At 39.3% G+C, this 66,233-nt stretch overlaps 1 protein-coding gene and 1 pseudogene across 1 annotated transcript; both read left to right on the top strand.

The window, feature by feature from the left end:
* LOC122739480 overlaps nt 1-5,101 on the top strand; it is a 10,866-nt pseudogene extending 5,765 nt beyond the window's left edge.
* Nucleotides 5,102-31,232: 26,131 nt separating this feature from the next.
* LOC122740573 (carbohydrate sulfotransferase 4-like) lies at nt 31,233-64,534 on the top strand. Its single transcript, XM_043982946.1, has 2 exons — nt 31,233-31,365; nt 63,366-64,534. Exon 2 carries the CDS (start codon nt 63,389-63,391, stop codon nt 64,532-64,534), a length of 1,146 nt encoding a protein of 381 aa, XP_043838881.1. The 5' UTR covers nt 31,233-31,365; nt 63,366-63,388.
* The last annotated feature ends 1,699 nt before the right edge of the window (nt 64,535-66,233 follow it).

Here is a 66,233-nt window from a genome sequence, read left to right as displayed (position 1 = left end):
TTTTAACTCAATTTTAGCTTCCTGTTTCATTTTTTTTGGTAAAGAACATGTTGATGGATTCTAATCTATTCTGCTATGTTCAGTTTTATGAGTGAGTTTATCATTCACATTCACTGTTATGATTACTAACTATGTATTTCCCATCATCCTATTCTCAGCTCTTCCTCATTTAAATCTAATTCAATTGCAAGTCAGACATCCTCTGAGGGCATGATCCTCTTTGAGAAAGAAGAACAAGCAACAACTATTCTCTTATCCTCTTTTTTTACCCTCTGCCCTCCTTAAGAGTTTGTTTTTCTTCTGACCACTGCCTCCCTTGATCTACCCTCCCTCTTATCTCCCTTTTGACTTTCTCTTAATCCCTTTCCCTCCCACTTTCCTCTTGGGTAAGATAAATTTCTGTACCCAGAATTGTGAATGTATATTTTTCCTCATTGAATCAGTCCAGTTATGAATGAAGCTCAAGTGTTACCTGCTACACCTCCCATCTTCCTTGGGTTTCTCTTTTATGTGAGATAATTTTCTCTATTCTTCCCTCCTCTCATAATGCATTCTTTTTTCTCACCCTTCTATTCTTCTTTGAGATCCATATCAATATATGGAGGTCATCTGTCTTAGTAGATTCCCTCTAAGACTGCTGGTGATGATAAAGTTCTGAGGGGTTACATGTATCATCTTCCCACATAAGAATGTACAAAGATTAACCTTATTTAGTCCCTTATGATTTATCATTCATGTTTAACTTTTTATGCTTCTCTTAAGTTGTGTTTGAAAGCCAAACTTTCTGTTCAGCTCCGGTCTTTTCATCATGAATGCTTGAATGTCCTCTATTTCATTATTTCAATTTTTCTTTACAATTACATGTAAAACAAATTTTTAACTGTTTTTTTTTAAGATTTTGAGTTCCAAGTTCTCTCTCTCCCTTCTATCCCTTCCCCTCGTTGAGAAGGCAAGCAATTTGTTATATGTTATATAAGTGTAGTCATGCAAAACATATATCCATATTAGTCATGTTGTGAAAGAAAACACATCTCCCCCCAGAAAAACCCATGAAAAAATAAAATAAAAAAAGAAAACATTTTAAATGTATTTTGATACCATAAATTCTTTCCCTGGAGGTGGATAGCATTTTTCATGAAAAGTCCTTTGGAATTGTCTTAGGTATTACTGAGAAGAGCTAAGTCATTTACAATTGATCACTGTATAATATTGCTGTTACTGTGTGCTTCTTTTATCAGTTCGTGGAAGCCTTTCTAGGTTTTTCTGAAAGCATCCTGTCATCATTTCTCATAACACCAATAGTATTCCATCACTATGCCCAAAGGGCTATAGAACTGTGCACACCCTTTGATCCAGAATACCATTGCTAGGTTTATATCCCAAAGACATCCCAAAAAAGAGAAAAAGATCTATTTGTACAAAAATATTTATAGCAGCTCTTTTTGTGGTGGCTAAGAATTGGAAATCAAAGGAATGCCCATCAATTGGGGAATGGTTGCACAAGCTGTCGTATGTGATGGTGATTGAATATTAATGTGCTATAAGAAATGACAAGCAGGATGATTCAGAAAGACCTGGAAAGACTTGTATGAACTGATGTATAGTGAAGTGAGCAGAATCAAGAGAATGTTGTGCACAGAGACAGTAATATTGTTTGATGAACAACTGTGAATGACTTAACTATTCTCAGCAATATAGTGATCTAAGACAATCCCAAAAGAGTATTGATGAAACATACTATAAAACTCCAAAGAAAGAATTGATATCGATGGAACACAGACTGAAACATGCTATTTTCACTTTCTTTGTTTCGTTTATTTTTAAGTGAGGCAATTGGGGTTAAGTGACTTGCCCAGGGTCACACAGCTAGTAAGTGTCAAATGTCTGAGGCAGGTTTTGAACTCAGGTCCTCCTGAATCCAGGGCTGGTGCTCTATCCACTGTGCCACCTAGCTGCCCCCTGTTCCATTTTTTTAAAAATTAAAGTTTTCTTATACAAAATGGCTAATATGGTAATGTTTTACATAATTGCACATATATAGCCTGTATCTGATTGCTACTATCTCAGGGAGCGAGGGATGGAGAGATTAAAATTTGGAACTCTAAACTATAAATAAAATGTTTTTATTAGGGAAAAATAGTATTCTATCATCAATCATATACCATAACTTGTTCAGCCATTTTCCAACTGATAGTCATCTCAATTTCCTATTCTTTGGCACCTCAGAAAGAACTGATATAAGTATTTGTGTACATTTAGGTCCTTTTCCATTAAAAAAATATCTTTGGGGTATAGACCTAGTAGTGGTATTACTAGATCAAAGGGTATGCACAGTTTTATAGCCCTTTGGGCATAGTTCCAAATTATTCTTTGGAATGGTTTGATCAGTTCACAACTCCACCAACAGTGCATTTGTGTCCCAATTTTCCTACATTCTTTCCAACATTTGTAATTTTCCTTTTCTGTCCTGTTAGCCAATCTGATAGGTAAGAGGTGGTGTCTCAGAATTGTTTTAATTTGCATTTCCCTAATCAATAATGATTTAGAGCATTTTTTCATGTAATTATATATAGATTTAATGTTTTATTCTGAAAACTGCTTGTTTGTATCTTTTGATCATTTATTAATTGGGCAATGGCTCTTATTTTTATAAATTTGATTCAGTTCTATACTCAGTATATATTTGAGAAATGAAACATTTGTCAGAGAAACTTGTAAAATTATTACTTCATTGTCTATGGTACTTTTTAGCAAAATGTAGTTTTCCTAATTGTGGCATCTAGGTGGTGCAGTGGTTAGAGCACTGGCCCCGAAGTTGGGAGGATCCGAGTTCAAATCTCACCTCAGACATTTATTAGCTATATTACTCTGGGCAAGTCATTTAACTCCAATTGCTTTAACTATCTGGGGCCATCTCTAGTTGTCCTGATATAGATTTTGCCACTGGACCCCGATGGCTCTGAAGGAGAAAATGAAGTTGGTGATTTTGCACAGTCCTCCCTCACTTAAATTCAATTTACTGCAAGCCATGACATCATCTGTTGTCTTCTTTGAGAATGAAGGAAAAACAACAATAGTTTCCCTGATTATCTCTTTTAATTAGGTCTATTTTGCTTTTGTTTTGTCTGAGATCATGATTGCTACCCTTGCCTTTTTTTTTACTGTAACTGAAGCATATTAGATTCTACTCTGTCTTTCTGTTTCAAGTGTGTCTCTTGTAAACAACATAGGGAATCTGATTTCTATTTTTTTTTTTTTTTGGTGAGGCAATTAGGGTTAAGTGACTTGCTCAGGGTCACACAGCTAGTAAGTGTTAAGTGTCTGAGCCGGATTTGAACTCAAGTCCTCTTGAATCCAGGGCCAGTGCTCTATCCACTGCACCACCTAGCTGCCCTGGGAGTCTGATTTCTAATCCATTCTGCTATCTTCTTTTTTATGAGTGAACTTATCCCATTTACATTCAGTTATTATTACTAACTGTCTATTTCCTCCTATCCCATTTTTTTCTTCTTCTTTTCTTGTCTCTCTTCAAAAGTCTATTTTTCTTCTTACCACTGCCTTCCTTAATGTTCTCTCCCTTTTATTACCCCACCCTTTCTCTTTCCCTTCCCCTCCTATTTCTCTATTGGGTAAGTTTCATTTCTATACTCAACTGAGTGTGTATGTGTGTATATTAAATGTGTGTGTATATATATCTATCTCTATCTCTATTTCTTTCCTTCTTTGACTAAGTTTGAATATTCTGTTGAAAAGCAAGAGCTGACAAAGATGTCAGAAGTGCAGTCTACATCTTCACTATGGGAATTAGATCCTTCAGATATTCTCTCTCCTGAGAACAAGAACAAGACTTGAAAAAGAATCACTGCAGTGTGTGAGATATTTGACCCAATGTGTGATATCCTGTATTGGGATAATGGAGTTTCCTGGCTCACTCACAGGCCTACTTTGCAACCTAGAGCAAATTGTTTAACAACAGTTGACTACATTGTCAGATAGACCACTCTCTTCCTGCCTATCTTCTTCCCAAAGGTATTGTGAAAATTCAGAGAAAATAGCACCCCACCACCAGCATCAGATTTCAAACAATATAGCAAAACAATAGTCATCAAAACTATTGAGTGGTTTTTTTCTAACAGGTTTGCTGCCAGAGAACTTATGTGTGAAAACCATCACTAAACTACAACAATTGGCAAGAAAAAGACTTAACGTTGTCATCACTGGATGTATAGACTCTAACAAGTCCACTACAGCTGGCCACCTCATCTACAGATGTAGAGGAATTGTTAAGAGAACCATTGAGAAGTTGGAGAATGATGTTGCTAAGAGGGGAAAGGGATCCTTCAAATATGCCTGAGTCTTGGATAAGGTGAAGGCTGAATGTAAGTGTGGACTCACTGTTAATAGGTTCCTGTGGAAATTTGAGATAGCAAGTATTATGGGACCATTATTGATGCTCCAGAACACAGAGACTTTATTAAAACATGATGATAGGCATATTTCAGGCTGCCTTTGCCATCCTGATTGTTGTTGCTGGTGTTGGTGGATTTGAAGCTGGTGTCTTAATGAATGAACAGACCTGTAAGCACACCCTTCTGCCCTGCACACTAGATGTGAAAGAGCTTTTGTCAATAAAAATGGATTCCACTGAGCCCCTCTTCAGCCAGAAGCAGTATGAGGAAATTCTCAAGCAAGTCAGTTTCTTATATTAAGGAAATCAGCTACAATCCTGACATAGTAGCTCTTGTGCCGAATTCAGATTGGAATGGTGACAACATGCCGGAACCAAGCTTTAATATGCCTTGGTTCAAGGGATGGAAAGCCACTTATAGGATGGTGATGCTAATGGAACTATATTGCTTCAAGCTTTGAATTGTAACCTGCCACTAACTTGTCCAACTGACAAGCCCCTGTATCTTCCCCTCCAAGAGATCTACAAGATTGGTGGTGGTGGTACTGGCCATGGGGAGACTGACGTTCTAAAACCAGGCACGGTGGTCACCTTTGCCTTAGTCAGTGTTGCGACTAAAGTAAAGCCTGTTGAAATGCATCATGAAATTTGAATGAGGTTCTGCCTGTGGGTAATGTTGGTTTCAACATCTAGAATGTGTGTGTCAAAAATGTCCACTGTGGTAATGTGATTGGTGAGAACAAGAATGACTCACTTATGGAAGCAGCTGGCATCATCACACAGGTCATTATCCCGAACCCTTTCATGTCAAATCAGTGCTGGCTATCCACTTGTTCTGGGTTGTCCCACAACTCACAACTGAAGATTGCTTGTCCTTCTGTTAAGAAGTTGGAAGGTGGCCTTAAATTCCCGAAGTCTAGTGATACTACCATCATTGACCTGGTTTGAGGCAAGCCTATATGTATAGAGAGCTTCTCTGATTATCTTCTTCTGGGTCATTTTGCTGTTCATGATATGAGGCAGACTGTCGCAGTTGGTGTCATCAAGGCAATTGAAAAGAAAACTGCTGAAGCTGGAAAGGTCACAAAACCTGCCTCGAAGGCTGAATTTATATCCTGTGCAACACCTGCTACTCAAATCTTAATCAGTGGTAAAAGTATGGTCTCAGAACTATTTTCTCAATTGGCCATCTGGGTTTAATAATAAAAGACTGGTTAATGGTCACAATGGATCATAAAAGCTTCAGGAAAAAGGAATGTTTTTTGTGGATCATTTGATTTGTGGCAATTTTAAGTTATTAGTTTTAAAAATCAGTCATTTTAAAATAGAAAAAACCTCACAGAATTCCAAAGGATTCATGATGAAAAATGTTATCCATCTCCAAAGAAAGAACTAATGGTGTCTGAATGCATATTGAAGCATACTATTTTTTACTTTATCTTTTTCATGAGGTTTGGGTTTTTTTGGTCTGTTTTCTTTCATATAACTAATGTGGGAAGTATGTTTTGCATGATTGCTCATGTATAATATATATCAAGTGGCTCTCAGGGAGTGGGGAGGGGAAGGAATGAGGAAGAGAATTTGCAACTCAACATTTAAAAAGTGAATGTTAAAAATTGTTTTTACATGTAATTGGGAAAATAATAAACTTATTTTAAACATTTTTTTAAATTGTCACAGAATTTTGAGAGAGTTTAATGTGGAAAAACATCCCAAAACAACTATTCAGTTCTGCATAAAAAATAAGGTTAGGGTTGATCAGTGGAACAGATTAAGTACACAACACAAAGAAGTAAATAAATACAGTATATAATATTTGATAAACCCAAGGACTCCAGTAACTGGGGTCAGGACTCATTATTTGACAAAAACTAATGGGAACACTGGAAAACAGACTGGCAGAAATTTGGTATAGACCACATATATGCCAAAAAAGCTCCAAATATATGTAAGACTTAAACTTAATGAGTTGCATCATAAACAAAGTAGAGGAGTGAGGAAGAAAATGCCATTCACAAATATTAATGGTGGAAAAGTTCATGAACAAACAATGGATAACAAAGATTCCAGAACAGAAAATGGATAATTTCAGTTATGCCAAATCAAAAAGGTTTTATACAAACAAAACCAATGCAGTTAAAATTAGAAGGAAAAGTGATAACTGGGAAAAATCATTGCTAAAGGTCTCATATCCAAGATATATAAACAGTTGATTCAAATTTATAAGAACAAGAGCCATTCTTCAATGGATGAATGATCAAAGGATATGAATACATAGTTTTCAAAGGAGGAAATACAGATTGTCAATAAATATGAAAAAGAATTCAAATCAGTAGCTGAGAAATGCAAATGAAATGAACTCTGAGGTTCTGCCTCACACCCATTAAATTGATAAGGAATATAAAAAATGAAAAATGATAAATTGTTGGAGGAGCTTTGGGAAAACAGGCACACTAGTACACTATTGGTGGAGCTCTGTTAATGTTCTAGCCATTCCAGAAAGAAATTTGTAACTGTCAAAAGTCACTAAATTATTCATACCTTGAAAGACTCTTCTTCTTGAGTTTAAATCCAGCCTAGCTACTTACTAGCTATGTGATTCCAGGCAAGTCACTTTACTCTGTTTGCCTTAGTTCCTCATCTGCAAGATGAGCTGGAGAAGGAAATGGCAAATCACTCTAGTATCTTTGTCAGGAAAATCCCCAATGGAGTCTAGAAGAGTAAGACATGACTGAATGACTAAACAACAACACATTTGACTCAGTATTACCACTATTTATCACACAACCCATCCTTACAATATTGCTGTTACTGGGTAACATTGTTCTCTTGGTTTTGCTTATTTCACATCACATCAGTTCATATAAGTCTTACCAGGTTTTTTCTAAACCTTGTCATTTCTTATAGGACAATGGTATTCCATTACAATCTTATAAACAACTTATTTAGCCATTACACGGTTGATGAGCACGCCCTCCATTTCCAATTCTTTGCCACCACAAAAAGAGAAGCTATGAATATTTTTGTACATATAGGTCTTTTTCTTTGATTTGGTGCTAATCTTTTAATGTGGTTTAGATTCAAAAGTAAAGGTTCTTTCATGAGATAAGTAGGAAAGTAAAAATCAGAAAATGAATTTGGGGTGAATAGCCTCAAGATACACGTGGTAACCTTGATTGGTTTTTGTCCTTCGTTTCCAAAGAGGAACAAGATGACATCACTATGTTAGAGTCAAGTTACAAGTTCAAGTTATCAGACTGACTGATCAGATCAATATGAGCTTGGAATGATCTGCCACAGGTCAGGCACAAGTTGTTCATGTGAAAATTTGGGTTGGATTCTTTAAATTTGACCATCTAATTTTTTTGAGCTACTTTAATTCTGCTTTGCTCGTAGAACACAGCACCTTCTCTGATGAGGGCTTGTCATGCTGGTCTGTCCTATGCCAGTGTCTTGCTTGTTCCACCCCAGAATTTTTTAAAAAATGAGTTAACCTAAGTGTGGGAAGGAAGCAGTATGTTGTAAGCAGTGTATACAGAACCGTCAGTCAGTCTGATCATAGTAGGGTCATTCATTTCGAGCTGTAAAAGCCTTTAAAAATGATCTAATCTAACCCCCTCATTTTATAGATTAGGAGACTTAGATAACATGGGTAAATAGCAGACCCAGGATGAGAAATGGGGTTCTCTGGGCACTTGAGGTTGGAGAATAAATTGTATTCTCCAAAATGAAAGTGAGACAGTCATAAGAGGGCACAGAGAAAGGATCAGATTATACTAATTCTAGGTAATTAAAAGTCAGTGAAGTAATTTGTGTCCTAGAAATAGGATGAGCAAGTAAAATAGTTTGCTTCCCTGACCTGGTGGTGAAATTGGGTTTAGGAGGAGGTCCTCTTTCAAGAAGCTCTGACCAACTTTTTCCCAAAGAGATCATAAAAAAAGGAAAAGGACCCACGTGTACAAGAATATTTATAGCTACTCTTTTTGTGGTGGCAAGGAATTGGAAATGGAGGGGATGCCCATCATTTGGGGAATGGCTGAACAAGTTGTGGTATATAGAAACAGTGAGCAGGTAGATTTCAGAGAAACCTGGAAGGACTTGCATGAACTGATATTGAGTGAGATGAGCAGAATCAGGAGAACATTGTACACGGTATCAACAACATTGTGTGTTAATCAACTGTGATAGACTTGACTCTTCTTAGCAATATAATGGTCCAAGACAGTTCCAAAGGACTCAGGATGGAAAATGCTTTCCAAATCCAGAAAAAAAGAACTATGGAATCTAGATGCAGATTGAAGCATACTATTTCTTTTTTTGTTTGTTTTTTCTTTTTTGAGCTTTTTCCTTTTTGCTCTGATTCTTCTTTCACAGCATGACTAATGCAGAAATATGTTTAATGTGATTGTACATGTATAACCTATATCAGATTGTTTGCTGTCTGGGGGAGGGGTGTGGGAGGGAGAAAAATTTGAAACTAAAAATTTTATAAAAAGAAATGTTGAAAACTATTTCTGCATGTAACTGAAAATTAATAAAATATTTATCTGGAAAAAAAGAAGCTCTGACCAAAGTGTTGGCAAGATGATGGAGTAAGAGTTCTCAAAGAGCCTTGTTCCTCAATTTTCTCTCCCCTCCCCCATCATGAATAGATTTTTCTTTAAAAAAAAAGGCCTTCAAATAAATGAGAGAAAAGAATGGGAACCAACTAATCTTATAAGAGAATTGTCAATTTAGGTGGTATAGTGAACAGAGTGCTAGACCTGGAATTAGGAAGATCCCAGTTCAAATTCTAGCCTTGAACTTGCTTAGCAGTATGATCCGGGGAAAATCACTTAACCTCTGGCTGCCTCAATTTTCCTCATCTGTAACACACAAATATCCTGAATTAAAAGATCTTGAGAGAACACTGAAAGAAAAAAAAGTTCACGTTAGCAGTAGTCCAAGAAATGAAATTAGGTCCTAAGTACAAAACACATTAAATTGGATGATAATCATTGGGCTTTTTCTTTTGTTTTGTTTTTGTTTTGTTTTTGGGGGGCAGTGAGGGTAAAGTGACTTGCCCAGGGCCACACAGCTAATATGTGTCAAGTGTCTGAGGACAGATTTGAATTCAGGTCCTCCTGAATTCAGGGCTGGTGCTTTTATCCACTGTACCACCTAGCTGCTCTGGATGATAACCATTGTAAAAGAAATGAAGGATGATCTAATATCACTTAAGATGTAGGTTTAAAAAAATCTGGCTTCTGTAATGAGAAACAAATCACTAGTTAAAATGTAATAAGACATATTAATAACATACATGGAAAAATGTGGGTGTATGATTGATTATGTTTATTGGTTTTTAAAAATTGATCCATCCTTGAATACCTCCGTATTTCAATAGATACAAGATCTCATCATCAATGCGAATACTCTCTCCATTGGTACAAATAGCAGCACGTTCATGCTTTTGAATCCTATATGACTTTCATCTCCATTTCCCCATATACTTCCTCCCTCCTTCCCTCCTTCCCTTCTTCCCTCCCTCCTTCCTTCCATATGCCAGAAGTGTAAAATATGTGAACAAGGCCAAAAGCAGATGAAAATATAATTTGGAAATATTTTTTAAAATAACAATACAGTAAAACAAAGATAATATTAATGTGTGGTTTTCTAAGTCAATATGCAGCTCATAGGGATCCTTAAGTATGGGTTTAGCAGCCAGTTCCTATTTGAGTTTGACACAACTGCTATATACATGACGTACGTTCAACAAAAACAAATTTAAAACTATATTCAATACTAACTACCAACTACTGTTACAAACCAGCTGGCATTTTCATGTGTAGCTGGATGCTCATTGGGTATGGGACTCTCTCCCCATGGGTGGAGATCAAATAACTCAAGCCTTCATGGATAGAGGGGTGGAATTGGCTGAGTGGGAGAGAGAAGAGCACCAGGCTCTCTTTGAATTTCTTCATTCTCATTGGTTTCTGCAACCACCTTGTGTGCTTCTAACTTCTGTCGTCTAAGAGAGAAGAATGAAGAGGCTGATACCGCTTCAGGCTGCTGAAGAAAGACTCTGGGAAGAAGCGAATATGGGCAGGAATGGGCGAGTCGCCATCAAGTCCTATTCCCATCTTGCTACCAGCTTTGTAAGGGGCCTAAAATTCTAGCTGTGATGTCTAAAATCTAATGAGTGGTCACCTTAATTAGAACTTTAGCAAGAATTTAGACTTTTAAGTATTTATTAAAGCGGATTAGAAGTTAGTGAAGAGAGATCGAGAGAGATCGAGAATAGATTCCTTATAGCATGGAAAATCCTAGTTTAGATCTATTCGGTATAGCCAGAGAAAAAAACTTGCCTTTCCCTAACAGCCCATGTGAAGTTCTCCCTATTCTGCCTGTCCCTGCTGCCAAGCTGCTGTCTGGCCACAAAAAGGCCCTTGCTCCTCTGTGGCTTCTCCTAGAAGCCTCCTGTGAAACAGGAAACAGGGCCGTCCACACACAATAGCTCCAAGCTAATTGGTTGGTAACGACTGATTAACAGGACTCACAGCCGGAAGACCACTTCCTGACTGCCAAAGGTCACATGCTTTCTTTTCATGTGGAGCTTCCCGTGTAATATCTTTCTCACAGGTTGGTAGTGCTCTAATTCTCACAACTTTGGGAGTTTCCCCTTGGGTGAGATCTGGATTCTCTTGTTTAAGCTGAGTTTTATCTTGCTCCCATGGAGAGTGCCGTCATTCCTGTCTTGTCTTCCATATATTCTCCTAGCTATACTTTTTGTTTTTTTTTTTTTTTTAAAGTGGGGTAGTGAGGGTTAAGTGACTTGCCCAGGGTCACACAGCTAGTAAGTATCAATGTCTGGGGCTGGATTTGAACTCAGGTCCTCCTGAATCCAGGGCTGGTGCTTTATCCACCCGCACCACATAGCTTCCCCCTCCTAGCTATACTTTCTCTGGTTTCTGTTTTGCTACTGACTTGGATAAATGGGTTTCTCTGCTACTTACTATATATTTCCTTATGGAACTGGTATTTGGTGGGAAGGGAGTAAAGTCTTGGATATAAAACTTGAGTGTTCTTTTCCCTCTTAGGTGAACAATCATCAGAATTTAGTTTGAACCTAAAACCATGTTCCCTGGACTAATAGTATTTAAGGGAGCAGATAGTTATAATTCTAGTCCATATCCCTCTTTCTGAGAGATCAGAATGTCCAAGGTTTTGGCCCCACCTCCTGCTTTTCTGTGGTATGAATTAGTCTCCCTCGGAGAAGAAGCTAGGGAAGTCGATTCTGTCTCCCTTTGAGTCACATAAAAAACACCCTCATGCTACATGTGGGAGCAGCTTTTTTATAAATGACTGCTGACATTGGGGCAGTTAGGTGGCGCAGTGGATAAAGCACTGGCCTTGGAATTCAGGAGGAACCTGAGTTCAAATCCAGCCTCTTGACACTTGACACTTATTAGCTGTGTGACCCTGGGCCAGTCACATAACCCTCATTGCCCTGCAAAAAACAAACAAAACCAAAACCAAACCAAACCAAATGACTGCTGACTAAGCATTTGAATAGCTAGCATTCTCATAGAGCTCAAGATTTGCAAAATGCTTTATGTACATTATCTACTTTGATCCTCACATTTATCTTATGAGAAGAGGTGCTATTACTATGCCCATTTTACAGATGACAAAATTAAGTGACTTACCCAGGGTCACATAGCTAGTAAGTGTCCAAAACTGGATTTGAACTTAGGGCTTCCTAAATTCCCAGTACTCCACCTCACTACTCTAGAACAGCACTGGTGCAGACCGTCATGGCCCAATCGCCTGGTAAGGTGGTTGTCTTCTAGGGGCTGCATTGTGCACGGAGGGCTGGGCATGGAGTCAGGAAGACTTATTTTTCTGGGGTGAAATCTGGCCTCAGACATTAACTAGCTGGGTGACCCTGGGCAAGTCTCTTCACCCTGTTTGCCTCAGTTTCCTCCTCTACAATGAACTAGAGAAAAAAATGGCAAACACCTCCATTATCCTTGCCCAAAAAACCCCAAACGTGGTCACTAAGAGTCAGATAGGATTGAAAAATGACTGAACAAAAACTCCTTCAAGAGTGCTCCCTGGCTCCCAGGTAGCTCTAATTCATTGGGACCAGGACTTAACACACTTCTCAAACTCAGAAAGACCTCTACAAGCCTGGACACATTCATCTTGGGATACACTTGTTTACTTAAGACCAGGAAGGAACAAACACAAGAGCAGATAAGGCATCTATTGGTCCAGGCATGGGTTTACCTAGTTGAGATCCTCTGGGTTAACTGCAAAGTGGGTGAATTTGCCAATGAACCCTTCCCTTCACCTTATTGGAAATCTCAGAGTTATAGGACACCACCTGGAGGGTTAAAGGTGAAAGAGGAGACAGAAACTATCTTTTCTTACACAGTATCTTGCCTCCCTGATGCTATAATGGGTCAAAGGAGGACCAAGGGACAATTCAGGTTTCCTCATGTCATACAATAAGTCAAGTCCTTTAGTCACTGACCAGATCACCAAGTAGTGGGAAAGAGGCCTCAAAACTCCCAGTAGGGAGCAGCTAGGTGGCGCAGTGGATAGAGCACTGGCCCTGGAGTCAGGAGTACTTGAGTTCAAATCCGGCCTCAGACACTTAACACTTACTAGGTGTGTGACCGAATCAGAGCAAAAAGGAAAAACCTCAACAAAAAAAAAACCCCAGCAGCACCAAAAGCAAAAGAAATAGTATGGTTCAGTCTGCATCCATATTCCACAGTTCTTTTTTTTTTTTCTGGATTTGGAGAGCCTTTTACATCATGAGTCCTTTGGAACTTTCTTGTACTGTTGGATTGGTGAGAAGAATCAGGTCTATCACAGTTGATCATCCAATAATGTTGATGATACTGTGTATAATGTTCTCCTGGTTCTGCTCATCTCACTCATCATCAGTTCGTGCAAGTCCCTCCAGGTTTCTCTGAACTCCTGCTCATCATTTCTTACAGCACAATAGAATTCCGTTACATTCATGTACCACAAACTTGTTCATCCATTCTCCAGTTGATGGGCAGCCCCTCAATTTCCAATTCCTTGCCACCACAAAAAGAGCAGCTATACTAAAAAAAAAAAAATTAAAAGGGGGTAGCTCGGTGGCGCAGTGGATAGAGCATTGGTCCTGGAGGCAGGAGTACCTGAGTTCAAATCTGGCCTCAGACACTTAACACTTACCAGCTGTGTGACCCTGGGCAAGTCACTTAACCCCAATTGCCTCACTAAAAAATTTTTTTTTTAAAGAGCAGTTATAAATATTTTGTACATGTGGGTCCTTTTCCCTTTTTTATGATCTCTTTGGGAAAAAGACCTAAAAGTGGTATTGCTGGGTCAAAGGGTATGCACAGCTTTTTAGCCCTTTGGGCATAAGAGAATAAGTATTTCTATTGCACCTACTGGGGACAGCTGGGTGGTGCAGTGGATAGAGTACTGGGACTGGAGCCAGGAATACTCATCTTCTTGACTTCAAGTCTGCACTTACTGGCTGTGTGACCCTGGGCAAGTCACTTAATCTTGTTTGCCTCAGTCTTCTCATCTGTAAAATGAGCTGGAGAAGGAAATGGCAAAACACTACAGTGTCTTTGCCAAGAAAACCCCAAATGGGGTCATGAAGAATTGAACTTGACTGAACTCACTGAACAACAGTAGCACTGTCTACATGCTACATACACTGTGCTGAGCACTTTTCAGATATTATCTCATTTGATCCTCACAAAAAATCTTTTACAGGTAAGTGATGTATTATCTCTAATTTACAGTTGAGGAAACTTGAGGCAGAAAAGAATTTAAGTGACTTGTGCAGGATCAGATTTGAACTCAGATCTTTCTCACTGAAGGACCAGCACTCTACTAGCTGCCTGAGAGGGAGAGTTGAAATAGAATCTCAAGGGGAAAAAAGGTATTTCCCAATGGCTGTCCCAAAGGCATACCGAATTCAACATGTCCAAAATAGGACTCATTATATTTCCTCAAAAGCCTACCCATTTTCCTAATATTCTTGTTTCTACAGAAGACACCACTATCCCTTCATTGCCTAGATTGGAAACATTAGAGTCCTCCTCTCCTCCACTCCTAATATCGAATGAGTTACAAAGTTTTATTAATTTACCTCTTAGATGTCTCTCAAAAGGGTCTCCTTTCCATTCACACAAGCTCTAATCTACTTTAGGGCTTCATTACGTATCACCTGGACCAAGGGTGGAGTCTCTTTCTGTTTTGTGTGTGTGTGTGGGGGGGGGGGAGGGCAGTGAGGGTTAAGTTACTTGCCCAGGATCACACAGCTAGTAAGTGTCAAGTGTCTGAGGCTGGATTTGAACTCAGGTCCCCCTGAATCCAGGGCCAGTGCTTTATCCACTGTGCCACCTAGCTGCCCCCAGAGTCTCTTTCTTAACCTCCCTGCCAGCAGTTTCTCCCTGGGTCTAATCTTTCCCTTCTCTAAGCCATCTTCTCCATAGCTGCCCAATTGCTATTCTTTTTTTGTTGTTGTTGTTACAATTTAGAGGTTTACATATTTTAATAGTATTTTATTTTTTCCAATTACATGTAAAGACAATTTTCAACATTCATTTTTTTTTTAGTGAGGCAATTGGGGGTAAGTGACTTGCCCAGAGTCACACAGCTAGTAAGTGTTAAGTGTCTGAGGTCGGATTTGAACTCAGGTCCTCCTGACTCCAGGGCCGGTGCTACATTCATTTTTTGACAGATTTTGAATTCTAAATTTTTCTCCCTCCCTCTCTCTCTTCCCCCTTCCTGAAGACAACAAGGAATCTGCTATAGGTTACACAATGCAATATTATAAAACATTTCCACATTAGTCATGTTGTGAAAGAAGAAACAGAACAAGAAGAACAAAAGAACAAAAACCACCTCTTCTTCCCCCGCCCCCCCCCCAAAAGTGAAAATAGTATGCTTCGATCTGCATTCAGACTCTGTCAGTTCTTTCTCTGGATGTGTGTAGCATTTTCCATCATGAGTCATTTGGAATTGTCTTGGATCATTGTATTGCTCATTGCTATAACTGATCTTTGCCTAGTGTTATTGTTAACTGTACAATGTTCTTCTGGTTCTGTTCACTCAGCATCAGTTCATTTAAGTCTTTCCAGGTTGTTCTGAAATCTGCCTGTTTATCATTTCTTATAGCACAATAGTATTCCATTACATTCATATACCACAACTTGTTTACCTGTTCCCCAATTGATGGACATCCCCTGAATTTGCAATTCTTTGCCACTACAAAAAGCTGCTATGAATATTTTTGTACATGTAGGTCTATTTCCCTTTTTTATGATCTATTTGGGATCTCAGTTCTCTGTATGTTTGAGAAATGAGGCCTTTATCAGAGACACTTGCAGTAAAAATTGTTTCCCAGCTTTCTGCTTTCCTTCTTTTTTCTTTTTTTTGTTTAGAATTTTACTTTCCAAATTGCATGCAAAAACAAATTTTGACATCAATTTTTATTTTATTTTATTTTTTTATTTTAATTTTTTTTGGTGAGGCAATTGGGGTTAAGTGACTTGCCCAGAGTCACACAGCTAGTAAGTGTCAATCGTCTGAGGCCAGATTTGAACTCAGGTACTCCTGACTCCAGGACCGGTGCACTATCCACTGCGCCACCCAGCTGCCCCTACATCAATTTTTTAAAACTTTGTGTTCCAACTTATCTTCCTTTCTCCCTCCCCCCAAGAATATTCAAGCAATTCAATATAAGTTATACATGAGTAGTCATGCAAAACATTTCCACATTAGCCAGATCGTGAAAAACAACAGACAAAACCAAAACTTCAGATTAAGGAACTATCAAAAAAATTATGCTTCAGTCTCTTTTCAGATACCATCAGTTCTTTCTTTGTAGATGGATTGTAATTTTCATAAGTCTTTCAGAGTTATTTTGGATCATTGCATTGCTGAAAATAACCAAGTCATTCACAGCAGATCATCTTATAATATTGCTGTTATTTTGTATACAGCATATTTCACTCTGCTTCAGTTCATGTAGGTCTCTCCAGGTCTTTCTGATAGTATCCTGCTCATCATTTTTTTTTATAGTAAGCTACAATTATATAGTCCTTTTTTTGGTGGGGGAGGTGAGGCAACTGGGGTTAAGTGACTTGCCCAGGGTCACACAGCTAGTAAGTGTTAAGTGTCTGAGGTTGGATTTGAACTGAGGTCCTCCTGACTCCAGGGCCAGTGCTCTATCCACTGTGCCACCTAGCTGCCCCCAATTATATAGTACTTTAAAGAGAGATTTCCTTATAATAAATCCATGAAGTTGATTATCGCAACAACAGTAATAGATGACTTTTATATAGTACTGTAAAAAATTGTTATTTGAGAATTTTATGACCCCATCTTTTGGCTAGAATTAAAAAAAAACACCTCGGCACGTGCACTGGTCTGGGGCTTCACAAAACACAAGGTGCTCCACCCACTGTTTGTAGCTGTCACCATGGTGCTGGCACCTCACATCATCACCACTTGCTGATGCCTACATGGACCTGGAAAAATTATAATGATTGGAAGCCCAGTGAGGGCAGTCATGTGACTTGCAGAGTGGCCAGCCAGTTGGCTGGGGCTGTGTGTGTAATCAGCCTGGGGTCTGCTGGGTAGAAGAGAGGTTTTTTCGCCATTCTCATTTGAAGCTGGAAGGCGACAAGATGCTGCTGTGTGTTCTCAGCTGATTCCTGGGCGGTAGTGTTGTTCAGGTTGTATAATTTCCCTTTCCCCATTTTATTTCCTTTCCCTTAATCCTACTGATCCTGTTTGTGTTTTTTTTAATTTGTTCTTGTTAAATAAATCCTGCTCTGTTTTGAGGGAGGCTGTCGGTCTCCTTCCTTGACCCAATATTGTGGCAAGCCACCTAGCTAACACTCCCCAATTAAAAATTGGTCCCTACAGTTTTGGGGAGCCAACCAGGAGTTGATTAACCTAGCGAATTTCTTTACCCTCGCCCCCTTATTTGGCCATGAGCCAACTAACCTGGGGGACCTTCTTTCCCCTCCCCCACTGTCCCCTTAGGCAATCTCCCTAGCTCTTAAAAAATCTTAGCATTTATCTTGCTGGTCAGAGAAAAGCCAGTCCATTTTAAACTGCACCATGATTGAATATTTGACTCCCCCCTTGTATATTCTAATTGGCATATTTTGGGACAGCATATCGTCCCGATTTAAACTATTGGCCTGCTCAACACTTATTCATAGCATTACTGGTTTCCTCCTCACAAACACAGTAAAAAATCTTTGGAACAATGCTATGGGAGAGTTTATCTTTCCCACTGAGCACATATTCAATATTACTGGAAGCATTACAACTAAATTTGAATTTTACTATACTACTATAGTCATAGCTCAAATAACAGTTCTTTACAGTACCTTAAACTTGACAAAGAATTTTCTTCACAATATCCCAGCAAAGTACCATACGTTTTGCCATTGTCATCCATCATTAATCAATCATAACTATTTCCCTCCATCCTATTCCCTTCCCATGATATTTACTCTATTTTCTATCTTTTTTTACCCTATTCCTCCTTAAAAGTGTTTTGCTTCTGACTGCTCCCTCCCCTGCTCTGCCCTCCCTCCCTTCTTTCACCCTTCCCTCCTAATATCCTTCCCCTCCTACTTTCCTGCAGGGTTAGATAGATTACTCCACCCACTTGGGTGTGTATGTTATTATACATAATTCCTTGAAGCAGCACTGATGAGATTCAGGTCTTTGAATCTCTCCCCCACTCAATATACCCTTTCCTGCTTCTTTCATGTGAGATTTCATCCCATTCTATCACTCCCCTATCCCCTCCCTCAGTGTATCCCTCTCCCCCCTCAATTGTACCTCAAAGGTCAGCCTCAGACACAAGACACTCATCAACCCCAATGGCCCCCCACCAAAAAAAAGATGAACAAAAAAGAAATGCTTTACAGGTATCATCCCTTCATAATCAATTCCCACCTGTGCCCACTGTCTAAATTTATTCCAATCATCTGCCCCAATACTCAGAAGGCCCTTATGATTTAGACATATCATCTTCCCATGTCGGAATATAAACAGTTTAACCTTTTAACATCTCTCATGATTTCTTTTTCCTATTTATCTTTTTATGCTTCTCTAGGGTCTTGCATTTGAAAGTCAAATTTTCTATTCAGTTCAGGTCTTTTTCATTGAAGTCCCATTTTCCCCACTGAAAGATTACACTTAGTTTTGCTGGGTAGGCGATTTTTGGTTGTAAACCCAATTCCTTTGCCCTCTGGAATATCATATTCCATGTCCTCTGATCCTTTTATGTAGAAGCTGCTAGATCCTGTGCTATCCTTACTGTGGCTCCACAGTATTTGAATTGCTTCTTTCTGACTGCTTGCAATATTTTCTCTTTGATCTGGGAGCTCTGAAATTGGGCTATAATATTCTTGGAAGTTTTCATTTTAGGATCCCTTTCAGGAGGTGATCAGTGGATTCTTTCAATTTCTGTTTTACATTCTGCTTCTAGAATATCAGGGCAGTTTTCCCTGACAGTCTCTTGGAAGATGATGTCTAAGCTCTTATTTTGATCATGGTTTTCAGGTAGACCAATAATTTTCAAATGATCTCTCCTGGATCTATTTTCCAGGTCAGCAGTTTTTCTAAGAAGATATTTCACATTGTCCTCTTTTTTTATTCATTTGGATTTCCTTTATTGTGTCTTGGTTTCTCATAAAGTCACTAGCTTTCACTTGTTAAATCCTAATTCTTAGGCAATTATTTTCATCAGAGAGCTTTTGAATCTCCTTTTCTATTTGACTTTTCAAGCTGTTGACTTTTTTCTCATGACTTTCCTGCATCACCCTCATTTCTCTTTCCATTTTTCCCTCTACCTCTCTGATTTTATATTCAAAGTCCTTTTTGAGCGCCTCTATGGCCTGAGACCAATTCATATTTTTCTTGGAAGCTTTAGATGTAGGAGCCAGCCTGACGTTGCTGTCCTCTTCTAAGGGTGAACCTTGATCTTCCTTGTCACTTGTGATGTATAAACTCTAAATTGTGGTCGCCAAAAATTAAAAGGCTTCAGTACCAGTCTTTGGGCATTAAACATTTATTAGAGCATACAGATATTTACAAAGAGTTCAGAAGGTTATGAAAAAGAAGTCCTACCTAGCCTAGAGTTCCAGCTTGGTTGGGTTCTTCCTGAAGTCCTCCTCCACAAGCTTAATCAGGAACTCTCCAACGAGCCTGTCTTAATCAGGAACTCCTTCCCCAGCCTGTTTTAATCAGCATTCCTCAGCAAGCTGTTTGTGGAAGCTTTTTTATAGATCTGGAACAGAGGCGGTCCTTACACCCTGCTTCAAGGTGATTGGTTGGCATCATCCAAATCCATTGTCTTTGAAGGTGTTCTCAAGTTGAGTTCACAGTCTAGTTTCTGAGAACAATACCTTCTGAAGGAATAGCCAGGGGTGATTACAATCCAATTAACTTGAAGTAGGCTTAATCAGCAATTACTCTCACTTGATTCAATCAGTCTTGATTAATCTCCAGGTGGGTCTTTGAGTATCTGCTAAATCCCATTATTTCATCACACACTAAAGAAGCTTTCTATGGTTTGCAACTTCCTCTGCCTGCTCATCTTGTCTGTCTTTTACTTGACTTTTGACTCCTTCTTAGTGTGGTGCTTCCAAGTTACACTGTCCCAAACTTCAGGGGTGTTATGATTTAATGAGGGGCAGGTTCTTCACTCGCCTGGCCTGTTCTCTGGTCCATATATAACCCCAGGCCGACTCGCTAATTAACCAGGCAGCAAAACTTTTTGTTATGTTGGTTGTTAGCTTCAACAAGACTGTATCCCTTCCCCACCTGGGCTGCCAATGCTCAAGGTTTCTTCCCAGTTTCCCACTGGGGTAGGACATCCAAATCCCCCCTTGGCTCCTGCATATACCCCTGTAGACTCCCCCACTGCCGGCCATTCAGCCCTCTTACCGGACCATGAGCTTAGTTCCAGAAGATGCCAGCACTGCAGCTGATTTGGAAGCTTGGGGGTAAGTTTCTCTGGCACAGCCTGCCTGGGGCTGGATCTGCGTTGGCCCGAACATGGGGCTGGACTCCACTGCCAACTTGGCTCCCCTTCCTGCCAAACTTCCAAGCTGTCTTTGGCTGGAGAATAATCTCAGCCATCTTTTTGTGGGTTCTGCTGCTCTAGGAGTTGTTTTATGGCTGTATTTGGAGTTTTTTTGGAGTAATTGTGTCAGGAAATATGAGCATTTACTGCCTTTCCTCCACCACCTTGGCTCCGCCATCTCTGCTTTCCTTCTAATCCTGGTTGCATTGTTTTTGTTTGTGCGTTTTAGCTTAATATAATAAAAATTATCCATTTTGCATTTTGTAATACTCTCTGTCTCTTGTTTGGTCATGAATTCTTCTTTTTTCCATTCATCTGACAGGTAAACTATTCCTTGCTCTCCTAATTTGCTTACCAAGTTGATATTATTAAAGCACAGGTCTGACTACAAGACCCCCTTGTTCCAGTGGCTCCCTGTTGTCTTTTTTTGTCGTCGTTGTTGTTTTTTTGCAGGGCAATGAGGATTAAGTGACTTGCTCAGGGTCACACAGCTAGTAAGTTTCCAGTATCTGAGGCTGGATTTGAACTCAGGTCTTCCTAAATCCAGGGCTGGTCATTTATCTGCTTCATCACCTAGCTGCCCCCTCTCCCCATTGTCTTTTTTTCTGCATTAGTCATCTTGTAAAAGAAGAATCAGAGCACAAGGGAAAAACCTCAAAAAAGAAGGAAAAAAACAAACAGCCCCACAGTAGAAACAGTATGGTTCAATCTGCATTCATAACCCACAGCTCTTTTTTCTGGATGTTGAGTCCCTGTTGTCTTAAGGATAAATTATAGACTCCTCTATCTGGAATTCATAGTCTTTATCTGGCTTTAACTTATCTTTCCATGCTTATTATTCCTCTTCACACACTGGATGGTCTAACCAAACTACCCCAATTGTTGTTCCTCATATAAGACATTTCATCTTCCAATGCCATGTCTTTACACAGGCTGTCCCTCATTCCTGGAATGCATTCTCTGCTCACCCCTGCCTTTTAGGATCCCTCTTTGTTGTCATTCAGTCATTTTTCAGTCATGTCTGGCTCTTCTTGACCCTTTCTGGGGATTTCTTGGCAAACGATACTGGAGTGGTTTGCCATTTCCTTCTCCAGCTCATTTGACAGATGATTTCCTCAATCTGAGATGAGCTCCCTTCAAAGCTTAGCTACCTCATACATGAAATAATACTCTTATCCAAGGTTCTGTTTTCCCTTTCTTCCTGAAATTACTTTTATACACCCGCAACCCACATCTTATATTTAATTATATATGTTCAGGTTGTCTTCTGAAGTAGAATGTAAGCTCTTGGAGGTCAGAGAGCATCTTTTTTTTATCTTTGGGCCCCTTCCAAGTGCCTGGCATATAGTAGGTGCTTAATCAATTTTGATTCCTTGCAGCTATTGCTTCTAAATCTGTCCTCTTCAGTCAATAAGAGCAAGTCTAATCCTGTCAAAGAGCAGCTCCCTTTGGATACTTGAGGACAACTATCAAGTTACCGTTGGGTCTTCTCTAAACATCTGGAATGCTTTCAAGCAGTCATCATATGGCATAGACTCAAGTTCCTTCTCCATCCTGGTTGCCTTCTTCTGTATGTTCCTCAATTTATCTATATCCTTCCTAAAATGTTGGTGCCCCCTGCCAGGTAATATGGGACTCAGATTGTCTGCTTTCTGGGTGGGGTCCACTAAATCAGCAGGTTCCTTTCCTGGGGCTGAAGAACATGAACAGACCAGAGAATTAGAGCTTTAGAATGGGAAAGGATCTTAGAGGGCACCTGGTTGAAATCCCTCATTTTACAGGTAAGGAAACAGAGGAGGAAAGTGGGGAAGGAACTATCTGATGCTAATGGAAGCTTTGCTCATACATGCTCCTTCTGCCAAGTCTGTTCTTTCTGTAGCATGTTGTCTGCTGACACCTGAAAAAACCCCACAAAACCAAAAACCAAGTTTAGAGAATATTCACTGTGAGAAAGAAAACACACCTTCTCCTTGTTTCAGTTCCTAGCCTCTTATAGCCCCTCTTCTGTGTTTCTGGCTATGCTTCATTAGTCTGCTATTGCTTACTGTGAGGGAAAAATTCATCCTCTTCTCAATAATTCTCAGGAACTCAGCAGTGAGGTGACAAAGGGCTTTATTTCTCCTCATGAGAAGGAGGCACCCTAGTGTGCAGCTAGTGGGTGCCCAGAAAGGGGTCTCACAGGCCCTGTTTTATACCCTAGTTCCTAACTCGAATGGACCTTCCCCTTTTTTATCACTGGTTGGGGTTACAATCTACATGCAAAAACTAGCTAATCAGAACGCAGTATTCCCACCCCTCTTCCTTGTATGGGCATGACTCAGGAGTGGACCTTATACTTCCTTATATGGACAGAACTCTGGAGAGGACCTAATTGAGACCAGGGCTCCTTGAACCATGTGACCTTGCTAAGCTGAGGGGGAGGAGGGGATCTGAGACCTTTGTCCTACAAACAGGTCAGGGGAGTATGACTGACTGTTATATCCACATTGAGAGGAGACAATTACCCATTTCTCACACTTACCATATGCTTTTTCTTCTCCCTCTACAAACTGGACCTTTGATCAGGCCAGTGGAAAGCTGCTGGCCAACTCAGGCTCCCTTCCAATTTGTGGAGAGGAAGATGTAGCCAGGGGAAGGAGGAACCCCACTCAGATCTGAGAAAGAATCCCTTGCTCAGAAGAAATGGGCAACAGTGGGGATTTGGGAAGGTCCCATCCTCGCAAGTATCAAAAGTAGTAAAATAGTGCTATTATGCACCCAATAATTGTTCAATGAATATATGTTGATTAATAATACTAATAGCAACACAAACTACATTCCTGGAAAGGCCGTATTTTAGGTATTTAGTGAGTGATACTAATGTTGCCCCTGGAAGGCAAATTCATATCCCTGAAAAAAACAAGGTATTTATTTACATTCTAGGCAGCCCACAGGAGTGAATGTCAAGAGAGATTTTGGCATATACCATTTGGGGAAGTCTTTTTTTTTTTGCGAGGTAATTGGGATTAAGTGACTTGCCCAGGGTCACACAGCTAGTAAGTGTCAAGTGTCTGATGCCGGATTTGAACTCAGGTCCTCCTGAATCCAGGGCCCGTGCTTTATCCACTGTGCCACCTAACTGCCCCTCAGGAAGTCTTAAGAACAGAAGTGAGTAGGTGGGGATGGTCAGGTGCCCAATACTTCCAGTAACATTCTCCTTCATTTCTTGTACTTGGATACTGCTGGAGCTTACTGTGAGAGGCTTAACTGCCTCTCTTCAGTTCATCCTCCTTGCAGCACTCTGACCTGCTCTGATCCTCTTAGCCCCCTTTCACAGAAACCTTCAGTGCCTTATCATTTCCTGTAGCCTAGCAAAGAGCTGACCAATCAGGTCCCAACCTTCCTTCCTAGCTTTATTTCTGACTCTTTCTTTGCACCTTGAGTACAATAGTATTCTCTGAAATACCAGACACCCTTTATAGTTTTGTAGACAAAAAGGGGGAAAAAGACCAACTATACACAATCAGGAATTCTACAGCCTAAGAACATACTGAAAGGTGCTATAAATAAGGTGGTAAGGGCTAAGATAAGCCCCAGATAACCTTATTATCTTTTAGTTTTGTATCCCCTTTGCCTATAATAGTACCTTGAACATATTAAACATTTCTCTAAATTGTATAAATCAACCTGTATTATATACCTTGTACATAGTAGGTGCTTACTAGAGGCTTGTGGAATGAAGAAAGGAATATTTTGGTGCAGTCGAATTTGGGAGATATCAAAGATATAACTTAGGGGGGTACTTTAGATTAAGGAATTGTAAAAGAAAAAAAAATTTAAATGTGTTTCCATCTGTTTTCAGATACCATCAGTTCTTTCTCTGTGGATGGGTTGCAATGTTCGTAAGTCCTTCAGGGTTATACTAGATCATTGCCTTGCTGAAAATAACCAACTCATTCACAGCAGATCATCTTAGACTATTGCTGTTATTCTACATACAGCACATTTCACTCTGCTTCAGTTCATGTAGGTCTTTCCAGGTTTTTCTGATAGCATCCTGTTCATCATAACCTGTATATAGTACCTTAAACTTGACAAAGGATTTTCTTTATAATAGCCCAGCAAAGTAGGTACCATACATTTTGCCATTATAATCAATCATCATAACTATTTCCCTCCGTTCTATTCCCTTCCCATGATATTTACTCTATTTTCTATCTTCTTTTACCCTATTCCTCCTCAAAAGTGAAACTGGAAATTCTAAGAAGAGGATGGGGCAGCTAGGTGGCACAGTGGATAGAGTACTGGCCCTGGATTAAGGAGGACCTGAATTCAAATCTGGCCTAAGACATTTGACACTTACTAAGTGTGTGACCCTGGGCAAGTCACATAATCACCAAAAAAAAAAAAAAAAACCGAGGATGAGGAATGTATTCTGCACATGGGGACAGTCAATGCAAAGGCATGAATATAGGTTGGAGAATTCCATCACTGAGGAATGGGAAAAAGGCAAGTTTGGTTAAACCTGAGGAGTAAGCAGAAGTAATGTGTTTGAGGATGAAAAGGTAGTCAGGGACAAGTGGTAAAGTGCTCTACACATTAAACAGGAGTTTTATATTTAATCCTAGAAGTGATAAAGAGAGCCTGGCATTTGTTTAATAAGGGAGTGGCATTGTCAGAACCATATTTTATGAGAAATAACTTTGTCAGTTATGTGGAGTATAAATTCGGGTGGGGAGTGGCTTGATGCAGGGAGACCAATTTGTAGGATATCACAATAATCCAGGTAAAATTTGCTGAGGACCAGAGCTAGGCTGTGTGAATGATGTGAGGTAAGAGATATGGTGTAGGGGTAAAAATGACAAGATTTAGTAACTGATTGGATATATGAGGTGAGTGAAAGTGAGGATGTGAGGATGATAGAAAAGGTTCAAGCCTAGATGATTGGACCACAATACCCTTGACAGAAATAGGGAAATTCAGAAGAAGGGTGGGGAGATATAATGAGTTCTGTTTTGGACATACTGAAATTGATGTGTCTAGAAGATATTTAGTTTGAAATGTCCATTAAGTAGTTAGTGATGTCGAATTGGAGCTTGGGAAAGAGACTCAGGTTGGATATATAGATCTTGGAGTCATTAACAGAGTGAAGATAATTAGATCCATTATAGCTGATAAGATCAATATATAGAAAGAGGAGAGAAAAGAAGTCACTATATATGGAAAGGAGAGAAGAGAAGAGAAGAGAAGGCAAGAGAAGAAAAGAGAAAAGGGGGCAGCTAGGTGGCGCAGTGGATAGAGCACTGGCTCTGGAGTCAGGAGCACCTGAGTTCAAATCCGGCCTCAGACGCTTAACACTTAGTAGCTGTGTGACCCTGGGCAAGTCACTTAACCCCAATTGCCTCACTAAAAAAAAAAAAAAAAGAGAGAGAGAGAGAGAAAAGATCTATTGATCCCCACAGATCTTATTAAATTAAATTAGAAAGATTTCAAATATTTTCTTGGTCACAGACTATATTTTTATCATCTGAGGACCAGCCTGCCTGTTATTCAACATGACGTTGGCAATAGTAAGTCATGAAAATTATTGATTAAAGGAATACCAAATGAAATCACAGGTCCAGACCAAGGTAATACTCACATCTCTGAAATCATAGATCTTTGAAGGCTTTTGAGGCTATGTTGTACAACTTCCCTGAAAAATTGAGTAATTTTATTATTCTAATTTAATAAAGGATTTTCTTAATCATAGGATCATAGTGCCACAAAGCACTGAAGAGGTCATCTAGTCCACTATACCCATTTTAGAGATGAAAGGATGATTTTGAAACAAGGTTCAGGTTAAAAAATTCCTGTCCCAAATAATAGATCTATTCCTATTAATGTTAGATATTGAGTAGATTCAAGCTTTTTAAGTATCATGCCACTTCAGTGCTCAAACACACACAGTGGCATCCTATTATTACTTATACAAATCCCTAATAATAGATGTGTAAAGAATCTAGTGATTATTATACTTTAATCCTCCCCTACACTTATCCAACTGCTTTTGTCTTCCATTTTCATTGGTTCCTACTTAAATAGCCATTCTTTTTTCACCCAAAGTTCCTGGTGTAACCAGCAGGTGTCTCTATCTGACAAGGTTTGGTGGTTTAAGTTGGAAAAACAAAAAAAGGAAGAGGGATTCTTTTCTTTCCTCTATTGGAATTTCCATCAGCTCTCAGGGGTAAGGGGCCTCTCTTCTGTGACCATAACTTCCTCTTCTTATAGGATAGCTCAGGAGTCATGACCATCTCATAGTCCACACCTCTACTCTGCCAAAGAGCTTCTTTGAGATGCCTTTACTCTAAGCCACTGGAATCTGCTCACCAGTGACTCCATTAGCCTGGAAGTTAAGGTCTCAAGTTATGTGGTTCTTATATTTCTATGTAGGAGTTTATAGGAATTATTAATAAAATTAAAATTATATAATTCCCATCTCTACCAGCTCAGCCTGTAGCAAGGGAAAGAAATCTCTAGTGTTTTAGGTAGAGATCTAAACCTCTGATCACTTTAAGTTATGTGTCCACAAAACTAGTAATTCGTATTCTTCATTAACCTTCTTCCTCCCTACCTGTCATTATAGGTGTGACTTAAATATGGTTTATAATAGGTCATAAATTCAGGAAATGGAAACAGATCAAATAAGTAAAGAAAACTATGTGGAGAGTACATGCCCAGAATAGGCACTGGAGAAAGTAATTAAATTTTTACTGTTTTCTCTTAAACTTCAGGCAGTGGCATCTGCCAAGCTTCCAAGTCTCTTCTACCTCCAGGGAACTTCCATGAGAATTCTTTGTTTTAGAGAACAGAGGTCTGGCCACTAGAGTCAATCCTTCAATGCTCAGTTAATCCTTGTTTCTGTCTCTATCTGTCCCTCCTTTAAACCCCACCCCAACACCACTGGGCTGAATTCACTATGCCTGCTGCATAGTGCAAAACAGCACCAGCAAAAACTGAACCTGAAATTGAATTTCACATACAACCCCTGTATTTATTTCCTTCCCCATACAATGGTGTTGTAATCTAAGAGGTTTTGTTCTAACATGTAGAACGTCAGTATCTGTCATGCATTTATTTTTCCATGGCCCAGAAGCATTGCATAATATTGACATAAAACCTTGCTGCCCTCTCTGAGGATTCACAACTCCCCCTGCCTAGAATGCCTCCCCTTCTACTTTCCTCCAGAACATGTATCTTTCCTTTTTAATTAATCTCTTAAAATTTTCTTCACATATGAAGCCATATCCACCGAGAACTTGGATTTATTGTGACCTTATTCTATTTATGGGCGTTCTTATCTGTTTGAAGTATGTTTTAATTGTGTGTTTTCCATATATATTTTTCTTCTTCCTTGATAGCAGGAGGTGATGCAGTGGATAGGATACTGAATTTGGAGTCAGGAAGCCCTGAGTTCAGATTTTGTCTCAGGTGTTTACTAGTTGCAGGGGTGTGCCAACTATACCAACTTAAGAGCTGATTGTTAAATTTTTACTGTGATTCAGAAATTGGCAAACACTACACATCATATAGACTTAAGAAAGTGATGGAGAAAATGTTAATAATGAAGGTTAAACTTAAAAGGGTGCTGTACCCTGGAGTCAGGAGTACCTGAGTTCAAATCTGGCTTCAGACACTTAACACTTACTAGCTGTGTGACCCTGGGCAAGTCACTTAACCCCAGTTGCCTCACTAAAAAAAAAAAAAAAGTGTGCTGTACATCCCCCTTCCCTGCAATGTTAAACATTTACCAGCACATCCCTCTGCATGTCATCCTGGGCAAGATGCTCAACCTCTTAGTCTGGGGTCATTTTGTAAATCTTGCAGTGCTATATAAATGCTATCTGTCCTTATCATCACTAGATTGTAAGCTCCTTGAGGGCAGGGACCATCATTTGCCTCTTTTTTGTGTTACTAGGGCCTGGCACATAGTAGGTACTTAATAAATGTTAATTGAATTGAAATCATCATCTTCTTCACTTCTACGGAGCAGGGAGGAACAGAGTGATTCACATACACTGGGCTACTCCATATATCAGGTTGCCTGATTGTCCTAGACAGTCTTAGGCTCTCCAGTGACTATTCTTACATCTTAACTGAATCAGCAATGGGAGGAAGCTGATAGGCCTTTGGTGTCCCAGAGAATCAGGGTCCATTTTAAAAAATTATAATCCATATTGTAGTTTCGAAGTAAGTTATTTATAAAAGAATCAGAATTCACATTTTACAGATAAGGAAATTGAGGCTCAGGGTGGCTTCAGAGTGGACCCTGACAATTTCGACCACTGTGACCTTGGCCAAGCTTCTTCCTTTCTTTGGGTCTCAGGTTCCTCCTCTGTAATGGACCCCTACCAGCTCTGAAATGCTATTATTCTATGATCCCAAGAGCTCTTCTTGCTGAGTTAGCAAGATCATTCCTTCCTCAAGCCTAGAATGGTATATTTGTATCTGTCTTGTAGTCTTTTGTATTCTTATTTACATTATAATTTTTTATGCACTTGTCTGTCTTTCTGTTGTTGGAGGTGGGATGGGAACAAGCATTTATTAAGCACCTACTATGTGCTAAATGAGTTACTTGATCCTTATAACCTTGAGAGATAGGTGCTATTATTATCCCCATTGTTCAATTGAGAATGAAGCAGGCAGAGATTAAGTGACTTTCCCAGGGTCACACAATGAGGAAATAGCTGAGGCTGGATTTGAATTTGAGTCTTTTTGACTTTAGGACCCAAATTTTACCCACTGCTCCTTCTGGCTGCCTTTTGGATGGTAAGTTTCTGATTCTGTCATATCTTTACATCTCCCTAGGGCAAATTAGACTACTGGGCTTTACACTTAATAAGCACTTAATAAAATATTAGTTGAATTAAATGTATATGAAATTTAAATGAGGCAAGAGACCCAAGACAATTCAGCAATTTAGAAACTGGGGAGGGAGCACAATCAATGCAGTTGAGACAAATATCTGACTGCTTATGATTTGTGGTAGTGATGGCACAACATTGTTTATGTTTAGGTGACCATGTTGTTTGGTTAGGTGAACTCAGATGAAAAACTAGCAAAAAGGGTACCCCAGACAGCTCACTTTTCTGCTTTTTCTAGCTTTCCCACTGACAAATCTCCTAGGAGCTAGGAAGGTGATATTAAATATGGATTATAAGCTTCTTGAGGGCAGCAACTGTCTTTTGCCTCTTTTGGTATCCCCATCCCTTTGTTAGAAACACAGCTAACAGCTTGCATAGTGTTGTGCAGCTCAAGTGTCAGCAGCTCAAGTGTTGCTAGCAGCTCACAGCTCAAAGAATCCAAGCAGGCAGCAGAGTGTGGTTGAAGGCATCTTTATTCATCTTAGAAGATGGGCACACTTCTGAATGTGCCAGAGAGTACACTGAGGTGAGGTCCCACACTGTAATTTATACCCACCAAGGGTCCCTCTGGACCAATCACATTACAGTTTTCATTTACATACAGCATGAAAAAAACAATCAATCACAGCATATAGTACCAGCCTCCCATATATGGTAACTATAAGGACCGATCAGATTGTATCAGTCAGCCAATCAGACCGTCCTGTTAACAACCAATCAGATCGTACCAGTCAACCAATCAGATTGTGACACTAGGCCTTAACCATATTCTGGGCAAGAATGTCCATTCCTCACTAGAACAGGGCTGTGTTAAAATACATAACCATTTGTAACTTGTCAAGAAATAAAACTTAAATCGGGGTTTGAATACCGGGGTCACATGGGGATAACCTTGGGTGCCTCAAGGTGAACTCTCAGCTTAGCCAGACTCCCATAAAACACGGGCCCTATTCCAGATCCTGCTCTGGCAGCTTTTTAGAGCCTTGTGTGCCTGGCGGCCCCCTGCTGGGCGGTTCAGGCAACAAAGTTGTGAGGCTTGAAACTAGACTCACGCTCTGTCTCTAGGGCTCTGAGAAGAGTCCAGATAGGGCCTTTTCTCTCACCTTTGCACAGTGCCTGGCACATAGTAGGCACTTAATAAATGTTTATTGATTGATTGAATTCAGTAGGCCTGATGACATCAGCCAACAACTGTATGAAAAGAAAGAAAAGATGATGTTCCTTCCCCCTCTGCCCCAAACACACCTCGTTATACCTCCTCCTCAGGGAGCTTAGTGTTCCTCCCTCTGGGAAGAGGGCAGGAGCTCTGCTCCTCACTGTGCCAAGAGCAGCATATTTTTAACCAACTTCCCCCTTTCCCCCAGACTATGGTGATTAAAGACTCAGAAGAGTGGGAGCCCAGTGTTCACCTTCTGTGCTCTTCTGGGAAGATCACAGGGAAACCAAAGCTTCCTGTTATCAGGGTAGGGTGGAGGTGGGGGCAGCCTAATGATCCTTGGTGGGTCTGTGGCTTTTCTGCCCATATGCCTTCTGTTCTCCCCCATTCCTGAGGCGGGCAGCAAGCTCCTGACCTAGGAGGAGCCACATTCCAGAGGCGTCCTGCTTCCTCCTCCTCTGCTCCTCCCTGCCCAGTAGGAGTGAAGTTTCCGTGCTGGAAACATCCCCCCAGGGGCTCTAGTCCTCGTGGTCATCTTCACACACCACTTGCTGTGTGGCTCTCAGAGCTGTCCCTAGCACCACTCCTTGACGGGCTCTGCCGTCTGCCCCACACCAGTCTTGGAAGGTGGGGTCATTTCCTGGCTGCAAGAAGATACTAAAACTGCTCCCAGAAAAGAGGCTCGCTTAGGAAGTTATGCAAAATGTAGCGGGAGACTAGAGGCTGGAGGAGAGGAGATCCTGAGGCAACGGAAGAGAGCTGCCAGGACTGCCAAGCAGGGGAAGGAGTCAAATTGGGGGAGACGGTAAGAACACAGTGCCCCTGCGCATCTCCCGCAGGGCAGTCAGTCCCCTTGGGCAGTGCCCAGAGTGTGGGTGAGCTGGGCAGCGCTGATTCTAAACTCAGCAAGAAGAGCTCTTGGGATCCTGGAATGTCAGAGCTGGCAGGGGTCCTTTACAGAGACCCAGAGAAAGGAAGAGACTTGGCCAGGGTCACAGCGGGTCCACTTTGGAGCCACCCTGGGCCTCAGTTTCCTTATCTGCAAAATGTGAACTCTGAGATCCTTGCTACCCCCTAAAGTTCTGTGATTCCAAGTGGTAACTGTCTTCACTTCCCTATGTGTCAATTGCAAATTGGGAATAATTTTTTAATTTGTAAAACCGTCCGAGCAGAGAAATGGATGGAGAGCTGGCTTCTCTTAGAGGTCAGATACTTCTGACTGTAAGGGCTAGAGAAGGTGCCAAATTGTGTTGATAGATGCAGTTACCTGGACAGGACAGTTTTGAAATTACACGTGCAGTCCCCCCACTAGAACAATCTCTGCCTTATTTGTAAGAATCAGATCCCTGTGTGAAAAATGTCATGCCAGCGTCAGGGCTGGCTCTCTGCGGTTCCCTTTAGGAAATGCTTGTCCCCTACAGAGAGGGTCACAGTGACGCTCTGTCCCACCTGTGGTGATCAACATCTCTGCCTCCTTCCCACGATCATCCTGTTAGTGTTACCATCCTTTGCCCTCATTCCTAGCTAGACACTTCTCATGGAATTTCTGGTTTTAATGATAATCCCAATGGAGAGTCTGGGAGTTCTGCCAATAACTGGCTGAAGTTGTACCGTGAGTCTAAGAGCGAGAGTTCTCAAGCTGATTATGAATTATAGCAACGATCTCTCTTATAGCCCTTGGTTTCTAGCTCTACTATACAAAGAGCTATTCAAATGAGAATAAGAGAAGTCCATAAGAGAGCTGTAAGCCAAGTGCTAGAGAAGTGGATAGAGGGACCTGGATAGTCAGACCTGGACTCAAATCCCACCGCAGATGCTCACAGACTGTGTGATACTGGTCTGGTTGCTTCACCTCTTCCACCAAAGCAGCTATGGAGTACAGCACCTGAGTCAGACAGGCCTAAATTCCAATCCTGCCCTAGACACTTACTAGCTGTTTGACCTTGGGAAAGTTGCTTCATCCCTGCCTGCCTCAGTTTCCTTAATTATAAAATGGGATACCTCCCAGGTTGGCTGGTTGGATCAAATGAGGTAATTTTCAAAAAGTACTTAGTGAAGTGCCTGGCACATAGTAGCAGCTAAATAAAGGCTTACTTCCTCCAGATTACAGGTGAGGAAACAGAGGCCCGAGAGGCTGAGTCCAGGGTCGCACAAGCAGTAGTCAGTAGCAGACCTTCCAATTCCCAACCCAGGCTTCTTTCCACTGAACTGTATCATCTCACTGTTGGATTATGGTAGCAAGGCTTGCTTGTAGAGTCTAAAAAATGCATGATGCCAATAATCTTGGAGTCTTTTTCACTTTCCATTTGAAGGAGGGATAAAATGACAAGATGGGGGGGATGGAGAAGATTTGTTTGAGAACATACAATAAACTTTCCTTTTTTTTTTTTTTTACAAAGGAAGGCTATTTGGATAAGAAATTGGGAGGGGGTCAGAAGGAGTATATGGGGAAATGATAGTAATGTAAGAACAAATGCAACCATATTTTTTTGTTTTGTTTTTTCTTTTAAAATAATTAAAATCCTGGCAATCCTGGGACTAGATATTATGTTTCCTTAATCACCTTAGGTTGCTATTTGAACTATAAAAGAATATTTGTTCCAGCTCATTAAGAATTTGACCCTTGAACTTTTTAAAAAAATTTTTGTGGGGCAATGAGGGTTAAGTGACTTGCCCAGGGTCACACAGCTAGTGTCAAGTGTCTGATGTAGGATTTGAATTCAGGTCCTCCTGAATCCTGGGCTGGTGCTTTATCCACTGCACCACCTAGCTGCCCCCACCCTTGAACTTTTATAGTATTGTCTCTGACCATTTAGAATAAAATCTTTAAAAAATCTATAGTATTGTCTATACTGTATTATATTATTTCAAGATTTGTTTAATTATCGGTAGAAAAATATACTCCATTAAAATCCTACTTTAGTGCTTCTGGAAGGTGTAAAAGTGACAGAATCCTTTTAAAGTTTTTAAATTTTTTTATTCTGAACTTAACAAATACCAGATGAAATGAGCCTGTCTATATACAAAACAGGAGAGAAAAAGTAGATTACATATGAAATTGCATATATCTACTATACAGTTTACTTTTACTTTTAAATATATCCCCTTTTATTTCTTACTTGCCTTCTTTCTCTGTCCTGGCCATCTCTGAACCCATCCATGACAACTGGACATTAAAAACTCCACTCTTGGGCTACCTTTTTCCCTTCCCTATTTTGCCTGGACTGCTTGGCTGCTCACAAGGTATAAATGAGCTCTTTTTGTTTGTTTGTTTGTTTTTGTTTTTGTTTTGTTTTGTTTTTTGCAGGGCAGTGAGGGTTAAGTGACTTGCCCAGGGTCATACAACTAGTAAGTGTCAAGTATCTGAGGCTGGATTTGAACTCAGGTCCTCCTGAATCCAGGGCCAGTGCTTTATCCACTGTGCCACCTAGCTGCCCCCTTTCTCTCTTTTATTGATGTGTACATCTAGAGATACATATTTTCCTCAAGTACTATTTTGGTACCATCCCACAAATTTTAGCGTGTTGTCTCATTCTCTCTAATGAAATTATTGTTTCTATGATTTGTTCTTTGACCCACTCATTGTTTACGGTTGCATTATTTAGTTTCTGATGAATTTTCAATCTATGCTTTTACAGCCCTTTATGGAATGTCATTTTTATTGCACTATTGTTTGAAAATGGTGTATTTCAATGATCCAAGACAATCCCAAAGGACTAATGATGAAGCATACTATTCACTTTCAAAGAAAGAGCTGATATTGATTGCATACAGGCTGAAGCATGCTATTTTTCACTTTCTTTCATTTTTTTCTTTTATTCTAGCCTTGTCATATAAAATGACTAATATGGAAATGTTTTATATAATTGCACATGTATAACATATATCTGATTGTTTACTACCTCAGGGACAGGGGAGGAAGAGCGTGATAGAATCTGAAACTAAAAACTTTAAATAAAAATGTTTACTAATTAAAAAATAGAATTTGGAAACAAAAAAAACCCCCACAATGGTGAATTTAATATTTCTCCTTTTGCATTTGTTTGTGAGATTTTTATACTCTGATATATGGTCAGTTTTTGTGAAGGTGCCATGTACAGCTGAGAAAAAGATATATTTCTTTCTATTCCTAATCAGTTTTCTCCAGAGGTCTATCACATCTCACTTTTCTAAAATTCTATTCATATCCTTAATTTCCTTTTTATTTGTTTTTGTTTTTGTTTTTGTTTTTGTTTTTTGGTTTTTTTTTTAGTGAGGCAATTGGGGTTAAGTGACTTGCCCAGGGTCACACAGCTAGTAAGTGTTAAGTGTCTGAGGCCGGATTTGAACTCAGGTACTCCTGACTCCAGGGCTGGTGCTCTATCCACTTCGCCATCTAGCTGCCCCCCTTTTTATTTGTTTTATGCTTAGACTATCTAATTCTCAGAGGGAAAGTTTAGGTTCCCCACTAGTATAGTTTAATTTTCTACTTCCTTTTGTAATTCATTTGACTTTTCCTTTAAGAATTTGGATGCTATTGCTTTGGTGCATACATATTTAGTATTATTACTTCAGTATCTATGGTGCTTTTTATCAAGATGTAGTTTTCCCTGCTTATCTCTGATTTGGTCTATTTCTGCTTTTGCTTTGTCTGAGATCATGATTGCTACCCCGCCTCTTTTAAAAAATTATTTTATTTTATTTTTTTACTGCAGCTGAAGTATAAGAGATTCTGCTTTAGCCTCTTATTTTAACTCTGTGTGTGTCTGTTTTAAGTTGTTGCTTATAAACAATGTATTGTTGAGTTCTGGTTTCTAATCTATTCAGTTATCCACTTCCATTTTTAGGTGAGTTTATCTCATTCACATTCATAGCTATGATTACTAACAATGCATTTCCCTTCATCCTATTTTCCTCTATTTATCCTTCTCTCTCTCTCTCTCTTTTTGGTGAGGCATTTGGGGTTGAGTGACTTGCCCAGGGTCACACAGCTAGTAAGTGTCAAGTGTCTGAGGCTGGATTTGAACTCAGGTCCTCCTGACTCCAGGGCCGGTGCTCTATCCACTGCGCCACCTAGCTGCCCCCCTTTCTCCTTTAACCTTGTGACTTGTCAAAAGTTTGTTTTGCTTCTGTCCACTGTCCCCCTTAATACGCCTTTCCTTTTATTACTCCCCCCTAACATACACTTTCTTTTATTCTCTTCCCCTTCTACTTCCCCATTGAGTAGGATAGATTTTTATATGCAGCTGAGTGTTCATATATGTATTTTCCTTCTTTGTACCCTTTCATATGAGTGAGGTTCAAATGTTGCTCTCCTCCCCCATTTCCTTCTCCATTATTGCAGCTTTTTCTTGCATGCCCCTTTTATGTGAGATAGTTCTCCTCACTCTTCCCTTTCTTCTCCTACTGCATCCCTCTTTCTAGTTCGTCTGTTTTTTTAGGTCATCCCCACATAATCAACTGTGTAGATAGTTTCTAATTGCCCTAATAATGAGAAAGTTCTTAGCAGTTACATGTATCATCTTTCCATATAGGAATGTAAATAGTTTAACCTTGTTAAGTTCTTTATGATTTTTCATTTATGTTTATCTTTTTATGCTCTTCTGGAGTCTTATATTTGAAAGTCATATTATTTATTCATTTCTCGTCATTTCATTGGGGATGTTTGAATGTTCTCTATTTCATTAAATATTCATTTTCCCCCTGTAAGATAATGCCCAATTTTGTTGGGTAGATTATTCTTGGTTGTAATCCTCACTCCTTTGCTTTCCAGAATATCATGCTTCTTTAATGTGGGAGTCATTAGCTTCTACTCGGCCAATTCTATTTTTTTTTGTTCAGTATTTTATTATTTTCTAGTGACATATAAGGATAGTTTCCAACATTTGTTTTCATAGGATTTTCAGTTCCAAAGTTTTCTCCCACCCTCCCTTCCCTCCCTCCTCCTCAAGACAGAAAGCAATCCAGTATAGGTTATATATGTGCAATCACATCAAACATATTTCTGCATTAGACATATTGTGACAGAAGAGTCAGAGCACAAGGGAAAAACCAGCCTAAAAGTAGTAACAATAAGGTTCAATCTGCATTCCTAAACCACAGTTCTTTTTTTCTGGATGTTGAGAACATTCTCCATCATGAAGTTCTTTAAAATTGTTTTGGACCATTGCATTGCTAAAAAGAGCCAAGTCTATCACCATTGTTGATCATACAACGTTGCTGTTACTGTATACGTTGTTCACCTGGTTCTGCTCCTCTTGGTCAGCATCAGTTCATGTAAGTTCTTCCAGGTTTCTCTGAACTCCTCCTGCTCATCATTACTTTTCACATTGATTTTTTAAAACTTTGTGTTCTAAAATTTCTTCTTTCCTCCCTCCTCATCCCTCCCTATGAAATCCAGCAATTCAATATAAGTCATATGTGTTCAGTTATGCAAAACATTTCTCATTAGTCAGGTTGTGAATGAAAATAGACAAAATACCTTTAGAAAGAGGAGCTAACAAATAAAATTATACTTCAGTCTGTATTCAGATACCATCAGTTCTATCTCTGTAGATGATTTCCATTTTTCATACATCCTTCTGATGGCATCCTGTTCATCATTTCTTTCAGTTACTATGGTTAACTGTATTTCCCTCCATCTAAATCCCTCCCCTTGATATTTACTCTATTATCTATCTTCCTTCACCCTATCACTCCTTGAAAGTGTTTTGCTTCTTACTGCCCCCTCCCCCAATCTGCTCTTGCTTTCACTGCCTCTCTCCCCCCCTCCCCATCCCGTTCTCTTCCCACTTTCCCACAGGGCAAGATATATTACTATCCCCTCTTGAGTGTGGATATTATTCCCTCTTTGAGCCAATTCTGATGAGTTAGGCTCACTTACTCCCCCACTCCTTCCCCATCTTCTCCTTGGCCAATTCTATATTTAAGGAGTTATTTTCTTCACTAAGATTTTGTACCTCTTTTATTATCTGGTCAATTCTAATTTTGCATTCTTCTCCCCTTGCTTTGGAGCCTGGGAGTTCCAAGCTGCATTTTTTTTTGTTACTTTAGTCTCCATAAAATAAATACATAAAATTTCTCACATCTTTCTTATTTCAATGAAACCAAAACTTCCTTCAAACCTTTCTTTCAGCATCCTCAAACTTTCTCACATTTCTCTGTATGTATACCTCCAGTAGTCTTGAAAACCACTTTTCTCATTACCTTCATAGTCTTCTCATAAATTTTCTTTTACTTGTTCACTTCCTAAATTCTCCCTTTTATTCAAATAGCATACATGTCTAAATTTTTTTTTACATTTCTCTGCACATTTCTCCTTAATAATTTTAATACTTTTTTGTTAAATCAGACCAATGATTTACTAAAGACATATTCCTAAAGGTATATCATTTATTTCAACTTAGGTAACTTTGCTCTTAATGTACTTTGTTAAATTATTTCTAATTAGTTACAATTCTGTTATTCCATGGGAGATGGATGCACCAAAATCCATTAACATGTTCCTAGCAATTAAACCCCTTTAACAGCTTACAGATTGTCTCTGATTTACACAAGTTTTTCTCTTTTCTATGAACCAGGTAAGAGTTAACATTTAAAATGAAAGCTGCAGCTTATTTTTTTCCACTTTGAAATTTTCACTAACACTGCTTACATTCAGTAAAATGACCTCACTCTAACCTGAAAAATAATACATTTGCCACTTTCCAGATAAAGAGTGATAAATGACTTGAACATTATTTTCATTATAACTTTTTCTTTTTTTCTTTTAGTGAGGCAATTGGGGTTAAGTGACTTGCCCAGGGTCACACAGCTAGTAAGTATTGAGTGTCTGAGGCCAGATTTGAACTCAGGTACTCCTGACTCCAGGGCTGGTGGTCTATCCACTGTGCCACTTAGCTGCCCCTATAACTTTTATATAATTATAAAATTTCCTTAAAACAAATTCTAAAGCACGTTAACCCCAATTCACTAGAACATTCCAGCATTTATTAAAAAAAATCATCCAAACTGAAATTTAGAAATCTCCAGTAGAGAATTTACTTTTCAGTCATAAAACACCACAAAACAAAGACTCCCTCTTAGCTCAGTGTCTCTTGTTTGTCTCCCAGATTTTGGTCAGAATCTGGGAAAGAGATTCTTTCTCAAGGAAAAGATCCTCTTAAAAAGTAAATATAGAGAGGATTCTGAGAAGATAGCAGAATAAGGTGGGAAATTTCCTGGCTCTCCTAAATTCCCCCACAAACAATATAAAATAACACTTCAAAGTGAACTTTCAGTGGCAGAAACATTTAAAAGTTGGGGGTAAAGCAGTTGTTCACCTAAGACAAGTTGGTAAGACCTTAGGAAAGACCCATCCTTCTGGAGTGGAGGTTTGACTTGATTGAAGTGCAAATACCTTCAAGCAGATACAGGTGAATTACCAGACCACAAACATTAGGGGCAGCTTTGTCAGGTGGCAACCTCAGCTTCAGGGACTTTCACTTTAAGGACAGTGTGGGGGTAGACAGTTAATCAGGGGAAGATTACAGGGCCCTCTTCTGGTGCTGAATGCTGAGCTCAGGTGTGCTAACTTGACCTGGTCCTGGGCTGTAGCTGTGGGTGAGGGGAAGCAAGCACATACTGTTTAGTACAGTCACAGAGGGCAGAGACCTTACTGCCTATGGTTTGGGTTCCAGGGCAAAAGGGTGAGCTGAAGCTTGAAGCTGTGGGAAGGACTGCAGGGTACAAGAGCATTTGTGGCGATGGTGTTGAAGGGGGACCTGGTCATGGCTCAGGGGTTGGAAAGAATACCTGAAATCAAATCTCAGGATAGAGCACAGAAAACAATAGCATAAAAAACCTTAAGCCTGACATTATCCCCAACACGCGAGAGCTCAACTTTAGCATAAAGTTAACAGACAAAAAATCAACTAAGATCAAGAACAACAACAACAACCACAATAAATCAAAAGAGAAAGGAACTAACCATAGATAGCTACTATGGTGATAAAGAAGATTTGGGTTTAAACTCAGAAGATTGTGAAGTTGACAGCTACTTCTATTAAAAACAAACAAACAAACCCAAAATGGGTGTGAGCCCAGAAAGAGTTTTAGGAAGAGCTTAAAAAGGACTTTAAAAATCAAATAAGAGAAGTTGAGGAAAAATTAGGAAAAAAATAAGAATAATGAGAGAAAAACAAGAAAATTATGAAAAGAAAGTCAATTAATTGGAAAAAAGAGATCCAAAAACTTAGAAAATAACTCCTTAAAAATTAGAATTGGACAAGGGGAAGTGCATGACTTCATAAAACACCAAGAAATAATAAAGTAAAATCAAAAGAATGAAGAAAAATACAATGTGAAATATCTCATTAGAAAAACATCTGACCTGTTGAACAGATTAAAGAGAGACAACATAAAAATTGTGATAAAACATAGTCTAGATACTATTTTTTTGTGTGTGTGAGGCAACTGAGGTTAAGTGACTTGCCCAGGGTCACACAGCTAGTAAGTGTCAAGTGTCTGAGGTCAGATTTGAACTCAGGTCCTCCTGAATCCAGGGCCGGTGCTTTATCCACTGCGCCACCTAGCTGCCCCTAGATACTATTTTTAAAGAACTTGTTGGGGCAGCTAGGTGGTAGGGACAGCTAGGTGGCACAGTGGATAGAGCACTGGCCCTGGAATCAGGAGTACCTGAGTTCAAATCGGGCCTCAGATGCTTGATACTTACTAGCTGTGTGACCCTGGACAAGTCACTTAACCCCAATTGCCTCACCAAAAAAAAAAAAAATTGAAAAAAGAACTTGATAAGGAAAACTGCCCTGAAGTTTTAGAATGAGAGGGTAAAATAGAAATAGAATAAATCCACAGATCACCACATGACAGAGATTCCAATATGAAAACTCACAGTAACATCGTAGTTAAGTTTTTAAGCTCTCAGGTGAAGGAGAAAATACTATGAGCAACTAGATAAAAAAGAACTTAAATACTGTAGAGCTACACTCAGCATAACACAAGATTTAGCAGCTACTACATTAAAAGACTCGAGGTCATGGAACAATGTATTTCAAAGAGCAGAGGAGCTAGGCTTGCAACCAAAAATTACTTACCCAGCAAAACCGTGTGTTGTCCTAAATGGAAAATAATAGGTATTTAATTAACTAAAGGACTTTCAGGTATTTGTGAAGACCAGAATTAAGAGGAAATTTTGGCCTACTGGACTCAGGAGAAACAAAACAAGGTAAATATTAAAGACCAGGACTTAGGTCAAAATCTTTACTTCCTATATGGGAAAACATCTCGTACCCTTTAAGAATTGTATCATTGGGGGCAGCTAGGTAGCGCAGTGGATAGAGCACCAGCCCTGGATTCAGGAGGACCTGAGTTCAAATCCAGCCTCAGACATATGACACTTACTAGCTGTGTGACCTTGGGCAAGTCACTTAACCCTCATTGCCCTGCCCCTCCCCTCCAAAAAAAGAATGTTGTCATTACTTGGGTTGCTTGAAAGAGCATACAGAGAAAGAAGACTTGGGCTTGAGTTGAGTATGATCCAAAATGAAATTGGGTAGGGAGAGATAAAATAAAGAAATTATCTCATACAAATGAGACACGAAGGGAAGAACTGTTATAGTGGAGGCAAGAAGCAATGGAGAGCTGATAGTGCTAGAGCCTTAGAAGGGTGTGCAGATCAAGAAGTAAGAGAGCAAGGGGAGAGGATAAAGGAGGAGTTCTTAGAAGGGATGTGGTTTAGAGAGGCAATGGTCAGGAGTCAGACATTTAAAGGGGGATAGGGTAAAAAGAGGGAGAGAAGCATAAACAGTGATGAAAAATAGAATGGAGGGAAATTATAACTTTGAATGTAAATGGGATGAACTCAGCCATATAATGGAAAAGGATAGCAGAATTGATTAAATACTAGAATCTGACAATATGTTGTTTACAAGAAACAGATTTTAAAATGAGTCAAAAACACAAAGTCAAATATACAAAATACACAGAGTCAAAATAAAGGGCCGGAGTAGAATTTATTATGCTTCAATTAATGCAAAAAAAGAGATTAAACAGGGAAACTACATTATGATAAAAGGTACCATAAATAATGAAGGAATATCAGTATAAAACGTATATGCACCAAATGCTATAGCATCCAAATTTTTAAAGGAAAAGCTAAATGAATTATAGATGGAAATAGATGGCAAAACTACAATTTTAAGTGACTTCAGTCCTCCCCTGTCAGAACTAGATGAATCTAACCAAAAAATAATTAAGAAATCAAGAATCTGAATAGCATCTTAGATAGTTCTCTAAGAGGACCGTGACAGCAGAAGGTGATGTCATGACTTGCAGTGAGTTGGATTTAAGTGAGGCAGTGCTGTGCAAAGTCACCGGCCTCACTCTCTCCTCCAGAGCAATCTGGGTCCAGTGGAAATATGTGGATGACAGGATATGGCCCTGGATATTTGGGGCAGTTGGGGTTAAGTGATTTGCCTAGGGTCACATGACTAGTAAATGTCTGAGATGAGATTTGAACTCTGGTCCCCAGTTCAGGGTCAGTGTGCCACTGTGCCAACTAGCTTCCCTGGATGAGAATTGAATGGGAATAGACTGGGGAGGCGGGGAGGGGTGTTGGAACCAACATGGTAGAGAGAAGCCAGGAAGCTGCCTGAGCTCTCCTAAATTTCCCTTGGAAACATTAAATTAAGCCTCTAAATAGATTCTGGAGCTACAGAATCTACAAAAAGATGGAGTGGAACGATCTTCCAGCTTAAGATAACCTGAAAGATCTTCAGGAAAGGTCTGTCTCACTAGGGTAAAGTGGAAGTGCAGCACAACAAAGAGAGGGTTTGGGCCAGCCAGTGGGAGGCTCTTAGCCACAGCACAGATCAGCCCTTTGGTCCTGGCTCAGCCTGCCAGCTGTGAGGCTCACAGCTTCAATGCAGAAGGCAATCTGCCTGCTGGGGTATCTGGTACCTAACAGATAAAACTAGGCCAGGCCACCATAGTGAGGCCTTGGAGCAGAAAGCCAGTAATCAGGCCTCTGGCTCCTAGCAAAAGAAGCTTGGGACAGTGCCCCCTGTGCCCCAGGAGCAGAGGTCAACCTTAAAAGGCATGAAATAGGCTAAAATATGAATAAGAAAGGAATACACCTTTTTCTCAGTGGTACATGGTACCTTAACAAAAATTGACCATATATTAGGGCATAAAAACTTTATAGTTAAATGCAAAAAAATCAGAAATATTAAATGCATCTTTTTCAGATCATAATGCAATACATTATATTTAAGGGAACAAACAAACAGATTAAAAATTAATTGGAGCCTAAATAACCTAATCTTTTTTTTTTTTTTTTGGTAAGGCAATTGGGGTTAAGTGACTTGCCTAGGGTCACACAGCTAGTAATTGTTAAGTGTCTGAGGCTGGATTTGAACTCAGGTCTTTCTGAATCCAGGGCCAATGCTCTGTCCACTGTGCCACCTAGCTGCCCCCTTGTGGGGACCAATTTTTAATTGGGGAGTGTTAGCTAAGCAGCTTGCTGCAATATTGGGGCAAGCAAGGAGACCGGCAGCCTCCCTCAAAACAGAACAGGATTTATTTTAACAAGAACGAACTTAAAAAAAAAAAACACAAACAGGATCAGTAGGATCAAGGGAAAGGAAATAAAAAGAAGAAAGGGAAATTATACAACCTGAAAAAATACCACCGCTCAGGAATTAGCTGAGAATACACAGCAGAGCTCCTGTCGCCTTCCAGCTTCCAGCTAGAATGACGAATTCTCCTCCCCATTCCCAGAAAACCCCACACAACCCCCAGCCAATTGGCTGGCCGCTCTGACTAGGCTTCCAATCATTATAATTTTGCCAAGCCCATGTAGGCGTTGGCGAGTGGTGACGACATGAGGTGCCAGCGCCATGGCAACAGCTACAACCAGTGGGTGGAGCACCATGTGGTTTGTGGAGCCCCAGGCCAGTGCATGCCAAGGCATAAAAACCTCAAATAACAATTAATTCTTTACATTCTCCCCTTTGTTTTGTCAAGAAACATGGGGTGTTTCCTTGATGGAACAAAAAATAATAAACAATAAATAAATTTTTAAAAAATAACAGAATAGCATAACCAATGCTAACAAACAGTATGCTAATAACAATATAGGAAAGGGAAAATACATATTACAGATGATGTATATAGTAACAGAAGGAAAACCAAAAATGTCCATTTAAAGTCTTTAAAATCTTGTCTTCGAAGGAGGGTTGAGATGTCATCAGGGGAACTGGACTCTGGTCTGGATTCTGGCTGCCTCTGGATTCCTGTTGTCTTTGGAACTGCTGGGTTTTCATTAATCTTTAGCATAGCATTGTCCAAAAATGTTCAAATTAAACAATGAAAGTTCTTCAAAATATACAAAACAAGTTTAAACTTTATATATATATATATATATCATATTGGAGTCCCCTCTTTGGAGGATACTCATATCCATATGCAGTACAAAATTGAGACAGTTATGACATTACTAACACTTTTTACCACTATATGTCTGGATCAAGGCCAAATTTAGTTATGTGTCCATGATGACACTTGAAATGTTATGGAAAAGTTACTATACCACATCTTGTGGTGCATAGACATCTAATAATTGTGCTAGGCCTCAGGTGGATAGATTCTGACCATGCCACCAGATTGAGTGAAAAAGCCAAGTTAAGTTAAACCAGGTGCATGTGTTAAGGCTAACATGACACCAGACCATTTTTGGAGTGAGAGAGGAAGAAACTAGACTATGTCCAGCAATTGTGCTCTACATAGCTGCTCTCATAAGCAAACTATGGACTTCCTGAATGTATTTGGCTGTTCTCTCAGCCTCCATCAAGGTATATTACATGTACCTGTCTCTCCTCCTGTTGTACATATATTTTCTCCAGGGCCTGTAATGTGGAGTTGAACCATCTCCATTAAACTTACTGTAAGAGGAATTAGTCTCTGAAATAGTAAGTTTTCATAAATCATAAGTCTCATATTAATTTCACCAAAGACAATATGATGGTAAAAATGTGTGCTACACTGCATAACTTAGGATATACTTGAAATATATATATATGTATATATATATATATATATATATATATATATATATATATAATCCCAAACCATACCCAGAGTATACATAGTTGCAATGACATACAAATGATAAATGAATGTAAATGGCTGATAAATAACCTACTCTTAAAGAACGAATGGGTTAAATAACAAATCATAGAAACAACCAATAATTTCATTAAGGAGAATGATAATAGTGAAACAACATCTCAAAACATATGGGATGCTGCAAAACCAGTAATTAGAGCAAAATTTATATCTCTAAATGCTGACATCAACAAAATAGAGAAAGAGCAGACCAGTGAGCTAGCTATGCAATTAAAAAAAACAGAAAAAGAAGGGAAAAGGGCCCATATGTACAAAAATATTTATAGCTGCTCTTTTTGTGGTGGCAAGGAATTGGAAATTGAGGGGCTGCCCATCACTTGGGGAATGGCTGAATAAGTTGTGGTATATGAATGTAATGGAATGGAATTCTATTGAGCTGTAAGAAACGACAAGCAGGAGGAGTTTAGAGAAACCTGGAAGGACTTGCATGAACTGATGATGAGTGAGATGAGCAGAACCAGAAGAACACTGTACACAGTATCATCAACATTATGTGTTGATCAACTGTGATAGACTTGATTCTTCTCAGCAATACAGTGGTCCAAGATAGTTCCAAAGGACTCATAATGGAAAATGTTCTCCAAATCCAGAAAGAAAAAAAAAAAAAACCCTGTGAAATATGAATGCAGATTGAACCACACTGTTTCTCTTGTTTTTGGTACTGTTGTTTTTCTTTTTTGAGGTTTTTCCTTTTTGCTCTGATTCTACTCTTATAACATGACTAATGCAGAAATATGTTTAATGTTTCCCATATCAGATTACTTGCTGTCTTGGGGAGGGAGGGAGGAAGGGAGAAAAATTTGAAACTAGAAATCTTATAAAAACAAATGTTGAAAACTATCTTTTAAATTCTTCTTTTTTTTTTTTTTTTTTGCGGGGCAATGGGGGTTAAGTGACTTGCCCAGGGTCACACAGCTAGTTAAGTGTCAAGTGTCTGAGGCCGGATTTGAACTCAGGTACTCCTGAATCCAGGGCCGGTGCTTTATCCACTGCGCCACCTAGCCGCCCCCGAAAACTATCTTTACGTGCAACTGGAAAATAATAAAATACTTTTTTTTTTTTTTTTAGTGAGGCAATTGTGGTTAAGTGACTTGCCCAGGGTCACACAGCTAGTAAGTGTTAAGTGTCTGAGGTCAGATTTGAACCCAGGTACTCCTGACTCCAGGGCCGGTGCTCTATCCACTGCGCCACCTAGCTGCCCTAAAATACTTTTATAATAAAAAAACCCAGAAAAAGAACAAATTAAAAATTCCCAATTAAACAACAAATTGGAAATCCTAAAAATTAAAGTTGAGATTAATAAAATTAAGTACAACAAAAATGGTCAATTAATAAAACTAGAAGTCGGTTTTATTAAAAAAACCCACACCTAATAAGCCATTGAGTAGTATAATCAAAGAGAGAAGAAAACTAAATCACTAGTATTAAAAATGAAAAAAGTGAATATATCACCAATGAAGCTGAAATCAAAGCAATTATAAGAAATTATTTTGCCCAATTAAATGCCAATAAATTTAACAATTTAAGTGAAATGGAAGAATATTTACAAAAATACGAACTGCCTAGATGAGCAGAAGAGGAAATAGAATATCTAAATAAACCTATTTTAGAAAAATAAATTGAGTAGACCATAAATGAACTTCTTCTTCTCTTTTTTTTTTTTTAAGGGCAATGAGGGTTAAGTGACTTGCCATGGGCAAGTACACACAACTAGTAAGGTTCAAGTGTCTGAGGATGGATTTGAACTCAGGTCCTCCTGAATGCAGGGCTATTGCTTTATCCACTGTGCCCCCTAACTGCCCCTAAATGAGTTTCTTAAGAAAAAAAAATACCAGGATGAGATGGATTTACAAGTGAATTCTACCAATCATTTAAAGACCAACTGATTCTAATATTAAATAAATTACTTGCAATAATAGGTAAATAAGGGGCCCTATCAAGCTCCTTTTGTGAAACAAATATGGTATTGATACCTAAACCGGAAGAACAGAAACAGAAAAAGGAAATTATAGGCCAATTTCATTAATGAATATGAATGCAAAAATTATTTTTAAAAAGTACTAGCCAGAAAATCTGGCCTCAGACACTTGACACTTACTAGCTGTGTGACCCTGGGCAAGTCACTTAATCCCAATAGCCTCACCAAAAAAAAAAAAAGTACTAGCTAGGAGACTACAACAATATATTACAAAGATTATACATGGTGACTAAGTGGGATTTATATCAGGAAAAAGGGATGGTTTAACATACAAAAAACTATTAACTTAATTGATTATATAAATAACAAAAATCATACGATTATACCAATAGATGTAGAAATAGCTTTTGAAAAAGTACAACACTCATTTCTATTAAAAACACTTGAAATTATAGGTATAGATGGATTTTTCCTTAAAATTATAAGAAACATTTACCTAAAACTATCAGCAAGCATTATGTGAGAAATAATTATTAATAATGGACTTCTTGGGGGACCCAGAGATCACTTTCTCAGTCCTTTCTTCCCAACGTGGTATTAAATCACACCCAAATAATGGACTTTGCCTTCAGCAACTTGAGTGTCTTTTGCATTCTTTTTCCTGATGTCATTTATTGAGTTCGTTTTAAAGTAGACCACCTTCAAGTCATGTCAACCAATGGAATTGAATGATGCTAACCAATTAGCTTTGATCAATGTATAATGACCCACCTCTATCAAAAGAGCATAAAAAAGCCCTTGGAAGACTGGGGAGGGGCGTGTCTTCTGGGACTTTTCTCCTGCTCACCCTTACTGGCACTCTGAAGCTCTCTGCCTGCTTTTTCTACCATGCAGGCCTGAGACCATGAGAAGTTAGGAAGACACATGGTCAATCCTTTACTGGTATAATATTAATAAATTAATATATACTTACCCAGAAGTGGTGTCTATAGCAATAGTGATAGCAATTGAAATGTCAAAAAAACACAGTTTTTTGTAATGGGGATAAACTAGAAGAAGCCTTTCCAGTAAGATCAGGTGTTGAACAAGGTTGCCCATTATCACCAATATTATTCAATACTGTATTAGAAATGCTAGCAATAGTGTTAAAAGAAGAAAAAGAAATTGAAGAAATCAGAATGGGCAACGAGTTAAATGATCTCTTTTTGCAGATGATATGATAATATGCTTAGAAAATTCTAGAGACCACTAAAAAGTTGAAACAATAATTTTAGCAAAACAGCAAGATATAAAACAAATCCACATAAATCATCAGCATTCCTGTATATCAAATCTTTTTAAACTGTGGGGTTATGACCTCATATGGGGGTCGGATAACTGAATGTGGAGGTCATGAGAATTTTGGCAGTAAATATTTGATTTGTATACTTATTTCATATATCTATATACTTGGGTCACTTAAAAATTTCTTGGGTGAAAAGGGGTCATAAGTGGAAAAAGTTTAAGAAGCCTTGCTACATATCATCAACAAAACCCTGCAAGAAGAGATAGTAAGAGCTATCCCATTTAAAATAACTATGGACTGTACAAAATACCTGGGAGTGTACCTCCTAAGGCAAACCTGGAAACTTCATGAATATAATTATAAAACACTCTTTATACAAATAAAGCCAAATTTAAATAATTGGAGAAATATTAATTGTTCATGGGAGGACAGAGCCAATGTAATAAAAATAACAATTACACCTAAACTAATATACCTATTGAATGCCATCCCAATTAAATTACCAAAAATTATTTTATTGAGCTAGAAAAAAAATAACAAAACTTGCCTGGAAGAACAAAAGGTTAAGAGTATCAAAAGAATTTTAAAATGTAAAGGAAGGGGGTTTAACAATACTAGATCTTAAAGTATATTATAAGGCAGCAATTATCAAGTTATTCTGAGTACTATAAATCATTAAATAAACTATAAGGGATCTATGTAGGAAGATGTTATCCACCCCAAGAGAAAGAACTGATATATATATATATATGTATTATGTATACACACATGTTTATAAATATATATAGATACATTTTTATAAATCTGCATCAGATGGTGGCCTTCTCTAGTGCAGGGTGGGAAAGTAGGGAGGGAGATAGTAGAACTTAAAATGTATCATAATAGATAAATTTAATTAAAACAAGAAAAATGCAAAAAGTAAATATAGCTTTTAGTTTCATAAACACCTGTGAACATATACATACATATACACACCTATACAAATATGTACAAATACACACACATACATATATGTACACATACATATGTGATCAGCTTTCAAATATCCACTTCTCATTGCCTGATAATTTATATCTTCTATTTGGAGAGATTCCTAAGACAAGCATATTGCTATTCTCAGTTTGGTCCTTATTAGATATCCCCAGAGACTATGTTATCATACACAGAAATCAAATTTGTTCTGTAATTTCACATCCCTTTGAGGATGTTGAGGACTAGAGAACCAGGTTGGGACATTTCACTAGGCCCCTCAATTCCCTTAAGCAAGAGAAGCACCAAAAGTAAGACCACCAAGATTCCCAGCTAGAAAATATAATTTTCTCAACCCCCACACCCTACCCCTGGCAATTTTTTTGAGGGAACTGTTTTGTCTATTTGGGTAGGATAGGACCACCTCAGCCCTTCAGGCTTCAGAGAACATCAAAATGGTCCACTCTTTTAGTACCCCCCAATTTTTTGGAAGGTCTTCCTTGAAGGCTAAGAGCCCAATTACCTTTAAGGGTATATTTCCCAATCTTGTTTGGAGAAATCTTATCTGAGGGATGAATTCCCTACAAAGAATGATCCAGGAAATGTACCTCGATTTTAAATATTGCTAATTATTTCCATGTCTTATGGTTGTAACTTCTAATATAAATAAAACACATAGCAAAACATACCATACTGAACACAAACAACACTCCAAACAGACATTTTTTGTTTTGCTTAGTTGTTTTTCAGTTGTCTCCAACTCTTTGTGACCCCATTTGAGGTTTTCTTGACAAAGATATGGAAGTTATTTGCCACTTCATTCTCCAACTCATTTTACAGATGAGGAAACTGAGGCAAACAGGGATCAACAGCTATTAAGTATCTGAGGTTGGATTTGAATTCAGTTCTTCCTGATTCCAGGCCCGGTGGTCTATCCACTGTGCCACTGAGCTGCCCCTAAACAGAGAAAGTCAGACAAAAAGCTACAGCTTTTCCCCAAAAAAACAATTACCTTAACCTCAAGTAAAAACTGTGGTATTTGAGATGGAGGTGACAGCCAGATGTCCACCTACACTCTTCCAGGAGAAACTCCCCCTTCCAGGTGAAAGAAATCTCACCATGGACCACTCAAAAAAGGGGGTTCATGGGACAGCGAGGTGGCGCAGTGGATAAGGCACCGGCCTTGGATTCAGGAGGACCTCAGTTCAAATCCCGCCTCAGAAACTTGACACTCAACCAGCTGTGTGACCCTGGGCAAGTCACTTAACCCTCATTGCCCCACAAAAAAGGGGGTACTGCAGGAGGCTTAAGAAGGACTAGCCTTGGGGGGCACCTAGGTGGCACAGTGGATAAAGCACCAGCCCTGGATTCAGGAGGACCTGAGTTTAAATCTGGCCTCAGACACTTGACACTTACTAGCTGTGTGACCCTAGGAAAGTCACTTAACCCTCATTGCCCCACAAAAAATAAATAAAGGAGTCAATGACTTGCCTGCTTTCAGGCCATAGTTCCATAATTGAAGATGCAACTCCTTTTTATAAACATAGAACAAAGAACACAACACAAAAAAATGACATAATTGGCCAGCATCATAGGGGTGAAAGATTATGATCATTACATTTTAAAAGGTGGCCATAGCTTACATGTACGATGAAGTCCACTTCTCTGTATCTCTAAGGAAAGATTTTGTGAATTTATGGGTCCCAGCTGCATCCTCAGGTCACCGATAGAGAATCAGGTATATAGATTAACTGGTTCCTGGGGGATTAGATAAGACCACCTTAATTTCTTTTTAAAAAAAAAAAAAAGCATTTTATTATTTTCCAGTTACATGTAGAGATAGTTTTCAACATTTGCTTCCATAAGATTTCTAGTTTCAAATTTTTCTCGTTCCCTCCCCTCCCTTCTCCCCTCCCCAAGACAGCAGGCAATCTGATATAGGTTATATATGTACAATAACATTAAACATATTTCTGCATTAGTCATGTTATAAAAGAATCAGAGTAAAAAGGAAAAACCTCAGAAAAGCAAAACGACAGCACCAAAAGCAAAAGAAATAGTATGGTTCAGTCTGTATCCATATTCCACAGTTCTTTTTTTTTTTTTTTCCCGGATTTGAAGAGCATTTTCCATCATGAGACTTTTGGAACTTTCTTATACCTTTGTATTGGTGAGAAGAATCTAGTCTATCACAGTTGATCAACATATAATGTTGATGATACTGTGTACAATGTTCTTCTGGTTCTGCTCATCTCATCATCAGTTCATGCAAGTCCTTCCAGGTTTCTCTAAACTCCTCCTGCTTGTCGTTTCTTACAGCACAATAGAATTCCATTCCATTCCATTCATATACCACAACTTGTTCAGCCATTCCCCAATTGATGGGCAACCCCTCAATTTCCAATTCCTTGCTACCACAAAAAGAGCAGCTATAAATATTTTTGTACATGTGGGTTCTTTTCCCTTTTTTATGTTCTCTTTGGGAAAAAGACCCAGAAGTGGTATTGCTGGGTCAAAGGGTATGAACAGCTTTATGGCCCTTTGGGCATAATTCCAAGTTGCTCTCCAGAATGGTTGGATCAGTTCACAGCTCCACCAACAATGCATTAGTGTTCCAATTTTTCCACAGCTTCTCCAACATTTATTATTTTCCTTTTTTGTCATATTAGCCTATCTGATAGGTGTCAAGTGGTACCTCAGAGTTGTTTTAATTTGCATCTCTCTAATCAATAGTGATTAAGAGCACTTTTTCATATGGCAATAGATAGCTTTGATTTCTTCATCAGAAAACTGCCTGTTCATATCCTTTGATAATTTGATTTAGTTCTTGATATATTTTAGAAATGAGGCCTTTATCAGAAGTACTGGCTATAAAAATTGTTTCCCAGCTTTCTGCCTCCTTTATAATTTTGGATGCATTGCTTCTGTTTATACAAAAACTTTTAAATTTAATATAATCAAAGTCATCCATTTTGCATTTCATAATATTCTCTATCTCTTGTTTGGTCATAAAATGTTCTCCTTTCCAAAGATCTGAAAGGTAGATTATTCCTTCCTCTCCTAATTTACCTATGGTATCACTTTTTATGTTTAAATCATGTACCCATTTTGACCTTATTTTAGTATAAGGTATAAGATGTTGGTCTATGCCTAATTTCTGCCATACTATCTTCCAGTTTTCCCAGAAGGTTTTGTCAAATACTGAATTCCTATCCCAGAAGCTGGAGTTTTTGGGTTTATCAAACAGTACATTACTAAAGTCATTTACTACTGTGTCTCCTGTGCCTAGCCTATTCCATTGATCCTCCACTCTATTTCTTAGCCAGTACTAAATAGTTTTGATGACTGCTGCTTTATAGTAGAGCTTCAGATTTAGACCACCTTAATTTCTAAAGATGAAACAAGGTCATTTAGTCTGCTTTTTCAAGGATATTACACAGAAATCTCACAGGAAATGCTGAGATAACGTTTTATGAGAACAGTTTTTCTTTAACAGTGATTGTATACAAACTTGATTAAGCCTTTGGTATCTAACTTTAGAGAGATGAGACTGAACATTTGCACATATGAACTGCTTCACTCAGAGACAGAGAAGAGACTTAGGTTTGTTATATAGAATACAGAATATGGTTACAGAATAAAAGCACTTACAGAATAAAATTAAATATAAAACACAGGCTCAAGAATTCTCATAGTCTTTCACAGTTGATCATCATTACAGTGTTCTGGTTCTTCTCACTTTATCTTTCATCAGTTCATGTAAGTCTTCCCAGGTTTTTCTGAAATCATCCTGTAATGATTGGAATAACGCCACCTGCTGGATACTTACTGTAGAAGAGTTCTGCCCATGAAGGGAAGGTCTTTGAGGGCAAGACCAGGAGTCAGGAAGTGACGCGGGCTAGTGGGAGGAGGAAGGAAGAGACTGGCGCTCAGGCTCGCTCTTCTTTCCTCTGGACTCTGGCGGAGAAGGGAGCTAGAAATGCGCTCTCCCTTTAATAGATAGGAATCTAGGCCTTTCTCTCTCTCTTTACCAAATTCTTATTCTCCTTAATAAATGCTTAAAAGTCTAACTCTTGCTAAAGCTTATAATTTATTGGCGACCACTCATTAGATATTTTAGACAGTTTAGCTAGAATTTTAGCCCTTAACAGATGGCTGACCACGAAGAGGAAAGCTGAACCTCACTTCTGATCTTCCGGTTGGGTAAGAAATTTCTCCTACCCTTTAAACTGCTAAGTACTGGCGCACTGGCTGTGTTTTCCCTTTAAATTTTTTCGAATGGACCTTTTAAACTCCCTAATTACCCTATTTTTGATTTTAGTCTGTTTAACCAGACAAATGGGAGATAAGATCATGTTAATGCTTTGTTTTTGTGGATTTTCTATTTTTCTTTTTATTTTTGTTAAAAGAGCCAGCAACTTACTCACACAAGGAAATATCTCTCCCTCTCCCAAGCATGCTTTTTCAGAAAAACCTGAAGAGATTCCCGCAGCTTTTCCCAGTTCTAACAGTAATTGTTGCTTTAATTTTGCATGCCTGGAGGCAATGACCCACCCTCTAGAAGCTTTTAATCCCCTAGCACCTGGAGGCAAAGTGGGGGAAGAGGAATACAGGCCTGAGTTCAAAATCAAGTCTCATTCAAATTGCTCTGGTCCCTCCCCTCCTCTCCAGACCCCACCCTCTACTCCTATGGCCAAGCCCATAGCTTCCCCTGCCTGGGAAGTCCAGAGATCTGATGCACATGCTCAACTTTCTCTAACTACATTTGCAGCTTCAGGCTCAGCCCTTTCCCAGCCTGGCTGTGCTTTTGAGACAATCTTAGAAAACTCTTTAAATTCCAGATATGCTCGTTTTGTTCATAATTTTGCTAACCTGCTTTTGTCTTTAATTAGTAATCTTATAAAGCATTTGTATGGTGAAAAGCCCGACAGACAATATAGAGGGGTTAAAGAAGAAAAACTTAAGCTGAATAAGAATGACAATCAACATAGTTCAAGACTCTGCTTCTTTTGCCATGGAAGGGTATATATTTTACAGAAATGTAGAAGTAAGCAGCAAGGTATTGATATGAGTATTGGGGATTTTAGATACCGGAATCAAAAGTGTTCTGAATTCACTCAGAGTAATAGTATCAGTTCAGAGGTTACATAGGATTTCTATGCTATTATATATACATTTTGAAATTAATGGTATGGGTTTATTTTCATAGAGATTTTCATGCTTTTGAGATTGTGTTTTATACTTAGTTTTTAAAACAAGGAGAATATTTGTAAAAGCTTTTTATAGTCATGTGATCAAGTTTATATTTTATAATACTCTTATTAATATTAAGTTCATATTCATTTAGATTTCCCTAGTTTGAATTTCATTGTCTTTTATTATTCCTCGTGTATTTTCTTCTATTCATTCATCTATCTAATTTTGAAACATGGTTTTGATTTCATAATACAATGTTAATTCTAGGAGTATTGTGCTCCCATATTCTGAGTTATTTGTTTTTGCTATTTTTTCTCAACTGATTATTTGATCAAACTCTTTAAAGCATTTCCTTGGCAAATTGGTTGCCAAGGCAAGTGTAAATTGATTCTAGAAGTATTATTTTTGATAAGCATATTCCAAAAAAAAAAAAAAGAGGGGAACATTTGTAAAAGTTGTCTTTGAGATTGTGTTGTGCTTTAACTTGTATTTAAATATGTTCTGATTTTTCAAAAAAGTAATTGTATACTAAGTTAAAAAAAAGGGGTATTATTTGAAATTGTTGCATAATTATATATTGTGTTCTGAGTCAAGATGTATTCACATTTTTTGCAATCATTTATTATCCTCAATTTTTAAATCCATATGAGACTTGGATTATGGGAACTTATCATTTAAGACATTAATTGCCTTTATTCTGAGTTATCAGATGCCAGTTGGCCAAGATGCCATCCAATCACAAGAGGAATACATGCAAGAGCAGACACTGAACTGTCACATGAGGGGAGACATGCATGAAGTCAAGGTATGGCCGAGGGAACGGCTTTTGACAAATGTTGAGGTTGGATTCTCTTGGTTTAATATTTTATTTTATTTTTCCCCACAATATTGTACAGATGGCTGGAAGTATTGATCCCACCCATCTCACTTCTACACCTGGCTTCTATGCTCCCTCCTATATGCCTGATGCCATGGACATCTCAATCCCATGCATCTGATTAAGTCTGACTCAGTTTCCTCCAATATGTTCGGTGGCATGGACATATATTCCATCCACCTATTTTAAGCCTGGCATACTGCATGGACAGTATATATTGCTCAAGTGTGGGAATGCTCATATCCCATCATTTCTCTGTTCTTTTATGGTAACCCCCATAATTATCTCAGGTGTCATGATAAATACAGTGTTGAATTTGGCCTTGACACCTGTTACCAATTATATTAGATTTTTAAATTTCTCATAATGGCATGAGGATAATTAGGCAGATGATGCAAAAGTGATGAAACAAAGATAAAAAATTATTTTTAATAATTAATATTGCAGCAATTGTCTTCTCAATTACCCTCCATAAGGGGGGGACTATAGTAATATTATAATTTTAAAGAATGTTTCAATTTTTGTTTTATTATATGTTTCATGTGTAACAACTAAGATTCTGTATTCCCTTAGACATGTTTTTGAGAAATTTCATTGTTTGATTTGATTATTGACAAAGCTATTTTAAAGTTGTGTTAAGCTCAATTTTGTAGGAAATTTTCCTGGCTGATTACCAGCATCCACACATCAACCCCTGAAAAGACTTCCATTCCACGACTACACCTAGAGGACATCTGAGAAAAGACTTTCAGAGACTTTAAATGAACAGTTTTGATTTGTTTTTTTTTTTTCTCTTTCTGTTATAATATACACCATCTGTAACATGTATTCTCTGCAGAGGCCCTCCCTTTGCAAGACTAATGTCAAAGCGTCGGTTCATGAGGACAAAAAAAAAAAAAATCGCCCCTCTGGACAAAACTTTCCTCTCTTCCTTTTCTATATTATTGTTCACATATTATTAGTTAGCAATAGTTATCATATTGTTTTTACTGTTCCGTCAAGGAAACATTTTGTTTCTTGAGGAACAACAGGGGGGACTGTAACGATTGGAATAACGCCACCTGCTGGATACTTACTGTAGAAGAGTTCTGCCCATGAAGGGAAGGTCTTTGAGGGCAAGACCAGGAGTCAGGAAGTGACGCGGGCTAGTGGGAGGAGGAAGGAAGAGACTGGCGCTCAGGCTCGCTCTTCTTTCCTCTGGACTCTGGCGGAGAAGGGAGCTAGAAATGCGCTCTCCCTTTAATAGATAGGAATCTAGGCCTTTCTCTCTTTACCAAATTCTTATTCTCCTTAATAAATGCTTAAAAGTCTAACTCTTGCTAAAGCTTATAATTTATTGGCGACCACTCATTAAATATTTTAGACAGACTAGCTAGAATTTTAGCCCTTAACAATCCTCATCATTTTTTGGGGGGGGGGGGCAGGGCAATGAGGGTTAAGTGACTTGCCCAGGGTCACACAGCTAGTGTCAAGTGTCTGAGGCCGGATTTGAACTCAGGTTCTCCTGAATCCAGGGTCGGTGCTTTATCCACTGTGCCACCTAGCTGCCCCTTTCCTTGTCATTTCTTACAGTACAATAGTATTGCATCACAATCACGTGCCTCAACTTGTTAAGTCTCTACTCAGTTGATGAGCATCTTCTCAGTTTCCAGTTATTTCCTCCCACAAAAAGAGCTGCTACAAATATTTTTGTACAAAGAGGTTTGAAAGTTATTTGAAGGGGAATGTTGGGAGAGGTTGAATGTAGTGTTTCTTCTACTCTGCTATACTGACTTCCCATCTTCTTTTTTTCAAGTTAACTTGTCAATACCAATTAGCTCTATCTAAACTGGATGAAGTTGGACTTGAAATACAAATATGTCCCCTGCATACTCGATCGTTTACATCTCAGTCCATGAGAGAGGGGCTCAAACATAGAGGACTTGCCTCAGACATTTTCCCCACCAAGCTGACTTCCTAATGCAGGATAGCCAGTGGACAAAGTCATTCCCTTGCTTGCTGGACAAAATGTCTTACTGCCCAGTTGATTTACCATTGGGTTGGCTCACAGAGGTTGCTCCCTAGGGCTATCTTCTTCTTAGGTTTGGCTAATGGACCTCTGATGGATTTTCCAACCTTTTAAAGCTGACATGTTTGTTCTATTTCTAATACTCATTGATTAAAAAACAGAAAAGAAAAAGCCCAGCACGGACTGAAGGAACAACAGTGTCGTGTGTTCAAAGTTGCATCCCTGCCTCAATCTGTGGAGCCTTTTGTATGCACTTTTGGTCCTAGCTCAGCAACTGGAAGCCAAAAGGACACAGCCATGGAATACCTGACCATGCTCTGAATCAGGGACAGGGCCTCTTTGTTACACATCACACACTTCAAGAATCTAGGATATCCAGACTTCCTCCCTCTCCTCATCCCCTCTCCCTGCCAACTGACTGGCATCAGGCAGAGCCCCTGTACATGCTCAGATGACTGTACCCACACTGGCCATCACTCTTCCCCTTCCCCCTGAATTACAGAACTCAACCAATAAACATTTATTAAGTATCTACTATGTGCCACACACTGTGCTAAGTGCAGGAAATACAAAAAAAGGCAAAAGACAATCTCTGTCCTCAAGGAGTTCACAGTCTAAAGGGAGAGACAATATGCAAACAAATATATACAAAGCAAGCTATGTACAGAATAAATAGGAGATAATTGAAAAATGGACAACTATAAACAATAGGAAGAAATAGGGAAAGATGTATGACATGATTATACAGTGAAGTCAGAATAAGAACAGTATATACATTTACTCAAATACTATTTTATTTTATTTTTTTTCGGGGCAGTGGGGTTTAAGTGACTTGCCCAGGGTCACTTAAGCTAGTAAGTGTCAAGGGTCTGAGGCCGGATTTGAACTCAGGTACTCCTGAATCCAGGGCCAGCGCCACTGCGCCACCTAGCTGCCCCTCAAATACTATTTTAAACAATAACAAAGAATATACAAAAAGTTTTGGAAGAGGACACAGTAAATATCTTGTTAATGTTCTTGTGTCATAATTTGCATTATCACTATTATCTTCTTAATTAAAATGTAAATAGTTTGAATTCAGAAGTTTTATTTGGAATTTTATGCCATTTTCAACTTATTTGTTGAGGGGAGAAGAGAGGGAAGGAACAAGTTATTATATTATGTATTATTATTATATTTATATAGCTGCCATTATGTGTCAAGCACTGTTCTAAGCACTTTACAAATATTATTTAATTTAGTCTTCAACAAGTCTGGTTGATGGGTGCTATTATTTCTATTTTACAAGCAAGGAAACTGAAGCTGAGAGAGACGAAGTGGTCACACAGCTAGGAAATCTAAGGTTGGATTTGAACTCAGATCTTTCTGACTCTAGGTCTGGTGCTTTATCCCCTGCACAACCTAGATTGTTAAATTCTTATTCACTTTATAAAGAAAAAGAAATGGTCAGATGTAGTCTTATTCCCTTTGGAAGAAGCACTGTGGAGTTGTCTCTGGAATTTTCTGTGAAGGAAGAGTGGCTATTCTTTGAGAGTGGCTATTCTTTCAGTTCGGTCCTTAGACCTCTAGCCACATCTTCTGCCTTGTGTTTCTTCTCCTGAGCCTGGATGCCTGAGTGGCAATCCTGAAATGGACTTTTAGGAAATTGTTCCCTCCAGAGTTCCTAGGACCCCTTAATCAGTGGCAGCTCTACATAGGAGGTACATCTTACATAGTAGAGGCCTGGCTGCATGAGGGTTTTCATGTTTTAATGTTATAGGGATCAGATTTCTGGGAAAGTATAATAGTAGTTTATTTAAGTCAAGACTTCATGTTTAAGTCTTTGTTAGTACTCACTTGTCTGTTGTATTTTAAGCATTTTTCACCCACAGAAAATAAATAGCTGTCCTATATGTGGCATTCTGACTTGAGACAAAGCTAAGCTTTAAATGATTTTCTCCTGGGCCCCAGAACTAGTACAGTGCTTGGCACATAGTAAGTACTTAATAAATGTCTATTGACTGACTAGACCGGGTATTAATGCTATGAGGGAAGGGACCTATTGAAGAGATACTATCTAAAGCTCGGTGAAGCTGTTATCTATGGTAATTCTTCTTAATCTTAGTGCCTTTCCTCTGAGATTACCCCCAATTGATTATTTTTTTATTCTGAATTTAAGAAATAAAACAAGCATTTCCATAACAAAGTAGAATAGAAAAAGAGGATTGCTACCATTAGACACAAATATATGTATATATATATATATATATGTATATGTAAAACCATACTATATATACTTCTAGCTATCAGTTCTTTCTCTGTATGTAGATAGCATCCTCCTTCATAGGTCCTTCAAAATCACTTTGGGTATTCATAACAGTCAGAATGACTTAGTCACTCAAAGTTGTTCTTAAAGCAATATTGCTATTACTGTATCCAATGTTTTGGACCTGGTTATTTCACTCTTCATTATTTTGTGCAAATGTTAACATATTTTTCTAAAATCATCAAGATGATCATTTCATATAGCACACTAGTATTTCATTATGATCATATACTTGTTTAGCTATTCTCCAATTGATGGGCATCCCCTCAACTTACAGTTCATTGCCACCAGAGAGAGTTGCTATAAATATTTTTAGAGCATATAGGTTCTTTTCCTTTTTTTCCCTAATCATCTTGGTAAACACACTTCATAGTGGCATTGCTGGGTGAAAGCATTATAGACAGGTTTTTTTTGGTAAAACTTTGTGTTCCAACTTCTCTTCCTCCCTCCCTTCCCACCACCCACCCCAAGAACTCAAGCAATTTAATATAAATTATACATGAGTAGTCATGGAAAACATCTCTACAGTAGCTAGGTTATGAAAGAAAACAGATAAAAACAAAACTTCAGATTAAGAAATTGTCAAAAAAATGTATTTCAGTCTGTTTTCAGATACCATCAGTTCTTTCTCTGTAGATGGATTGCAATTTTCATACGTTCTTCAGAATCATATTGGATCATTGCCTTGCTGAAAATAACCACGTGCTTCCCAGTAGGTCATCTTACACTAATGCTCTTATTTTGTATATAGTACATTTCTCTTTGCTTCAGTTCATATGGGTCTTTCCAGGTTTTTCTGATAGCATCCTGTTCATCATAACTTTTATATAGTACCTTAAACTTGACAAAGAATTTTCTTCACAATAGCCCAGCACAATAGGTACCATTTACCATTGTAGTCAATCATCATAACTATTTTCCTCCATCCTATTCCCTTCCAATGATATTTACTCTATTTTCTATCTTATTTTGCCCTATTCCTCCTCAAAAATGTTTTGCTACTGACTGCCCCCTCCCCTGCTCTGCCCTTCCTTCATGTACCCTTCCTTCCTTATCCTCTTTCCTTCCTACTTTCCTGTAGGGTAAAATAAATTACTCCTCCCAACTGGGTGTGTATGTTATTCCCTCCTTGAGCCCACTCTAAAGAGGTTAAGGTCTTTGAGCTAATTCTGTTTTCTAAATTTTTCTTACTCCTTCCCTCCTCAACTCTCCCCATGAAATCAAGCAATCCAGTATATATCATACATGTGCAATTATGCAGAACATCTTCACCTTCCTCGAAAGTGTTTTGCTTTTTACAGCTCCCTCCCCCAAACTTCCCTTCCCTCCTCCCCCCTTCTCCCCGCCCCCATCTTCTTCCCTTCCCACTTTTCCTCAGGGCAAAAATATATTACTATACCCACTTGAGTATGTATGTTATTTCTCTCTTTGAGCCAGTTCTGATGATAGTAAGGTTCACTCACTCCCCCATTCCTTCCCCCTCTTCCCCTCCCCTCCATAAGCTTTTTTCTTGTTTCCTTCATGTGAGCTACCTCTCCCCATTCCACCTCTCTCCTTCCCCATCCCCCAGTCTATTCCTTCTACCCCTCAATCCTATTTTAAAGATGTCATCATGGGTTAGCTAGGTGGCACAGTGGACAAAGCACCAGCCCTGGGCCCCAGAAGCCCGGAGCCCAAATCTGGCCCCAGACATAAGACAACCCACCCTATTTGCTCCACAGAGAACAAGAACACACAAAAAATAAATGCTTTACAAATACCATCCCTTCATATTCAGTTCAGACCTGTGTCCTCTGTATATTCCTTACTTTTTTTTTTTTTAGTGAGGCAATTGGGGTTAAGTGACTTGCCCAGGGTCGCACAGCTAGTAAGTTTCATATTCTCTTATATTTTTTCATTCTTTTGATTTTATTATTTCTCTGTGTCTTATAATATCATTTGCTTTCCCTTGCCTAATTCTAGTTTTCAAGGAGTTATTTCTTCCTTAAGTTCTTGGATCTCTTTTTCTAACTGGTTCACTCTCTTTTCATAATTTTCTTGATTTTCTTAGACTGTTATTATTCCCTAATTTTTCCTCAATCTCTCTTATTAGATTTTGAAATCCTTTTAAAGTTCTTCCAAGAATTCTTTTTGAATTTGTGAGTAGTGGATTTTCTTCTCTTCCTCTGAATATGAACTCAGATCTTTTCATAGTAGCTGGGTATGGTCAAGTTCTTTCTCCTTTGCTTACTCATTTTTATTTTTATTTTGTTTTGTTTTATTTTAGCAGCTTATTATTGTAATCAGGTTATAGTCGTAAGGTATGGGTAATGATGCCCCAGACCTCAGTTCTTTCTTACTGTTATTTTCTGAACTCTGTCTGGGGGCCCAATCTTTGGTAGTCCTCTCCTCCCCTGAGCCATGCTGACCTGCAAACACTCTTGCTCCTTGTGGCCCCTCCCAAGGCTGCAAACTCCCGCTCTTCTCTCTGCCCTGGAATGGAAATCATGGACTCTACTTCTCTGCAAGTGCCCACAGCCAGAAGGATCCTTTGCCATGTCTCCCACTAGTACCCCACTCACTGAGCCTGTGCCAGCTCCTCACCCACAGCCTTAGCTGTGCCTAGCATCCTGAGACAGTGGAATGTCTGTCACTTCCCCTACTCAGCTGCTGACCCCAACATGGGCTGTGAGGTGAAAGTCCCTGAGGCTGAGCTTCAGTGGGGTTGTTTGCACTTCAGTCAGGCTAGACCTATACCCTTGGAGGTCAAGTCATTCCTGAAGTCCTCTCAGGTTGTTTTAGGGGGACAATGGCTTTTCCCTGATTTTTGCTTATTTTTGCCCCTCTACATGCATTTTGAGGTGAGGTGATATTCTGTCTTGTTTGTGGAGGATATTTGGTGAGCCTGGAACTTTTCTGACCTACTCTGTCATCTTCCCAGAATCCTCTCCCTATCCCCTATCTATCCTGTATTCTCTTGTTTATACATATTTGTTAGCATATTATCTGTTCCATGAGACTGTGGTCTCCTCGAGAGCAGGCATGCTTGTTTTTTGCCTTTGTTTATATCTCTAGCACTTAGCACAATGCCTGGCATATAGTAGTGGGGAGAGGTAATTGGGTGGCTCCCCATAATATTGGGGTTCATAAAATAATGAGGGACCTCTAGGTCCAAAATTTCCTCCCCTCCAAACTGCCTTTTTTAGTTATTTCTCCTGGGCCAATAAGAAAGGAGATTAACAGCCTCTTTTCCACAAACAAATCAAGTTTTATTAATGGGAATAAAATACACAGCAAAGGTGAAATTAATTAAGTGAAGGACAAGAGAAATAGGGAAAGAGAAAAATGGATAAATAAATAAATAATAGATAAATAAAAATGGATAAGCTCCCTAGCTCTAGTAAAAACCAACACAATGAGCTTCTAGCTTAGCTAATTCAAAGAGCTGGGCCCATTTTTATTAACTCGCCACGTGGGGTCTGTAGTTTCAATAGGAGACAGCTGTGCAGCCTCTCTGCCATCTGCTCCCAGAAGCTCACCTAGAGGAAAGATGAGCTCCCCTCAGGGAGCGTTTCCTTTTCTACTTTTACTCTTCCTCCCCCAAAAGGGAGGTCCTGCAAGTTGGATGTTGGAGAGTGGTTCCCCTGCTGACATCAGCAGCATACGTCACTCAGGGCAGGCCAGTGGTGGCCCATATCCAATCATCCCTAGCTGGTTTCCCAAACAGTAGTAGATCATTCAGGTGGGACCCCTGGGCGTCTGCCAGATTCCATTATTTTATTACAGTAGCTACTTAAAAATGCTAGTTGACTAACTGACTGCTATAGCAGTGATCAAGAATTTGGGTGGAAAATGAGGTCAGGATTCACTTCTCTGTAGGATTTGAAGTGATGACGTCAAAGGGACTGAGTCCCAGGACTTACTCATATCTTGTAGGAGACAGGGGGATATTGGGGGAGGTAGAACTGTGTTCAGGCATTGTTGGGCTGAGCCGAGGCAAAAGAGGGGTTGGTAGCAGGTAGGCTAGGATTGGCTGGCTAGAAGGGAGATGTGCAAGCAGCTGGATAACCAACAGTCTCATTCAGTCCATTTTTCTTGTCCCCAACAGGCTGCCTACTTGCTTCCTACACAATGTTCTGGGTAAACAAAACAAGGCTGTTAGTCCTCCTGGTGCTCCCACTTGTAGCGTTCCTCTGTTTTCAGCAGTTGTACAGCTCCAGTCATCACCCTCATCTAGCACCGAAGCCGGCCCACATGCATGTGCTGGTCCTGTCCTCCTGGCGCTCGGGCTCCTCCTTTGTGGGCCAGCTCTTCAGCCAGCACCCTGACGTCTTCTACCTGATGGAGCCAGCCTGGCACGTGTGGACAACTCTCTCCTCTGCCAATGCTGGACAGTTACAGATGGCTGTGCGTGACCTGGTGCGCTCTGTCTTCCTTTGTGACATGACTGTCTTTGATGCCTACATGGCCCAGGGTCCAAGGAAACAGTCCAGAATCTTCCAGTGGGAGACTAGTCGGGCACTGTGTTCCCCACCTGCATGCCAGTTCTTTAATAGAGAGTCCATCATCCCTCAGACTGACTGCAAGATCCTATGTGGCAAGCAGCCCTTCACTGTGGTAGAAGAAGCCTGTAAGTCCTATAGTCATGTAGTGCTCAAGGAGGTGCGCTTCTTCAATCTGAAGACCCTCCACCCACTGCTGACTGACCCCTCCCTCAACCTGCACATCATTCACCTTGTACGTGACCCCCGGGCTGTGTTCCGCTCCCGCCAACACACAGAACAGGAGTTGATGGAGGACAGCCATATTGTCCTGGGGAACCAATGGGATAGAATAACGAGAGAGGACCAGCCCTATCACTTGATGAAAACTATCTGCCAAAGCCAAGAAGAGATCTATAAGGCAGCACAGGTGCTACCAGACTCCCTACGAGAACGCTACCGGCTAATACGTTATGAAGACTTGGTAAAGGACCCACTGACCCAAACTTCCAACCTCTATGAATTTGCAGGGTTACCCTTCCTGCCTCAGCTCCAAACCTGGGTGCATAACATCACACAGGGCAAGGGCATGGGAGGACATGCCTTCCAAACAAATTCCAGGAATGCCCAAGATGTGGCCCAGGCCTGGCGTCGGTCCTTGCCACATGACAAGGTAATCAGAATACAGAAAGTTTGTAAAGATACCATGAAGCTGCTGGGCTACCTTCCTGTATTGTCTGAGAAAGAGCAGAGAAATTTGTCACTGGATCTTCTGTCTACTCTTGAGATCCCCTAAAGCTAGGCAACCAAATGAATCGAGTGATGGTCTGGTTTTGTACAAAGGCTATGGTTAGCTGAATGCTTCTGGGTCTAAATATGTTTCCCTATGGGCATACTTGTGAGCCTGCTGTTGTATGTGACTACATATGGCTCAAGGACACTCTGCTTCCTTACCTTGGCACTGGCTGTCCCCTTTGCCTGGAGTGCTCGCCTCTTCGCTTCTGCCTCCGAGAATCCCAGGCATCCTTCAAAATAGTTCAAGCATTAGTTTCTGAAGGTCCTTCCTGATCTCTCAGGCAGTTAGTACCTTTCCCTCTATGGGTATCTTGTATCTACTTTGCAGGTATATAGTATATAGACATAGTGTATATAGATATAAAAACATGTGTGTTTATGTATGTATATGTATATAAATATAGATGTATTCATATATGTATGTGTGCATATACACATGCACATACATATGTAGTACGTGTGCTTATGTGTGGTTCATATAAGCTCTTATGATCTTTATCCCAACTTTCATTCTCACACATGAGTTTCAGGATCCACATCAAGAGCATAAGTCCCTGCTCAGGGTTCTATGGGACCCTCCTGAAAGCTTGGGGTGATTCAAGCTATCTATAACACAGACTGAAGCAGGCTACTTTTCATTTTCTTTCATTTTTTTCTTTTATTCAAGTTTTCTTGTACAAAATGACTACTATGGTAAAGTTTTACATAATTTCACATGTATAACCTGTATCTGATTGCTTACTGTCTCAGGGAGGGGGGAGGGGAGGGAAGGAAGGAAGGATACAATTTGGAACTCAAAACTTTAAATAGAAAGGTTAAAAAATTGAGAAAAAAATTGGAGTGATTCTCTAACGCCATCAGCCCAAGACCCCTGTAGTATGTTTTTTCTTTGCCTGAAGACTATGAGATGAAAATCATTTTAGTCAGCCAGCTTTAAGTAGCTTTTTGTTATTGTTGTTATTCAGTTGTTTCAGTTGTATCCGACTCTTCATGACCCCATTTGGGATTATCTTGGCAAAGGTACTGGAGTGGTTTGCTGTTTCCTTCTCCAGTTCATCTTACAGATGAGGAAACTGAGGCAAACAGGCTGAAGTGACTTACTCAGGGTCTCACAGCTAGTAAGTGTCTGAGGCTGGATTTGAACTCAGGACACTCTAGTCTTCCTGACACCAGGCCCAGTGCTCTATCCACTGTGATACTTAGCTGCCCAAGCAGCTTTTAGGAGGCAATATTTACAAAGGTTGTGATGTTTAAAAACTAATTGTTATGACTAAAATCTAATGTGTGGTCACCTTAAATTGGAAGCTTATAGCACCAATCTTTGGGCATTAAGCATTTATTAAAGTATTTAGAAGTTAGCAAAAGAGAGAGGAAGAACTCGTGGAGTTCAAAAAGAAAAAGCCTAGCTACCCTGGTGACTCCACTAGGACCTCCAACCAAAAGGATCCCTGTTCTCCTCAAGGGGAAGCTCCCTGCAAGACTGCAAGAGGGGCGGTCCCCACACACAGCTCCAAGCTAATTGGCTTATGGTAGCATTGATTGACATGACTCACAGGAAGTTCTATGAATAGATGCAACTTCCTGACGCTAGTCACATGCTCTCTCCTCAGGGGGGCATTACCCTGGTTCTAACAATGTCTTTCTCAGCAGGGGGTGGCACCCTGATTCTCACAAGGTGGAACAATAGGAACAATTGGTAC

This window comes from Dromiciops gliroides, chromosome 2 (genome assembly GCF_019393635.1).
Source record: "Dromiciops gliroides isolate mDroGli1 chromosome 2, mDroGli1.pri, whole genome shotgun sequence".
Lineage (NCBI taxonomy): Eukaryota > Metazoa > Chordata > Mammalia > Microbiotheria > Microbiotheriidae > Dromiciops > Dromiciops gliroides.
The sequence above is the reverse complement of the archived record's forward strand: the minus strand, read 5'-3'. Positions and strand labels throughout refer to the sequence as shown.

Coding starts and splice junctions, on each gene's coding strand:
- LOC122740573 (XM_043982946.1), top strand. CDS start 63,389: ATGTTCTGGGTAAACAAAACAAGGCTGTTAGTCCTCCTGGTGCTCCCA.